The sequence below is a fragment of the Camelus dromedarius genome, chromosome 8, assembly GCF_036321535.1.
Source record: "Camelus dromedarius isolate mCamDro1 chromosome 8, mCamDro1.pat, whole genome shotgun sequence".
NCBI classification, from domain to species: domain Eukaryota; kingdom Metazoa; phylum Chordata; class Mammalia; order Artiodactyla; family Camelidae; genus Camelus; species Camelus dromedarius.
The window spans coordinates 5,557,188-5,629,276 of NC_087443.1; the positions used below are offsets into that span (position 1 = coordinate 5,557,188).

General features: G+C 42.4%; 2 non-coding genes and 1 pseudogene across 2 annotated transcripts; 2 read left to right on the top strand and 1 right to left on the bottom strand.

The window, feature by feature from the left end:
* Positions 1 to 24,199: 24,199 nt before the first annotated feature.
* On the top strand, positions 24,200 to 24,271 carry TRNAV-GAC (transfer RNA valine (anticodon GAC)). The gene has a single exon. It is a non-coding gene; the product is annotated as a tRNA-Val (tRNA).
* Positions 24,272 to 39,895: 15,624 nt separating this feature from the next.
* On the bottom strand, positions 39,896 to 40,174 carry LOC135321862 (cytochrome c oxidase subunit 6C-like; annotated as a pseudogene).
* A 451-nt stretch (positions 40,175 to 40,625) lies between these two features.
* On the top strand, positions 40,626 to 40,815 carry LOC116156152 (U2 spliceosomal RNA). Its single transcript, XR_004140002.2, has one exon. It is a non-coding gene; the product is annotated as a U2 spliceosomal RNA (small nuclear RNA).
* Positions 40,816 to 72,089: the final 31,274 nt, after the last annotated feature.

Sequence of the window (72,089 nt, forward strand, 5' to 3'; positions counted from 1 at the left end):
ACGTAAGAGGGGATGTACAGACTTCAGGAGTGAGGTTCTGGAATCTTCCCTAACTTCAGAGAGGGTGACTAGAATGTTGATGCTGCCTTGACAAATAAAATTCCCAGATAATTTTATTTCTCCCCGACATACACTCACTTTTTTTTCTTTTTCTTCTCCCCTCTCACTATCTCTTTCTTTTCTCTCTCTTACATTCCATTTCTCATTTTCTCTCTCTCTTTCTTTCTGTCTCTTGAGTCCTAATTCTTTCTATATTTCTAGCTCTTTCTCTTTAGGACAATCATTTTCTACCTCTTTTTACAGTCTTTCACTTTGTGGGATATCTTCTTTTTTTTTTTTTAATTTGGACAAGTAAAAAAGTTTTTTTTTAAATTATGTACTCAATCCTTTTGGTGTATTTCAAAAGATGCATTACTTTTCTTCATTTAGGAGTGAAAGAAGTTAGAAATTAACTTCAAAAAGAAATCAGCAAACGGCAAACAAATTTCCTTCAAAGTCACAATCACATATACAGCGCATCCTAGAAAAGCAGGTGGGCAAGCAGGTCCCACCCACTGTCATGAGTTTCATCGAATCCCTGAGCTACTCAAGGGTGGCGAGAAAGGCAGCTTTCAAAAAGGAGTGTATTATTACATAAGGCATTTACTACACACCTTCCTAAGAGCACCAGGTAGGGAACATGTTTTCTAGACTAGCTCTAGGAAGTGGAATGTCTTTCATTAATTTCCTCTCTCTTACCAGCACTTCCTTTGCGCCCCTCTGCTTCTCTCTCTTGCCCCCCTCCTGTTAGGTAGTTAGGTAAGCAGGGGCACCAGGCAGATAAGGTGGAGGACAGGGAGGATGGTCCCAAAGATGGCGGTATGCCCGCCTTCAGCATAAAAGGGCTTCACTTCCTCTAAATGAGTGCCAACAAGAAACTGGTTAGACTCTGGCAGCCACAGCTTCACAGTAGTGACAAGGACCTAACCCAGCATGACCCAGTGCTCACTGTAATATAATTAACATTGCATTTTAGCCCCCTGTCTCATGGGTTTTTCTGTGTGCATCATGGGTAAGGACATATGCAAAAAGGGACCAGCGTGACTAAGAACTCCAGGGGCGACAGCCATCCATCAACCAAGAGCCCACCTCTAAGCGAGGATGTAAGAGAAGGGGGCAAACAAAGACCATTGCTCTCTGCCCTGGGATCAGCCTCCTCCCGTTCCTGGAGGTGTGCTTTCCCTTTGCTAATAAAAACCTGTAAAATCTTTTGCTATGAAACACCTCTGAATTCTCCCGTCTGAATTCTTATCTTTCGGGTAAGACAAGAACTGGGTCTTCTCCCTTCCCCTTTTGGGAAGTGGGAACACGCCCACTGCCTATGCTGTTAGATCCAGGGTAGTGTTAGGGAAAAGGACATCAGAGCTGCCCTCCACCTTGATCTCATTTTCCTCACTTCTGCAGACACATGAGCCTACAGGACCTCCCACAGTTTCCACTGGATCCTTCCTGAAAGACACATGGCAACAGGTATAAGGGGACGGGTACGGAGGCGGGTGGGTAGGATGACATCTTACTAAAGTCCGGAACTGGCATCATCCAGCCACAGGAGAGATTTTTATTGTCTGGCTCTAAACCACCCCCTGGAATTTTGTGGCAGGTGGATTTTGCGCATCAGAGTGATGAGCTCACACAGGTTTATTGACTTCTGAACCATGCATCCCCATGACACATTCTTCAAGCAGAATGTGTGCAATAAGGCAAGAGGGAAAGAAGAGGGAAGGGAGAAATCAAGCTTCTGATGTGGCTTTAAAACCTTGGGCCAGGGCAAGATTGCTGCTGTGCAGAGAGATCCATTTTTCCACCTCACATCTCATTCCGGATCATAACCTAAGTCGATTCACTATGTATTTTTTTCACACATTCCTGCACTTTTCTCTTGCTGGTAGAAAAATAAATAAATAGCACAGAATCCAACTGCAGTGCGGTTCATTAAAACGATTTTAAAAATCACTTAAGCAGTTAGCCAACAAGAGAGCTTTTGAGTTAAAGGCATGCCTGAGCAATTTATAAGTTGGCAAGGTCTTGATTGCATTAATTAATCAGGAGGTAACTGTTGTGGCAGCCAGCCCTGGCTTAGATGATTGCTGCTGTCGTTTGAAACCAGTGACTGTTCGCTCTGAGATTCAGACGTGGTGGATTGTCTTGGTTAGGGACCCACCCTGCCCATTAGCCTAAGGGGCTCCTGGAAGTGGGCACAGAATCCACCCAGGGTAGAGCAGAGTGGTCCATGAACACAGCAAGGTATCATCAGAACAGGACAGGGCTCAGGGTCCACAGAGCAGAAATGGCGGGATAGGGAAGAGGCCACGGAAGGAAGGGAGGAAGGAAAGGCTACAGCTGAGGCGGCTGCCATTTGTATGAACACCTGGGATTCTCCATACGCCCTCCTGATCACAGGTCTCAAAGGTGCCAAAGAGGAACTACTGATTTCCCCTTTCACGGGTGAGGAAGCTAATCTTCCAAGCAGCCAAGAAGCACGAACCTCACACGAGCTGCTCCGTGTGTCTTTTCTCCTGTGATCACCACAGCCTCCTTTGACGGCCTTTACAGATGGGAACGTGGGATAACTTGGGAGTTTTTGAAGAACTTGCCTAGGATCAAAGAGCCAGACAATGGCAGAGCGTGGCTGAGCACATCTGCACACAACCACCACCACCACCACCACCATACAGTCCTCCTTGCTTTCCTGGGAAACAGAGCACCTACCTCACCTCCCTCGTAGTCTACCAAGTGCCAGCCCTGATTTATAGCCACAAAATTAGTGCTCAAGACCAGGCTTCTGTCAGTGGCTTCCCAGAGGCTTAGCTGTGCTGAGGAATTTTGATGCTGATAAAGTTAAGTTTAAATTCCCCGTTGAGAACTTTCTCTCCCTTTGGCTTTGGGAGAATCCCTTACCTTCCCTGGGCTTCAGCTTCCTCCAGGAACCGCGGTCCTCGCAGACTGCGTTGGAAGGTGAGGGGTGTGACAGGGAAAGTGACTAGCTGGTAACAGGCTCTTAACCAAGGGCGCATTTTATTATTATAACTAGTGTTATGGGCTGGATTGTGTCCCCGCCCCAAAATTCTTATGTCAAAGCCCTAACCCCCAGTACCTCAGACTGCGACTGTATTTGGAAATAGGGCCTTTGCAAAAGCAATTAAGCTAACGTGAGGTCTTTAGGGTGAGCCCTAACCCAGTGGGACTGGTGTCCTTATAAGAATCAGAGATTAGGACCCAGACAAGCACAGAGGAAAGAACATGTGAAGACACAGGGAGAAGTCAGCCACGGACAAGCCAGGGAGAGCGGCCTCAGAAGGAACCACCCCCGCCGACACCTTGATCTTGGACATCCAGCCTCCAGAACCATGGAGCCGCCTTGCAGGTTGAAGCCACCTTGCCTGTAGTGCCTTGTCATGGCAGCTCCAGCAAACTCACAGAACTAGAGAAGTCACCCAGTTTCCCCAGTATCTTTTCGGTCTTCACCTCCGCAGGTAGATGCCTCCAGGGCAGCATGCTAGGGCAGCTTCCCCACCCCAGCTCCTCTCTAGCCCCTCCTCCTGGCGATTCTCTCTGGATCCTTTGTGCTGGATCCCATGTTGTCCACGAGAACATAGGTTCCATGAAGGAGGACCTTGCTGGCATCTCCAGTGCCTGGCCCCAGGCAAGCTTTTACCAAATACATGGAGTAATTAATTAATTAGCCTCTTCAAAGTATTCAGAGAAATCGATGTGAAATATGACCCCACCTCTCAGAGATGTGTTGAGGATCTAGCTTCTGTTGGTAAGTCTTTCTCCTTCCTAGAAGTGAAGTACGTATCACCCCCTATTTTGTGGAACATCCATGAATAAAAGAGCTGTCGTCTCTACAAAACCCGTCATCTCTTCCGGCACATCAGCATGATTGGGCCTTCATGCTTCAGTTTGTTTCCTTCTAAAAGCGCTCCAGGTGAGTCCGGGGCATCACTCGGGAGGTCATTTTCACATCATCCTCCCCACGGCAAAGTCCAAAGGCTGCCTTCCTGTCTCGCGAGGACCAGTGAGCAGCATCCATTTGAAGTGAAATCTGAGGCAGGACAACACCCACGCAATCCTCTTTTACTTGTGAATTTCCCCTTTTTTGAAAAAAAAAAAATAGGAGGTTGTCTGTAAGGATACAGGAAATAATATTTTAAAATGTATTATGAGGTCATATAAGTAGGAATTTCTCCTTATTTTAAGAAAAAGTATAAGAAGTTGTCCAGAAGGAAACAAGAAATATGTTTTTGGGGAGGAGGGAGATGATTAGGTTTTTATTTACTTATTTTAATGGAGGGACTAGGGGTTGCACCCAGGACCTTGTGCGTGCGAAGCACGTGCTCTACCACTGAGCTACCCCCTCCCCACCAAGAAATATTTTCAACTATATTAGGTGGTCGTGTAAGTAGTGGCAGAGAGGAAACTGCTTTTCCTAACTGAATCCTAGGGTGATACCTACTTCTTCCTGAGCTCCTAGGGGTCTCGGTTTCAGGCTGATTCATAGCTCTTGAAACACATGATTAACTAGAGAAAAAGCGCACAGGGCAGGTAGGCAGCAGCTCTTGCCCCAACTTTGTGCCCTGGCGCCCATGTTGCCCTCTCCTCCCTTGGTTGGCACTCACACTTAGCACCAGCGATGCCCCGCAGTACCCAGGGCCTTTCTGTCCCTGCATAACTCCCCCTGCTCCCTGAGAACTTAAAGAAAGGGGCCCTCCCTTCACACACTCACCATCGCCTCAACGCTCAGCACACCGTAGGGTGCCATCCTTGGACTGCAGAACTGAAAAAAAAGCCAATGTGAAAGTTACCCAGAAGGAAAAAATTGTCTGGAGCCCTTTCGACGTGAAGGAGTTAAGGAGAGACTTAAATGCAAACTACTGGCAAATGGAAAGGAGCTAAAGAAGGGATGGTGTCCAGACTCCTGTCAGGAAATGGTTAAACTGGATCACGTGGTGTCATCTGAGGTTCCTAAGGATTCCTTTATCTTATGCTTTAATATTGTGTGTCCCAGAAAGGATACTTGCAAAGAACTTTTAAACATGTGAAGTTCTTTATTTTAAATTGAAGTATAGTTGATTTACAATGTTGTGTTAGTTTCAGGTGTTCAGCAAAGTGATTCAGACATATATATATATATATATTCTTTTTCAGATTCTTTTCCATGATAGGTTATCACAAGATATTGAATACAGTTCCCTATGCTGTACAGTAAGTCCTTGTTGTTTATCTATTTTGTATATAGTAGTGTATAATCTGTTAATCCCAAACTCCTAATTTATCCTTCCCTGCCTTTTCCCTTTCATAACTATAAATTTGTTTTCTATGTCTGTGAGTCTATTTCTGTTTTGTAAATAAGTCATTTGTATCATTTTTTTTAGATTCCACATATAAGTGATGCCATATATTTGTCTTTTTCTGTCTGACCTACTTCACTTAGTATGATAATCTGTAGGTCCATCCATTAAACATGTGAAATTCTTAAAGAAACCATTTGATTTTAAGAAGGTTGATTTTTGGGAGCATATCTCAACATAATAAAAGCTATATACGACAAACCTACAGCCAGCATAGCACTCAATGGTGAAAAAGTCAAAAGCTTCCCACTAAAATCTGGGACAAGACAAGGATGCCCACTATCACCACTCCTATTCAACATAGTCCTGGAAGTCCTAGCCACAGCAGTCAGGCAAGAGAGAGAAATAAAAGGGATCCAAACTGGAAAAGAAGAGGTAAAAGTGTCACTATATGCCAATGACATGTTACTATATATAGAAAACCCTAAGAGGTCCACACAAAAACTACTAGAGCTGATTGAAGAATTCAGCAAGGTACCAGGTTACAAGATTAATGTTCAAAAATCAGTTGCATTTCTTTACACTAACTATGAATCAATAGAAAAAGAAAGTAAAGAAACAATCACCTTTAAAATAGCACCCAAAGTAATAAAATACCTAGGAATAAATCTAACCAAGGAAGTGAAAGGATTATACACAGAAAACTATAAACCATTGATGAAGGAAATTAAAGAAGATTTTTAAAAAAAGGAAATATATCCCATGCTCTTGGATTGGAAGAATAATTATTGTTAAAATGGTCACACTGCCCAAGGCAATCTACAGATTTAATGCAATCCCTATCCAATTACCCAGGACATATTTCACAGAACCAGAACAAATCATAACAAAATTTATATGGAACCATCAAAGACCTAGAATTGCCAAAGCATTACTGAAGAGAAAGAAAGAGGCTGGAGGAATAACTCTCCCAGACTTCAGACAATACTATAGAGCTACAGTCATCAAGACAGCATGGTATTGGTACAGAAACAGACATATAGACCAATGGAACAGAATAGAGAGCCCAGAAATGAACCCACAAACTTCCGGTTAACTAATCTTCGACAAAGGAGGCAAGAATATACAATGGAATAAAGACAGTCTTTTCAGCAAATGGTGTTGGGAAAACTGGACAGCAGCATGTAAAGCAGTGAAGCTGGAACACTCCCTTACACCATACACAAAAATCAACTCAAAATGGATCAAAGACTTAAACATAAGACAAGATACAATAAACCTCCTAGAGGAAAATATAGGCAAAACATTATCTGACCTACATCTCAAAAATTTTCTCCTAGAAGAAATAAAAGCAAGAATAAACAAATGGGACCTAATGAAACTTACAAGCTTCTGTACAGCAAAGGAAACCATAAGTAAAACAAAAAGACAACCTACGGAATGGGAGAAAATCTTTGCAAATAAAACCGACAAAGGCTTGATCTCCAGAATATATAAGCAGCTCATAAGACTTAATAAGAAACAACCAAACAACCCAATCCAAAGATGGGCAAAGACCTGAACAAGCAATTCTCCAAGAAAGAAATACAAATGATCAATAGGCACATGGAAAAATGCTCAATATCACTAGTTATCAGAGAAATGCAAATCAAAACTACAATGACGTATCACCTCACACCAGTCAGAATGGCCATCATTTAAAAATCCACAAATGACAAATGCTGGAGAGGCTGTGGAGAAAGGGGAGCCCTCCTACACTGCTGGTGGGAATGCAGTTTGGTGCAGCCACTGTGCAAAACAGTATGGAGATTACTCAAATGACTAGGAATAGACTTACCATATGACCAAGGAATCCCACTCCTGGGCTTATATCCAGAAGGAACCCTACTTCAGGATAACACCTGCACCCCAATGTTCATAGCAGCACTATTTACAATAGCCAAAACATGGAAACAGCCTAAATGTCCATCAATGGATGACTGGATAAAGAAGAAGTGGTATATTTATACAATGGAATACTATTCAGCCATAAAAACTGACAACATAACGCCATTTGCAGCAACATGGATGCTCCTGGAGAATGTCATTCTAAGTGAAGTAAGCCAGAAAGAGAAAGAAAAATACCATATGAGATCGCTCATATGTGGAATCTAAAAAACAAAAACAAGAAAAACAAAGCATAAATACAAAACAGAAATAGACTCATAGACATAGAATACTAACTTGTGGTTGCCAAGGGGGTGGAGGATGGGAAGGGATAGACGGGATTTCAAAATTGTAGAATAGATAAACAAGATTATACTATAAAGCACAGGGAAATATACACAAGATCTTATGGTAGCTCACAGAGAAAAAAATGTGACAATGAATATATATCTGTTCATGTATAACTGAAAAATTGTGCTCTACACTGGAATTGGACACAACATTGTAAAATGATTATAAATCAATAAAAAAAGTGTTAAAAAAAGAGTGCCTCTGGAGAAGCTACAATTTATTCTTGGCTATGTGTATATATTTTGAATAAAGTATTCAGTTCACAAAGGAAAGAAAAAAGGTTGATTTTTTAAACTATTATAGGATGACAAGTATAGAAAAATGCAAAGAAAAAATCTAAAAGGAAATAATCAAATTGTGAGCAGTGATGGCTTCTGGTTGATAAGACACTAAAATTATTGCTTTTTCAAATTTTACTATACATGTCTAATCTTCTATAATGAGCTTGTGTTATTTTGTAATCTTCCAAAAATAAGCATAGAAAGGGTATTCATGGTCAGCCTGTTCTCAAAGAGAGCACCTCTTTGCCTTTATTCAGACATCCTGGAGCTATCTGATTGTGATTGGAAACTGGAAATGATAGGGAGTTATCCACTTTCTTTTTCTGCCCTTACATCCAATGCCTTAAAAAAAAAACCCAACCCAAGATATATGTTTATTGCCATTCTGAAAGGTGCACACAACAAACATTGTACAGCACAGTAAATCACCACAAAGCAAGCAACAGTGTAACCTGATCCAGGTCAAGAACAAGAACATTGCAGCACCCAGAATCACCCTCCATGCCTTGGTCCAATCATTGTATTCTTCCTCCAAATCTAACCACTATCCTCACTCCTAACACTATTTTTATATTTCCTATTTGTTCAACTGCATAAATAGAATGATACAGTTTTACTCACTTGTATCTGAGTTCTTATGCCCCACCTTGCTTGTGAGATTTCCTCACGTCTCATGTAGCTGTGATTTGTTCGTTTCACTGCTGTACTATGAATACATTTTGTGGTAGGAATATTCATCCGTTCTCTTGTCTGTTCATCTACTCTTGATGTCCATTTTGATTGTTTCCAGTTTGGGGCTATTATAAGCATAATGCTATGAACATTTCTGTGCAGTCTCTTGCTGTGACTCTGCATGCATTTCTGTTGCATATATAACTAGGGGTGAAAATGCCAGGTCAAAGCCATGCATATATTCAGCTTTTATAGATAATGATTTGTTTTCCAAAGCTGTGCTGACTTACACTCTCACTAGCAGTCGCAGGGGTGCCTGATGCTTCCCACATCCTCATTAACATCGGTGTTATCTCTTTTTAATTTTAGGCATTTGGGAGTGTGATTAGAAGTATATTATTGTACATTTCAACTGCATTTCCTTGATTACCAGTGAGGTTGAAGATAAGCTTATCTGCCATTCAGATAGTCTCTTTTGTGACTTGCCCTTTCAAGTCACCTGCTCGTTTCTTTTAGTAGGTGATATGTCTTTTTCTTACCAGTATATAGAAATAATTTACGTCTTTTAGATATATGCTCTTTATTGGTTACATTAGTATTGAAATATCTTCACATTTTGTGGCTTGCATTTTTAGTCTTTTCATGGTGTCTGCTAATGAACAGAAGTTCTTAAATATAATGAAATCCAATTTATCAGTCTTTTCCTTCGTGGCTAGTGCTTTTAGTGTCTTAAGTTTTCCCTACTGTGAATTCATGAAACGATCTTCATAGATTATTTTCTAAAAGCCTTGTTTTTTGTTTTTCACATTTAGAGATACCACTGAAATGGAATTAATTTCTATTTATGTTTTATGGAAGGAGTCCTTTTCCCAAATGGATATTCAGCTATCCTGTTCCCATTTATTAAAGACACTGCACTTTCCCATTCCTCTGCAGTGCCAAGATTGTCATAAATCAAGTGTCCATATGTAAGTTGGGAAGTTACTGGGTTCTCTTTTCCATCTCAATGGGCTATATGTCTATCTCTGAACCAGTATCACACTTTCCTAAATATTATAGCCTTGTGATAAGTCTTAAACATCTGATAGAACAAATTCATCTACTTTGTTTTGGCCCATTGTAATTAATCTATAATTTTAGATTAATTATAACAAGATGGAGCAGCAGAGCAGACTGTAAAGATTTTGTTCGGAATCTCATTGAATTGACTAATCTGTTTGGGGAGGGTTTATATCTTGACAATATCAAACCTTCCAATCCATTAACTCTGTAATCTGTTATTTAGGTCTTATTTGTTTTCTTAGTTTCTCTTTCTGAGAGTTTGTTATTAGTGTATAGAAACACCATATATTTCTGAGTATTAATTGTGTATCCTACAACTTGACTGCATTCATTTATTAGTTCTAATAGTTTTTGGTCACATCTTTAGGATTTTCTATCATGTCATCTACAAACTATGACAGTTTTACTTCTTTCTTTCCAGTTTGGATTTCTTTTATCTTCCTCTTATCTCGTTGCTGTGGCTAGGATTTCCAATACAATATTGAATAAAAGTGGCAAGAATTGGCATCTGTGTCCTGTTCCTGATCTTAGAGAAAGTTCTTTCAGCTTCTCACCATTAAGCCTAATGCTGCCTACGTTTGTCACATATGGTCTTTATAATGTTGAGGTATGTTCCCTCCACACCCACTTTGTTGAGACTTTTTGGATGTTGAATTTTGTAAAAAGCTTTTCCTGTGTCTATTGAAATTATCATGTAATGTTTATCTTTCGTTCTATTAATGTGGTGTGTCTTGTTTATTGATGTGCACTGTTGAGCCATCCTTGCATCCCAGGGATGAATCCCACTTGATCATGGCGTATGATCCTTTTAATGTGTGGTTGAATTCAGTTTGCTAGTGTTTTGTTGAGAATTTTTGCATCTATATTCATCAGGGACATTGCCCCATAGTTTTCTTTTCTTGTACTGTCTTTATCTGGCATGGTGTCAGGGTAATGCTGGCCTTGTAGAATGAACTGTTCATTCTACAAGTGTTCCCTCTTCTTCTATTTTTTGAAAGAGGCTGAGAAGGAATGGAATTAATTCTTTAAATGTTTGGTAGAATTCACCAGGAAACAAGCTGGTTCTGGACTTTTTTTTGTTGGGAGGTTCTTGATTATTGATTCAACCTCTTTACTCATTAATGGCCTGTTCAGATTTTCTATTCATGATTCGGTCTTGGTAGGTTGTATGTTTCCAGGGATATATCCATTTCACATAGATTATCCAATTTTTGGCATAGAATTGTTCATAGGGGTCTCTTATGATCCGTTGTATTTCTGTGGTTCAGTTATAAAGTCTCCTCTTTCATTTCTGATTTTATCTATTTGCATCTTTCCCCTTTTTTGTATTCTAGTTAAAGATTTGTTGATTTTGTTGATCTCTTTAAAAAAAAAAACAGCTTATTTTCATTCATTTTTTTTCTATTTTTTCTTGCCTCTATTTCATTTGTTCCTGCTCCAATCTTAATTATTTCCTTCTTTTTGCTAACTTTGGGCTTAGTTTGTTCTAGTTTTTCTAGTGCCTTCAGGTGTACAGTTGGGCTGTTTATTTGAGGTTGTCCTTTTAAAAAAATTTTTGAGGGGGTAAGGTAATTAGGTTTATTTTATTTATTTTTGGAGGATGTACTGGGGATTGCACCCAGGACCTCATGCATGCTAAGCATGTGCTCTACCACTGAGCTATGACCTCCCCCTAAGTGTTTAATATGTGTGCTTGTGTGTGCATACACACACACACACCTACACACACCCTAGCAGTGCTCTGATTTTTTTTTAATTTTAAAAAATATTTTTATTTTTATTTATTTTGGGGGGGTAATTTGCTTTATTTATTTATCTTACTTATCTATTTATTTTTAGAGGAGGTACTAGAGATTGAACCCAGGACCTCATGCATGCTAAGCCCACACTCTACCACTTGAGTTTTACCTCCCCTCTCCTTTCTTTTTTTTCAATGTAGGCACTTATTGTAATAAACTTCCCTCTTAGACTGCTTTTGCTGCATCCCATAAATTTTGGCATGTTGTGCTTGTATTTTTGTTTGTTTAAGATACACTAGTTCCCCCTTATATGTGGATTTACTTTCCACAGTTTCAGTTACCCACAGTCAAACATGGTCTGAAAATTTTAAGAGAAAAATTCCAGAAATAAATCATTCATAAGTTTTAAATTGTGTCTCGTTATTAGTAGTGAGATGAAATTTTGCAATGTTCTGCTCTGTCTTGTCCGGGACAGGAATCACCCAGTTTTTCAGCATATCCCTTCTGTTAGTCACTTTGTAGCCATTTTGGTTAGCAGATCGACTGTTGCAATATTGCAGTATTTGTGTTCAAGTCACCCTTATTTTACTTAAAGATGTCCCCAAAGCACAAGAGTAGTGATGCTGACAATTTGGATATAAAGAAGAGAGAAGAGAAGTCATAAAGTACTTCCTTGAAATGAAAAGGCAAAAGTTTTCAACATAATAAGGAAAGAAAAAGAATTGCATGCTGAGATTGCTAAGATCTACGGTAAGAATGAATCTTCTATCGTGAGATTGTGAAGAAAAAAGAAAGAAATTCATGCTAGTTTTGCTGTCATACCTAAACCTGCAAAAGTTAACTGCCACAGTGCAGGAAAAGTGCTTAGTTAAAGGGAAAAGGCATTAAAGTTGTGTAAAAAGATATTTTTAGAGATGGGGGAGACCACATTCACATAACTTTTATACATCAAATTGTTATAATTGTTTTTATTATTGGTTACTGTTGTTAACCTCTTACTGTGCCTAATTTATAAATTAATTATAGGTAGGAGTATAAGAAAAACATGGGATATATAAGGTTCAGTACTCTGCACAGTTTCAAGCATCTACTAGGGGTCTTGGAGATTCCCCCATGGATGAAAGGGGAATATCATATTTTTATTTCTCTTTTGATTTCTTTTTTTACTCATTGTCTATTCAAGAGTGCTGTTTAATTTGCACATATTAGTGAATTTTCCAGTGTTCTTCCTATTATTAATTTGTAGCTTCATATCTTTGTGGTTGAAAAAGATATTTAGTATGATTTCAATTTTCTTAAAAATTTCTCAGACTTGTTTTGTGACCTAGCATGTGATCTAACCTGGGGAATGTTTCATGTGCACTTGAGAAGAGTGTTTCTGCTTCTGTTGGATGGAATGTTTTGTGTATGTCTGTTGTCAATTTGATCTAAAGTATAGTTCAAGTCCAATAATTCTGTCTAAATTGTCTGTTCATTGTTGAATGTGAGTTATTGAGGTCTCCTGCTGTAACTGTATTATTTTCTCCTTCTCCCTTCACACCTGTTATTATTTGCTTAGTATTTTTGGTATTCTGATGTTGACTGCATATATATTTATAATTGTTATATCCTTTTGATGAATTGACTACTTTATCATCATATAATGACCTTCTCTATCTCTTGTTACAGTTTCTGACTTATAGTCTCTTTTGTATAATATAAGTATAGATACCCTTGGCTCTCTTTTGGTTCCATTTGCATGCAATATTTTCCCATCCTTTTAGTTAGTTAGTTTGTTTTTTTAATTGAAGTATAGTTGATTTACAATGTTGTGTCAGTTTTTGTGTACAGCATAGTGATTTAGTTACATATATATATATATTTTTTTTTTCATCATTACCAGTCCCTGTGCTATACAGAAGGACCTTGTTGTTTCTATTCTGTTTATATTAGTTTGTATAGTTTGTATCTGCTAATTCCAAACTCCTAATTTATCCCTCCCCATCCTTTCCCCTTTGGTAACCATAAGTTTATTTTGTATGTCTGTGAGTTTGTTTTTTTTGAAAATAAGTTCATTTGTGCCATTTGTTTTAGATTCCACATATAAGTTGTGAACAAAAAATACTGCAAACCCTACCAGTGAACAAAGAATGCTGAAGCCATCAAGTCATCAGCCGTTTCCATGACCTCCCCCCTCCCCCCTCCCACCCCAGTGAAGACCAGCCTGCAGCCCGGCCTCTGCAGCCACTCACATGGTGCACCCTGAGGGGACACAGAATAAGAAAGGACAGGACACTGGCCCTAGATAGCTGGGTGCTTGTCAAAGGAATGATTTCAATGAGCCCAAACATTTGCTCCCTCCCATACATAAAAAAGCTCTAAATTCTTTAACTTGAGATGTCTGGTTTTCTTCAGTTAACAAGTAATCTTTTAATGTTCCAACTATGCTTTCTTTGTTGTAAAACTCCTATATATCCTGGCTCCTCCCCTACCTTTTCAGAGCAGTCCCTCAGAGTGATCTGAGAGGCTGTCATCCCAGACTCTAGTCTTCAGAAATGTCTGCTAAATAAAACACAGCTCTCAACTTTTAGGCTATGCATTTATTTCAGTCGACAAAGTGATATTTGTATATGATATTTATCTATACAGAGCAACTCAATTATAAAATTTAATTGTACAAAGATGATGTAGATTAAAAAATAATTCAGCAGGTCAGTATGAACTTTCTCTCTTTATTGGTCATCATTAATCAGATATTGGAAATAGTTAAACATTTTAAGAATTAATTTGTAAGTTCATCTAAATGTTTGGCAATGATACTGAAGTCTTCTGTAAGTCTCTAAATTTGAGATTCTTTTTTTTTCAAAATCACTTGGAAATCTTTACTCCCAGAAATCAATGCACAGAGCACCAAAAACTTCTTTTAGAGCTTTTGATATTTTCAGAAAATTGCATTTAATCAAAAGAAGACTTGCAAAAAGGAAGACAATAAATCTATCTTCCCAGAAACAATGGAGGCTTTAAATAAATTAAATGATAAGAACTCAAACAAGGCATGAGATTTGCTTGAGTTTTGGAATATTTGGAGCCTTTTCATGGAGCTCTTATTTTTAACTAGATAATTTTCATTTTACTGGAACGGAATGAAACTGAGAAAGGCTATGATTTTTGTAGCAACTAAATTTGGCAAAACATAGAAGAATCATAGCAGAGGTAACTTACTTGGCAAATCTGGTCTTGGAAAAATGTTGTCAAAGAAAGTCACTCCAAATAGAGGCAGAAAAAGCACCTGTGTGAATATTTGGCTGATGTATTTACATATTCAATGCAAAAGGAATTAGAATTGAAAATATTCTCCATTTAGCAGAAAATGATCTGAGCTTACCAAGGACATAAGCAGCTGTATAGAGTATTTTCTTAATTAAAAATTTTTATTATCTATAGAAAAGTGTCAATGAAAGATGTCAATATTTAGAATTAATTGACCTTCAAATACAAGTTTAAAGAGGTGGGGAGGGCATAGCTCAGTGGTAGAGCACATGCTTAGCATGCACAAGGTCCTGAGTTCAATCCCCAGTACTTCTATTAAAAAAAAAACAAAAACAAGTTTAAAGATCGTAGGCAATATTGCAGAAAGATTTAAAATAATAAGACCACACTAAAAAAAAAAAATCAAAGAATCTTCAGAAAGTAAGTGACACAGATAGATGCAGTTAAGAAACTGATTAAAGCAGGTGAATATGTGCCAAGGATAATTATTCTGCTTCTATGATTTTTAATGTTCAAATCAGCATAGAGAAATTCTTTCTAATTTTTTCTTCAATGTACATTTTTATTTTTCAAGAAGTTTTTTTTAAAGAAGAGTTTTCTTATAAAAAGCATTTTTGAAATAGAACTGTATTGTATATCCATCAATGTAAGAAACCAAATTTTCAGTCAATAATTTTCATCATTACAATATACTCTTAGAATTGTACTGAGTTAGCGGATAAATTACACTGTCGCATATCCACAGCCTCTGATGCTTCCTTCTGCGTTTTCCATCCTCAGGCCGTGGGAACCTGAGCTCAGTCCGCGCTCCTGACCTCCCTCCGCATTCACAACTTGCTTTACAGACGTTTCAGGGGTAGACTTGTTTACGCGTGCTTGTATCAGAATATAGCTTTACAACTTTTTCCCCCCTTGTTACTCTCTGGGGTGCAGGAATTGGATAAATTCATATCGCCCACTCTTCCATTCATTCAAAGATCATTCTCCCACGGTTCAGGTGCTAAGGGTTTTCCTAGTGTCCTGAAGTGTGCAGTTCCCCAGCAGAGTGCAGGACAAGTCAGTCTGGCAAGGATCCTCAGATCACTTACCGACAGGAGAAAAAGAAAAAGAAAGAAAGAAAAAGAAAAAGAAAGAAAGAAAAAGAAAAAGAATGCAGTGCTTAGCATGCCGGAGGTCCTGAGTTCAATTCCTGGTACCTCCATTAAAAATAATACTAAATAAATAAACAAACCTAATTACCTCCAACCACCCCCAAAATTTTTTTTGAAAACAAAAATTTCAGATAGACCCTCACCCACCTTTTCCACAGGGTCACAGAAGTGGCATCTCACTGGCCCAGCTCCTGGATCCCTGGAGTGTTGCCCCACACAGGCACGCCCTCCTCTGTCACTCCCTCACCTTCCCCTCACTGTCCCTGGGGTCACCTCCAGCAAGGTCCCTTGTGCCCCACTGCCCAGACTCCATGCTTGCTTCTTCAGCCAGCAGCACAGTGTCACCCCTGCATGCGGAGAAGCCAGAGTCTCGGTCGCAGAGTCATTCCGTCCACTTCTGCCCTTGGGTTGGAGGATTTCTCGCAAGCCTGCGGTTGGAGCTCTCACAGCCCCGGGGTTGTGCAGCAGACACGGGGACACACTCCCCATTCCACTGCAAGGAGTTTTTAATCCTCTGCTCTAACCGTGCCCCCAATAATGTCCATCCCCACCCCTCCCCACCCTCACCAGACAGCCACCTAGTAGCCCTCCTCCTCCCTGCCCTCCTGGACTCGCAGCTGCCCAGGACCCCAAAACTCAGGCCTTGTTCTTCTCCTCCCCAGCGGACTGGGTGGCTGTTTGACAAGCTCGCTTTGGTTCCCAGGTCCCCTGTTTTTTAAAGGCTGTGCTCTGCTAGTCAGTATCATAATGCGACTCATATTAAAAAAAAATTATGCAACGCTAGCTACAAAAAAAATTAATTAAATGCATCAAAGCCTGTGTTAAGAATTAAAAGAAAAAGAAAGGAAACAGAATAGAGAACAAAGACCAGTAGACCTACCCCTGAGAAATTCCTGCACCAGGAGAGAGACAGAGAGACAGGGGCCCTCTCCCGCTGGGTGGACGAGCCCCACAGCACCTGAAGTGAGAATGCGTTTGGGACGCATATTTACCGGGTCTGCAGTGAGGCTTGGGGTGCGACTGTGAGCTTACAGCTTCCTTCCTGCAGCTCCCTGGGCACCTTGGGAACCTCAGCCCAGGGCAGGACCCCTGTTCTTGCTTACACGTTTTCTGACTTCTGTACCACAGACATGTTATCTGAAATTCTTTTAAGTTATTTTTGAAGGTGAACTTCCTCTTGACTTTATTTATCAGGTACTTAAATGACTCATTATATTTCCAGCCCCACCCCAAGCACATTTCACTTATTAACTGGCTCTTCAGAGCGGCACTGTTCAGAAGCTACGTTATTACTATTACCCCCATTTTCAGATGAGGAAAATGAGGCACAGAGAGAGTAAGTGACTTGCCCAAGGTCACACAGCTAGTAAATGGCAGAGCCAGAATAGGGATCAGGGGGTCTGGTGCCAGAGTCCTTGCTCAGCAAAAATGATGGCAAAGTGAACTACTCTTTGTTGTAGGCGTGTTCAGTCACGATCTGGGAGGGCTGATGGTGAGAGAAGTCATATGATGGAAAAGAAGGGAGAGGAAAAAGAGAAAGGAGTAATAGTAGGAGACACGGATGCAGCCACGTCTCAAAATCTTCCCTTCTATCTGGCAGTTGTTTATAATCACGCACTACTCCTGAGAACCTTTATGATTAGGCTCTGGGAGAACTGCTGGGTTCACAGCTGCAAAGCCCCGCTAGCTGTCTAGAAAATGCTCTGTGTCTCTGTCCACCCTGGCACGAGCGATGAAGCCAGAGGCGTGTCCTTCTTTAATTCTTCCCAGGAGAATGATATCTGGGTGCCGTAAAAGTCACCTCCTGCGCCCAGCTGGGAGAGGAACTGGGGACCCCACTAATATCACCGAGAACAAATTTCTCATGCTTCTGTCTGCACCCAGCATCTCTCACGCCTGCCGTGTTCCTCCCTCTCCCACCTAGAGTCACTACAGGACATGAACCACTGATTCTTTTCCAGAAGGAAATGAAAGTAATAATTGTTTCTTCATTTTCACTCACCAAAGGAAGGGGTCATCTAAGGGCCAAAGGAAGGCGTCTACAATGCTTTTGGTAACACCTTCATCTGAGATGCACTTTTTTGTTGTCAGCAAGTTAGTGGTTTTTTTCCTGGAGCTTTTCTTCCTTTGTCCCTGCCGACTTCCATTTATTTTCCATTTATTTCTTTTTATTCTTTGCTGTATCATAGCTGAGTTTGGGGACTTAGGTTATTCACATATATTTAAAAATCAATATGTGGTTTTCTTCTCTAAACAATATCAAAAAATAGACTTTTCTTTTGGCAAGAGGTAAAGATGTGATTTATTACTAGAACTTGCTAAGCTACATGTATCTGACCAGAAAGGGTGCCATCTATGGTGTTCTAGATTAATAACTTGTCTCAAGCGGAATGCATCGCTTTTGATAAATTAATGATCCTGTTTGTCAGATTAAGTTACCATCTTGAGCTCACAGAAAAGCAGGTTTATCCAAATGTCTCCAGCATCCTTCGTAGTTCTTAGGAACAAACAATTTCCTTTTCCTTTTTGTAGAAGAAAAAGCAAATTCATAGAACAAGCCATAGACAGCTCTGACTTTCCGAATCCTAACAGCCCTCACACTTAAGAAGAACAGAGTGGCCCTGGTGGTTTCAGACACAGGCTGGGTGACGATGGCTAGCATCTGGGATTGGCGGGAAGGCTCTGCGATGCTATTAGCAGGTACGGTTGGGGGGCCCCTCCTGCTTCCATGCCAAATCCCCAGGAGGAGAGGGAAAAAGAAGAGGAGAGGACAAGGGAGACGGAACCACGATAGCCTTCATCGGACAAACGCTCTGTGACCCTCGGGGTTAGCTCAGCATTGGAAGGTGGCTCTGGGGAGGATGCCTGACACCTCCCCAGAGGTGTTTGGAGAACGGGACAGCAAACACGTGCCCAAGCAGACAGCACCTTTATGTCACAGAACTGCTATGACTGCCACCACCGTCCCCCAACCCTCCCCCTCAAATATCCCCGCAACCCAGAAACCCAAAAGAATAAAGACCCATGGAGGAGAGCCCCTGGCCTCTCTGGAAGGCAGGCTTAACTTAGAGGAAGGGGTTATGCGTACATATTCAGGAAAGCCAGGGTGGCTGGAGGTAATTAAGTGTCCATTTAATTCCATAAGAAAACATTTTATGGGGCCCCTGTTATGTGCCAGGCAGTTGGAGGTCCAGGTGACCTGGGTGAGCAACACAAAAAAAGGACCACAGTCACTGCAGAGGGGGCAGTTACTGGCACCCTGTTTGTCTGCACTCTCCCTTCCCCACTGAAGCGGGGCAGTGTGGTCCAGGCAGCACCCATCCAAGTCTCCTAGAGATTTCAGAGTCTGGTGGAAGGGAGGTTTTCCTCCCTTCTGACCCGCAGAGTGAGACTAAAGCTGGAGCTGCCAGGGGCGGCTTTCCCAGCACCTGAGCATCCCCATCACGTAAAGCCCAGAGGAGGGTCGGGGCAAAATGAGAGGGCGGGAGCGAGAGCGGGAGAGCCTGTCATGGCCTCGGATCAAGCCTTTCCAAGCCTGTCTGCACCTTCCAGTTTGCTGGTTACTTGAGCTAGTTGGAGTGGAGTTTCTAAACGTGTCGTCAGCTGAGTCCTGGCTCTTGTCGTTCCCGCAGGTGAAGAGGAGGAGGAGACCACTGTGGACGCCACGGGCTTCCAGGGGAGTGGAGCTCCTGAGAGGGACCCTGGGCTCTCCGGGAAGGAGACAGGGAGCAGCGGGCCTCGCCTGCAGGGAGAGGCCGAGGCAAACGGGAGCGGCAAAGCAGTGAGCTCAGCAAAGAAGGACTAGAGCCAGGGACCAGCCCCCCCAAACCCCACGCCGAGACAGCAGTGCCTCCGTGCTGACTCCCGCCGTGAGCATTCCCACCCCGCGCTTTTACCTCCAGATACTTCTGATTTTCCATGAACTCCGATGCAAGCTCTGACTCACCCTCCGGGATTCTGGCGACATCACTGACAAATCTGGCTGGGGCTGTGAATACGCGGTCCGAGCGAAGCCCCACTGTCAGCTCCATCAGAAAAGCACGCTGGTGGTTTCACTGAGCTGACCTTTTGGTGATATGGCAAAGTTAATTATTGCTACGGACAATCCAATTACGTGTATTGACACAGCCTATAATGAACTCTATTGTCTGTAGGGAGGTAGAATTTCAAATAAGTTACTTAACATTTCTCAGCTTCACTTTTTTTTTTCTCTAGACCTGGAGGAGCAAATGGAAAATATCTGACACAATCAGAGAAGTGTAGAAGGATGTCCCCTGCAGCATTTTGAATAATAGCAAAACACTGTTAAATATGCATCAAAAGGGTTAAAGAATGGTGCATTCAGACACAGCATTGAAAAAGATACAGTCCTTATACAGGTTGGGAAGTTGGCCTTGATATATTTGTGAAAAGGGAATAAAACCAGGTTACATGGACAATCTTATGGTTACCGGGGAAAGGGGGTGGGAAGGGATAAATTTGGGAGTTTGAGATTTACAAAGGTTAGCCACTATATATAAAAATAGATTTTTTAAAAAAGTTTCTTCTGCATAGCACAAGGAACAATGTTCAATATCTTGTAATAACCTTTAACAGAAAAATATGAAAATGAATATATGTATGTATATGCATGACTGAGACATTGTGCTGTGCACCAGAGATTGACACATTGTAATTGACTGTAATACAATTTAAAAAAAAGAAAGAAAGAAAGCAGGAAAAGAGAAAAAAAAACTAGATTACATGACAACCAGTCCACCAGGAGCCTATTTTATATGTATATTTACATGTATATGTTTACAAATGTATAGAAGGATTCATCCACTTGTTAATGAGTTACCTCAATGAGCGGACAGAGTATAGCTCAGTGGTAAAGTGTGTGCTTAACATGCATGAGGTCCTAGGTTCAATCCCCAGTACCTCCATTAAAGATAAATAAATAAACAAACCTAATTATTTCCCCCCAAAAAATAAACAAACAAAAAAAGAATTTAAAAAAAATTTTTAGCTTAAAAAAAAAGAGCTCTCTGGTGGAACATGGGGAGGAGGGGAAGAGATTAACCATAAGAGGATCTTTACCTTGTATTTACAGACTTTTCTATGTTGCTTTATTTTTGTTTTACAACAGGCATGTGGCTTCTTTATAATTTTTAAAAAACCCATAATTATGTTTTAGAAAAAAATAACTTCCTCATTTTGTGAGTGTGAAGGTAATAACATGTGAAGCCCTTACCGCAAGCCTGGGTGTTGGGGAAGTGTTTCATTAATGGTACTTATTACCGTTACGGCTATAAAATACAGACACTGCCTTCGCTCATGTTTCACTCCCTGAACTTCTTCATGTCTCTTGTGTAAATGTTACCTTCTTAGTGAAGCTTTCCCTGGACTCCTTATCCAAATTGCTACCCCTTCCACCACACACACACAGCCCCACACACACGCACGTTCTACACCTCTTCCCTGTTGGACTTTGTCCTTAGAACGTCTCTGTCTCACAGGCTCTACTATTTACTTGTCCTGTTTCCTCCTGCGAGAATATTAGCTCTAATTGGGCAGGGCACTTGAGTCAACTTTGCTTAGCACCTAGGAAAGGCCTGGCACGTCGGAGGCCCTCAACAAATATTAGTTAAATGATTAACAATGCCTGCCTTAGGATGCTTTTGCAAACATGGGATAAGGTCATCTACGCAGAGCAGGTGGACCACAGAAGCAGGAGAGCATGGCGATTCTTAACAACATGGCTCTGGCATTAGACTGCCCGTAGGTGAATGTGGGTGAACTACGCTGGGCAAGTTCCTTAATCTCTCTAAGTCCTTATCTTCCTTAACTATAAAATGGGGATAAAAAGTCCAAGAGAAATTCTGTTTCTAGCCAAGGTAGAGTGACAGCAACCAGATTCCTCCCTCCACCCTCCCACCACCAACGAGGACAAAAATACATGAGATAATGGTGTTTAAGACACTGGTTCTCAGGCAATAAGTGGCAGTGATCCCCGAGAGATAGGAAACAAATGAGGAGAGCCCTGTGGTTGCCCAATTTAGAGCCTTAGAAGATGGAACATGGAGTTGGAACCCAGACAGAGCCTGGTGGACATTCTGAGTTGAGGAGATGGAATTGAGAGGAGGGGGAGACTGAGGTGGGCAGAGTTTCAGGACAGAGAACCAGAGAGGAGAGAGAGCCACACAGAGGGAAAACCCTGAGAGGACTTTGCAGAGGGTCTCCCTCAATAATTCAGTAGGATGCTGATGAATAAGTACTGACCAGCACAGAGTCCCAATCATGTAAGTTACATAAGTGAGGCAGAGAGGGAAAAGGCACCTGAGAGTTCAGTGGTAGGAGTGTCCATTTACTCCAGTCCTGCCTAGCAAATATTAAAAACAAGACCTGCAGGGATCAGACTATTTCCAAGATTCTTGCCTACATCCCAGAACACAGCTCAAAACTATTTCTAAAAGTAAAAAATTTCCAGCACCCCACAAGGTAAAATTCACAGCATGTAGCATCCAGTAAAAGATTACCAAATACACAAAGAAGCGGGAAACTATGAGCCAAACAAAAAGGTAAATCAATCAAAACTGATCCAGAAGTGACACAGCTATTAGAAATGGCAGATAAGGACATTAAAATAGTCATTATAATTTTATTTCATATGTTCAAAGAATTAAGTAGAGATACGAAAGCTATAAAAAAAATCAAATCAAACTTTGTTGTATTTTTCAACAAGCTAAATCCCAAGTACAAGAAAAATAAGAAAAATGACCCATAGGTACATCATAACCAATTGTCAAAAACCAGTAATAAAAAGAAAATCTTAAAAGCAGTTGAGTTATCAAACCAGAATTCTATACCCAGCAAAAGTATCTTTCAATAATGAAAGCAAAATAGACCTTTTCAGAACGACAAAAGCTGAAAAAATTTACAACCAGCAGACCTGTATTACAAAAATATTAAAGGAATCATTCAGGCTTAAAGAAATAATGATTCTTAACAACATGGCTGTGGCATTGGGCTGCCCGTATGTAAATGTGGATTTACTGGTTACAAGCTGAGCTGCTCTGGACAAATTCTGTAATCTCTTATGGAGATCTAAATAGAAATATGGAACTACATAAAGGATTGAAGAGCGGTGGAAACGGTAATATGGGTAATGACGTGAGAATTTAAAATTACTTAAATATCTCTAAAAGATATTGATTGTTCAAAAAACAATGACTGTAGCATGGGGTTTAAAACATATGGCAAAGTAAAATGTATGACAATAATAGCATAAAAATTAGGGAGGGAAATATGGAAATATATTGCTTCCTATAAGATACTTATACTATAGGTAAAGTGAACAATATCACTTGAAGTTAAAGTGTAATAAGTTAGAAATGTATACTTTAAACTCTAAACTGACCACTAAAATAAAACAGAGAGTTAATAAGCCAAAAAGGAACTAAAAAGGAATAATAAAGTTATTCAATGAATTCAAAAGAAGGCAGGAAAAGAGAAAAAGAGGAACAAAGAACCAATGGGCCAAACAGAAAACAAATAGCAAGATGATAGATTTAAAGCTAACCATATAAATAATTACATTAAATATAATGCAAATGTTCTAACATCTCAATTAAAAGGTAGAGATTGTCAAAATGATCCAACTATATGCTGCTTACAAGAAAATCACTTCAAATATTAATACACAACTAGGTTAAAAGGATAGAAAAAGATAAATGGTGCTTACACGGATGGAAAGAAAGCTAGACTGTTTATATCAGTACCACACAAGTAGATTTCAGAGGAAATAGTATTATCAGGGACAAAAGGGTTATTTCATAATGAGAGAGGAATCAATTCATCAAGAGGAAATAAAAATACGGAATATGCATGCACCTAATAAAAGAGCTTCAAAATATACGAGTCAAAGATAGATAGAACTACCAGGAGAAAGAGAGAAATTCACAATGATAGAGATTCCAGCATCCCATTCTTGATAATTGATAGAACTAGCAAAGAGAAAACTAGTGAGGATATAGAAGATTTAAACAACACTATTCAACCAACTTGACCTAACTGATACTTGTATAGCATTCCATCCAAGAACAGCAGAATACATATACATTTCAGATGCACACAGAACATTGACCAAGATAGATAAATGGGTCATAAAACAAATCTCAATAAATGTAAAAGGATTTTCATACAAAAGGATTTTCTGACCACAGTAGAATTAAAACATCAATCAATAATTGAAAGATCACTGGCAAATCCCCAAATATTTGGAAACTAAACAACATACTTCTAAAAATCCCAGGGGTCAAAGAAGAAATCATGGGAGAAATTAGGAAATATTTTGAACTGCATAAAAATGAAAGCACAACATATCCAAATGTGTGGGATACTGCTAAACATAACTGGGAAGGAATTTTATTGCACTAATCTAAACTATTAGAAGCAGGGAGGGTATAGCTCAGTGGTAGAGTGTGTGCTTGACGTGTACAAAGTCCTGGGTTCAATCTCCAGTACCTTCATTTATAAACAAACAAACAAACAAACAAACAAACAAACCTAATTACCTCCCCCCACCAAAACAAAAAAATACTATAAAATAAAGTATTAGAAGAGATGAAAGGTCTCAAACCAATGACTTGTGATCTCACATTTACATTAAACTAGAGGGAAAAAAGCAAATTAAGCACAGAGTAGTAGAAGAAAGGAAACAATAAACATTAAGAGTGGAAATCAATGAAATAGAAAACAGACAAGCAACAGAGAAAAAAGCAAAGCTTAGTTCTTTGAGAAGATCAATAAAATTGATAAATCTCAAGCCAGACTGATCAGGAAAAATGAAAGTGGAGACAGCATCAGGACTGAGAGGGCTGACATCCCTATAGATTCCACAGATAGTAAAAGGATAATAAAGGATTGTTATTGTGTTCAATTCCTAGGGCTGCCAGAAAAAACTGCCACACCCCTGGATGGCTTAAAACAACAGAAATGTATTCTCTCATGGAATGTTCTGGAGGCTGGAAGTCCAAAATCAAGGTGTTAGCAGGGACGTTTTCCCTCTGAGACTGAGTAGAACCCTTCTTTGCCTTTTTAGCTGCCAGTGGGGCCAGGAGATGCTTGGCATCCGTGGACTTGCAGTTTCGCCCCTGCAGCCGAGTCATCATGTGATGTTTTCCCTGTGCCTCTGTATCCAAATTTCCTTCTTCTTCTAAGGACACGAGTTGTATTAGATTTAGGGATTACCCCAATCCAATACGATGTCTTCTTAATTAATTATGTTTGCAAAGAATGCCATTTCCAACCAAGGGCACATTCTGAGGTTTCAGTGGACATGAATTTGGGGGGAACACTATTCAACCCAGTACAATCATGAACAACCTTATGCTAAATGATTCAACAACTTAGATGAAATGATCAAATTCATTAAAAAAAAAACACACACACAAACTATCAAATGTCACTGAAGAAGAAATAGATCACTTGAGCAGCCCTGTATTTAGTAAAGAAATTAAAGTTGTAGTTTGACATCCCCACCCCCCAAAAAAAACAGAACAACAACAACAACAACAAACCCAAACAAACAAAAACCCCTCCAGGACCAGATGGTTCATTGGTAAATCCTACCAAACATTTAAGGAAGAAATAATACCAATTATTCTACAGATTCTTCCAGAACACCAATTCTACAAATTAAAGAGGAAAGAATTCTTTCTCAACTCATTCTGCAAATCCAGTCTTGATATCAAGCCCTAATACCAAAATCAGGCAAGGAAAACTACAGACAAACATCTCTCATGGATACAGATGCAAATTGCTCAAGGAAATCCTCGTTAATGGAATCCAAAATATCTAGAAAAGATAAGTCATCAATCTGATCATGGGGATTATCCCAGGAGTGTAAAATTAATGTAATATTTGAAAATCAATACATATAATTCACCTCACTAGCAAACTTTCAAAGAAAAACTATATGGAAATATCAAGAATCTTAACTAGCCTGAACAAAGTTGACAGTGGAGAACAAAATTGGTATTGGTGTGAAGACAGACAAATAGACTAGTGGACTGGAATAGAGAACCCAGAAATAGATCCACACATAGTAAACTGATTTTTGATCAAAATACAATGACAGCCCAGTAAAGTGCAGTCTTTTCAACAAATAGTGCCAGAACAGTGGATACACATATGCAAAAAAAAAACCCTCAACCATACTTTATACTATGTATAAAAGTTAATTCAAAATGCTTTATAAACCTAAATGTTAAAACTATAGTATAAAAATTCTAGATGACAATAGAGAAGAAGCTGTTGATACCTCGGGTAAGGCAAAGATAATTTTAGATGTGACACCAAAAACACAATACATGAAAGAACAAATTAATAAACTGGACTTCATCAAAATCAAAAAAGTCTGTTCTTCAAAAGACATTATGGACCGGAACAAAATATTTGCAAATCATATATGTGATAAAGGACTATGCCGAATATATTAAGGATTCTCAAAACTCAATAATTGGAAAACAGACAACCTAAGACTTGAATGGGCAATAAATTGTAATAGACACTTCACTGAAGAAGATACACATGTGGCAAAGGGAAAATATGCTCAGCATCGTTAGGACATTAGGAAAATGCAAATTAGAACCACAGTGAGGTCCCACCACACACCTCTAAAGACTGCACAAGTGTTGGTGATGTGCAGGACCTAGGACTCTCACAGCCTGCTGTTGGAAACGTAATGTACACCCAACTTGGAAAAGAATTTTGCAGGTTTTCAAAGATTCAACACACACCTACCATAGGATCCAGCCATTCTCCTCCTAGCTGTTCACTCAAGAGAAATGCATATGTTCACATAGAGATGTGCCCCCCAAAAGTTCTCAGCAGCTTTATTTAGAATCACCCCAAACTGGAAACAATCCAAATGTCCACCAACAGATGAGAAGACGAAGTACGTAACTGAATACTCTTCAGCGATGAACAGGAATGAGATATGATCCCAATTATGTAAAACTATGTAAAATTTCAGAAAATGCAAATTAATGTGTCGTGACAGAAAGCAGACCAGTGGGTGCCTGGGGTTGAGAGAGGGGTAAGGAAGGGACAGGGAGGGGTGAGAGTGGGAGGAAGATTGCCAAGGATCATGAGAAATCTTGAGAATGGTAGATGAGCTCATGGTCTTGATTGTTGTGATGGTTACATAGGAATTTGCGTAGATGAAGACAATAAATTATATTAGTTAAATACATGCAGTTTAATTTATATACCTCAGTTAAGCTATTTTTTAAAGTCTCAGAACCTTAACCACAGGATTATTATGAGCAATACACATTATTATATATATGTAATTTCTAGCACTATTTTTTTTATTGAAGTACAGTCGGTTACAATGTGTCGATGGCTGGTGCACAGCACAATGTCCCAGTCATGCATATACATACATATATTCGTTTTCATATTTTGTAATAACCATTAAAGGTTATTACAAGATATTGAACATAGTTCCTTGTGCTATACAAAAGAAATTTTTATTTTAAATCTATTCTTATATATAGTGGCTAACATTTGTAAATCTCAAACTCTCAAATTTATCCCCTCCTACCTGCTTCTAATACATATTTTTAAAATGCTAATTACTAGGTCTTTAGACAGTAAATATTGGGTTTTTCCCCCATCTTTCTATTTATTTACCTATTCGAAGAGGGGATTAATGAACGTCATGTAAATTGCATGGATGTTAAGGTGTTAAGCTTGATGCATTTTTGCATATGTTTCCAGAACCCCAAGAAGTTCCTTCATGCCCCCTCCCAGTGAATACTCCCCCCAATGCAACCATTAGCCTGACATCTCTCACCACAGATGAGTTTTGCTGTTTCTGAGCCTCAAATAAGTGGAATCACAGCGTGCACTTACATCAACTTTCCTTCATTCAACATCTCAGCTGTGAGATTCATCCGTGTCACTACATCCAGCCATTGTTAAACCTTTTTCCTTGCTTTCTCATATTCCACTGGGTATGAATAGTCCATGGTTCACTTATCAAATCTACTGCTGGAGGACATTTAGGCTATTTCTAGTTTGTGGCCATTGCACTGCTATGAAGACTCTCATACATGTGTTTTGGTGGACAAGCCTGGCCCCTGCTCCCCACCCTAGTTGCAAGGGAGGCTAAGAAAGTGGTTCACATTTTCAAGGTGGGCTCTGTTTCTCCCCAAGACCCACTAAGCGAGGAATCCCCCAACTCCAGGAAGGGGGTTCAGACGCTGGGCAGCCAGAAAGAATGGCAGATGTTCCCTATCCATTCCTTGGTGGCTCATCACAGCAGAGTTTATAAGAAGCAATCACTGGAAGGACCCACATCCTGCTAACGATCTGCCTACTCCCCCAACAACAACAAAAAAAGTCAGTGGATCCAAACCCTGAGCTCTACCAAATCCACCTGCCGCAGAGTTGCCTCCACTTGGATTCCGTGGGGGTTTCTCTCGAACTCTGCCCCTTGAAAAAAGAAAGAGCCTGAAGGTCCATTAAGTATGGAATTAATGTATCTTGTATCCCTCCACTGGAGACGCACAGCCTACATGAGCTTATTAGGGATTCAGAGGAGTCCCCTAGTAACGTAACCAGTTTAACGCTAGCATCTCCAGAACTCGTTTTCAGGCTACAGCCAGAGCTTTCTGCTGAGCTAGTGCTTCGGGGAACACACGTTAGGAAACAGTTCTTCTGTGATCTTGGAAACCCTCTCCCCTGCCCCTCTTCAGACTTCTTTCTTAACCCGTAACAGCCAGACCATCTCACCCACCTGCTGTGCAGAGGGCAGCCCACGTGTGGAAAGGGCAGAATTTAGGAAAGACTTTGCCCCCCTCCCAGTGCTTGGCATCTGAAGACCTACGTTCAAGGATGGACCTACTTTCAAAAGCACAGCTTTCACTCATGGAGTGTTTCATAAGTCAGTATTTTTTGATAGGGAAACGAGTGAAATCTCAGCTCTGTAGTTCTGAGACACTGTCGCCAGCAGAGAGGAAAGAATGGAGAGAGAAAAGATTTGGAAAGAGAGCCCAGGGAGGGGGTAAGCAAAGCGCCCGTCCCAGGTAGAGACGCAGCCACAACAAAGAGGACCAGTGATTCTGGCACTTTGATCGAAGGTGCTGGGACCTGGGGTGAGAAAATCAGGTCTGCGTAGGAACTTACCTGTGGTGGGGCTGAAGAATTCTGCTCAGCAGTGCATTTGCCATTGACCTAAGACACTGAAGCATCACAGCCCGCTCTTGCCTGCCCTCTTCCAAGACTGGATGTAATTTTACAGTTCTCTGCAGTGCATTCTTTTTCTTGTAGAAGACACAAATTTTGGTTCCCTCCCGTCTCTGGGTATTTGTACTGAAGATACTATTTTCTTGAAAGTATCTTTCTTATATGCCTTTTCCTTTTTCTCCTTCCCTCTCTGACCTTGAGTTCATATCCATTAAGGCAAATGCTTTTGTGTTTCATTGTGTACGTGCACACGTGCATTTGTGTATGCACGTGCAAGCGTGGAGGCAGACTGCTCACGTACGCATTTGTGTGTGCACGCACGTGTGTGGGGACATGCGTGGCCATGCATGTGTGCACCAGGAACACTAAAGGGTTTGTGTTCTCATTGAAACTGCACACAGTTTTGGGACTTCACCTTGTTGCTCTGAATGCATTTTCTTCCAGTTCAAGAAAGGCCAGCCATGGGGCACAGGGGTCTCAGCCCATTTCTACAAACTCATTTCCATCTCACTGAAAACGGCTCTAAACAGAATTAAGGCACCATTTTCCCCCAGCTCCCTGAACATTCTTCTCCCTCCAGATACTGTCTTGGAAATGGCCCAGAAGTTAGTGGAGTCATAAAGGAAACAGGATCCCTGGCATGGGCACATTCCAAAGATGCCTACGTAGATTTATCATCTCAAGGGAAAGAAAAAAAAAGAAAGCAAGTCTGGCTTCCACAGCCCCCTCCCTCCCTGTCCCCAAGCCCCGCTGCGGAAGGTGCACGCACGTCTGCGGTGAATCCTGGCCCAACCCCAGCGGCCCGGTGCCCTCGCCCCGGGAAAGCTCAGGGTCCCGGCAGCACACTCATCTGAAACAACATTTGAAATAAGGTTTCCTCTCGCAGCAGACGTCACCTGGCATTTCTGGTCCGCTGAAATACGCTTCATCCCAGGATATCTTTTAGCCAAGTGGAGTGTATTTTGAGGGCTGATTAAGGGGGTTTCAAAATGGTAAATGAAAGTGTATTTCTGTTTGGAGGTGCCTCTCAGCCCGCTGTTGCCGGGGTAATGGACGCCTTGAGCCTCGAAAATGAGGATGAACTCGGCGGTGTCTCTTGTTCAGTCACCTCTGCAAAGTCTAGACGGGGCAAGGCTGGCGGCGGGGAAGACAGAGTTGGGAGGGTGGGGCCAAGAGGGGGGCAAGGGGCTCCCCGTTATTTATTCATTTTCGCTACCACCCAAAAGGGTTTGGAGAGGCTTCCTGGAAAATGTAGCAGATTTTGCAGAACTAAAGGAGTTAAATTATCCCCACATCTTCAATAGGGAAAGCTACCAAAAATAACAGTAAATTTCAGCTCTGAGCTTCCAGAAATTCTAGGGGGAGAGGGAAGCATCGTGTGTCAGATTATTTTCTCTGCATCCTAGGACGTCACCGTGGGAGCAAGGAGCCCTGAGCGGCCGGCACCGTTCTCAGAACTTTTAAACTCCTGCTCAGTGTGTGTGGACTGAATAGATGAGCCAAGGAGCCTGCAGGTTTTGCCTGTGGGGAGCCGGCCAAAATTGTTGTTTATGGCTAGTGAGCAAAGCAATGTCTGGAACCCTCCCTGCTTGCAAGAATTTTAACTTGTATGACTTCTTTAAAAAAAAAAAAAAAAACCTTTTTTTAAAAGTTATGAAATAGAACACAGAAAAAGAAAAGTCCACAAAACATATGCAGACAGTTTAATTAATAAATAAAAAGCAAACACTTGTAACCACCAACCCAGTGAAGAAATAGAATCTTACTACCACCGCAAACAGAAATAGAATCCACTACACCACACCCCATGTGTCCTGCCCCTCCAGAGGTAATTCACTATTTTATTTAGCTTAATAATTTCCTTGCTTTTCTTTTTTTAGTTTTGCCACCTATGTATTTAAAACCTAACAATTATGGTTCTATTTTTGAATATTGCATTGATGTATTCTTTTTAAATTTTTTAATTTAGTTAGTTATTGGAGGGGGAGGTAATTAGATTTGTTTGTTTGTTTATTTGTTTATTTTTTTAGTGGAGGGACTGGGGATTGAACCCAAGACCTCATGTATGCTGAGCATGCGCTCTGCCACTGAGCTCTAACCGCCCCCACCCCAGTGGATTCTTTTGTGTCCTTACTCTTTTGCTCAACATCAAGTCTGCGAGGATCTGCCATGTTTTCACAGCCGTCGTTTGGCCATACTGTTCCTACGTTGTGTGAACCACACTTAATCCATACATCCTCTTGTTGAAGGACATTTGGGCTTTGTCGCAGTCTTTGGCCGCCTGCCTGGGTTTCCAAGCCAGCTCTGAGCTCTCACTTCTAGCTGACACTTACTTGCTCAGGCTCTCTTGGCCACCAGATCAGAGCTGCTCCGTGGAAGACACAGTTGGTTTCTGCCCAGCAACAATAGGGCTCTCATGAGGCTCTGTCTCCCAGCGCATCCCTCAGTCCCTGTGTTCTTGGTACCAGTGACTATCCTGTAGCACCATATCTGGACTTGTCTTGCTGGCTCTGACCCTTCAGCTTTGACTCACATTTTACTCAGTTTTCTTATTCTAGTGTCCTCTCTGCTCTCTGCCTCCTAGCTCCTAGGCTAATGACATCCGCCCACCCTATAGCCGTGGCCAGGCCTGGCTTCCCATAACGAGACAGGGAATTAAAACCCCTTGTCTGTCACTGTCCTTCCCCTAACCTCTACTCTGCCTGGGCTCTGTGGATCCAACAGGTGTATTGATTTTGAGGATGTGAACTGAAAAATGATCAATTGATTAACCTCAGTAAATTCCAAAGTTAGAAGATAATAAACGGAAAGCGTTCCCACTATTTCATGCAGCCACCATCTCTTAATCATTTCATTAAGCAAGTTACAATTTCTGTCTTATCTCTCATCGAAATTGAGTAACAAAGGAAATTAGGTGCATCAATTTAATCAGCCAACATCATTGTGCACTTTGTGTGTCCCAGACTCCTTTGTTAAGTGCTTTGAACTTAATAGTAAGATGAAGAAAAACAAGACAGGAAGTGTAGCTTTTGAATTGCAGTCAGCCCCTGGACTGTAAGGATGGCAATAGAATTCGTATTTGGAGCATCCATTGGGTGGACTGGCTGCTTCTGCAGAGGTCCAGCAGGGGGCACTTGGCAGAGGTGCAAAACAGCTCAGCATGCTCTACAAAGAGTCCTAGTGGGAGCACAGCCCGGTGATGGGAAGAGATCACAGTGTCTGGAGCACCAGGGGAGGGAGAGTTTAAAGGGGAGACTCTTGTTTGGGCTGGAGCGGATCCCAGGAAGCATGGCCGCCAGCCAGAATCAAGAAGATTGATGACCACAGGAAAACTCCTGGAGACACAGCAAGGTGGAGGACACCAGGAGCATCGGTATTTGATCTTGAGAGGTTAGGTCTTCTGCAGCTTTCTGTTCCTAGGTTTTTTTTTTTAACCCAGTGTTACCCTCAATCTTTAATAGAGTTCCATGAGCCGCTAAGGCTTATTGGTAGCTGGGCTGTGCAGAGTCGGAGACTGGGGGCGGTGTAGGGGGACAAGGGAGAGGACAGCGGGGCCACAGGTACAGACTCACCCAGAGCAGCAGCTGGTGCGGGAGGGAGAATGTGGAACACCGAGGGGCCCGCGTTCCTCCCTGCAGATACAGCGGGGGCTGGGTCACAGCTGTCTGACTCAGGAGTGTGGAGAACTTGGGCTTCTGGGCTGAACAGAAAGGAATACGGTGGTGGCCCTGCCCTCAGGAGTTGAGAATCCAGGTAGAGACACCAATCTGTAAACAGGCAGAGAACAGCGTGCTGGGTGGTTTGCTGCACGGCTGGAGCAGGGAGGACCTGGAGGAAGCAAGGCTGTGGCAGGGGTGTGGAGAGGGGCTGCGAGCCATCCGGGGTGCCAGGCTGTGTGCGGAACAGCAGCAGCAGCAGAAGGGAGAGAACGATCAGCCTGCAAGTGCGGAGGCACCAGCCCTCTCATTCCCCAGCTTCCGTGCGCTGCCTTCTTTTCCATGCTGGGCTCCCCGGCTCCCGACGGCGCTTCCGCAGAGGATGATAATGCGCGCAGGAAACGCAACTCGAATCCCTCAGATCCGCGCCCGTGTGCAGCTCTAGTAAGAGACTGACCGGGGCAAGAGGCCAACACCTCAGCCCGTGAGACACTTCTGGATCAGTAGCGGAGCCATGTGACCGGATGGCCGCGCGGCCGCTGCGCGCCCTGGGCCGCAACGCAGTCGCCACCCCGCAGGGCCGAGCCTCTCCGGGCTGGAGCGTCCCGGTCCTCGCCCTCTGCCGCCCCGGAGGACGCCTGCTTTAAGGCCCCTGACTCGGCTCCGACCGGCTCACCCACTGGGCTCAGACCTGCGCACCGTCTGCTGCGCCAGTGACCCGCCTGGTGCTCCGTGACGGCGGCTTAAACCCTCCCCTCCGGGACTGGTGCGTGGCTTCCAGCCGCCGCAGTCACTCGTGCTTGTATCGCTTTCTTGAAAGACTTAAAGTCTCCCCTTCCCCATGGGCTGGGCCCTGCCGTAATTGAGGCACTTTTGAAAGGAGAGGACAGGGAAGTACGTTTTCAGGGTCATCATACTTTGAAAGAAAACGGAGCCCTTGAAGTTCTCAGCCCGCTCCACGCGGCGACGGGGAGTCAGGAGTCCCGAATTCCCGAGCATGCGCTGTTAGAAAGTAGCGTTTTCATTTTGGACACGTGGACTCATCTTTGATTTAATGTTCCCATTTATAAACTAGAGATAGTAGTGTAGTTCCCATCCTCTCTTTTCCTAAAAGGGTGTTAAAATCCAAACTTTTGGTCAACTTCAGCTCCCCCCTTCACTCCCCAGTTCTTGACATATGAATGTCTGACAACGACGCGATGACTCTCCCGGGCACCAGCCTGATGTCCGTGTGTGCCTCTTTGTCATCTCCTGTTACCCAAGTTGTCGGCCTCTAAGCCCTGCCCTGCCCGTGCCTTCACTGCGTGACCTCCTGCTGACTGCCCGCCCTCTGTTCTGTCCCAGGGACACCAGCGACACTCACTCCTGGGCTATTCCTGCTCCTGCTCCCTAACTGGTCACCTCCGCAAGGGTTCTCTGCCAACCACCTTACAGACTGTCATCTCCCTAAAGTGTCCTTATCCACAGATTGCCCCCTATACCATTGATTTTCACCTGGGGAGATTCTGCCCCTGGTGACATGTGGCAATGCCTGGGGACATTTGTGAATGTCACAACCGGGGTGCTATAGGTCAGGGATGCTGCTTAACGTCCTGCAGTCTTCCCCTCAACAAAGAATTATCCAGGCCCAGATGTCAGTAGTGCAAATTTGAGGAACCCCGTTTATATCTATGTGAAAAATCTTTAGTGGCTTCCTAGAACCTATCAGAAAAAGTTCAGACTTATCCTGGATTCAACGCCCAGCATAATCAGACTTTTGCCGTCTCTCCAACCTTTGGCTCCCAGCATCTATCGCATATGGGACGGATACTGAGCTTGAAACTTGCCAGTTCTCGAAGTCTTCCCGGGCCCTCAGCCCTCAGCCCATGAAGCCTCTCCTTTTCCGGGAGCACAGAAGCTTTTGGTCTGCCCCCTCTCCACACACAACATCTTCCTTCCTTGGGGGTCCGGAACACTGTGCCAGCCCAGGTCCCCTGCACATGGAGCAGCACAGTGAAGGTCAGTAACTGTGAAAGAAGAGAATCCTGGAAAGAGGAGTGAACCCCTGGAAGAACATGTGATTTGAGCCCAAGGTGCTGTGCTCAGAGGAGCTCGTGAGCCCCCAGCAGCGTTCAATACACTCCTCCGATTTTGGGCACACCACTTTGTCACTGTATTTGTCACCTGAAACCACCCTGGAGCTTGGAGGCTGCGGGAGATTCTGGGTCTGGGTGGGAGGTCCCAGGACTCCAGGCAGATAGGGACTTGGGATAAATTCTTATTTGGGGCAGGGGCTCACCAGTAGCTGTCTGCTCCTTCCTTTGCACACATCCTTGCTGCATTGTGTAGAATGATAGGGATCCTTCTGGTAGAATTATTAGGTAGAGATTATTCTGGTCAACCCCCCTTTTCTTATGCATACGAGGGAGCTCTTGGCAGTCAAAAGAAGTGGGGTCATTGACCCCCTATCCTTCCCTAGGACATTGTCATCTCGATCATCATCACCATCATTAATGTCACCATTGTCTTTATGAAACTCACCAATACAACCTTTCATGGTGCCTAACAAAACCAGGCTCTAAACACTTGAACAACCCTTATCTCCTTTAAGTTTATAATTCAGGGCACACATGGATGTTAGGACTTGCAGAAGGCAGAAAGAGCTTAGTAAATAAAGTAAAGTAAAATAAGACTAGGACGAGGCATGTCTGTGTGTAGTCAGTCAACAAGCGTTTATTGAATGTAGACAGATGAATTTGGGGCCATGTTGGAGCATGAAAAAGAAAAATGAAAAAAAGGCAGTAAAGAAATATTACTTTTAAAATATGTACCAAGGGGAAGGTATAACTCAGTGATAGAGTGGATGCCTAACATGCATTGGGTCCTGGGTTCAATCCCCAGCACAGCCATTAAAACTAACTAAATAAGCCTAATTACTCCCCTCTCAAAAAAATAAGTAAATAAAATAAAAATACATACTAAAATGTAGCATCAAATTGACCACTGCTTTTCAAAATAGTCACCATAAAGTGGATTTTAGTATTACTGATATTGTTCAAAATGCCTACAAATTGCCCCTCGTCAGAACTTTCTCTGAAGCCAAGTTTTTATCATCTATATGATTCTAAACCATTGATATCTACTTGGGTCACTTAAGTTAGGCACCTCAGATGTCCAGAGAACTCAGGGATTTCCAAAAATCAAAGCCATAATTAAAGGAAGATTCATTACTGTATTATTTTGGAATGTTTGGGGTGTAAGTGACAGAAAACCCCACTCACAGTGCTTAAGCAAAAGCAGGCTTATTTTTCTAAATAACAAATCTGGAGGTAGGTGTTGCTGGTATGTATAGTTGTCATGATTCCAGGACCAGATTTCCTATGATTATCTTTGCCCTTTCCTTCTGGTGGCAAGAGGTGAGATCTTGCCAAAAGTTCCAAAATGAGGTCCTCTGGTCATTCAAAATGTAGATTTCAGATTCGTACCTCGTGTTTTTGTACAAGTTGATTTGCCGGATGATTGGCAATCAGAAGTCAATACATACATGCACACATACAGCCTCCTAGATGTTCTGGTAGCACTTCAAGGGTTATTTCCATCAGGCTGTGGTGACATGAGTTACTTCTCTTCTCTGAAGGAGATGGACTTGCTTGCCAAGCAAACCAGAATGTGTGTGTGGATCAGTCAAAGCCCTTCTCCCGTGGACAGAGCTGGAGACACAGGAAGAGAAGGGGAAGGTGGTTACCTTCACTCATTTCCTAGTTGTTATTGTTGTTGTTGCATTGGTTTACATTTTAAAAATAACAGGGGACAAACTCCTAGTCAACGTGAACAATAGCAATATGGCAGAAGAAATGGTAAGTAATCCAGTGATATTGGGATATGAACGTGTGGGGCTTCCATCTTGAGTGCTCCCCCATCCCCTCATTCTCTCTCATCTCTCCATGTTTGAACAGCCCCATGGAGGGGTTCGTGAGCCAAGGAACTGAAGCCTCCAGCCAACAGCCGTGACTAAGACCTGGAGCAATGATGCGCGTGAGCTTGGAAGCAGAAAACTCTCCAGTCGCAACTAAGTCTGGAGACGACTGGAGCCCTGGCCAACGACTTGACTTCAACTGTGTGACAAACCCTGAGCCAACTATGCAACCAGGCCACCCCAGCAACCATCAGAAACTAAATGAGGTAATAAATGTTTCATGATGCTAAGTTTTGGGGTCATTTGTTACACAGTAATATGTAGCTATAATACAACTAGAAAGGAGGAAAATCATCATGTAATCATTTTGTTAGAGACAGAAAAAGCACGTGATAATATTTAGCACATACTTGTAATATTTTAAAAACCTTTCAATCAGCTAGGAGGAGAAGGCAATGTCCTTATCTACTAAAGACAATTCACCACAAAAAACCTAAAAGGTTATCACACTTCATGGTGAAATGTTAAACCTTTTTCTCTGAAATTACAAATGAGATAAGGATGACCGCTATTATCATTTTAACTGAACATTTTACCAGCAGTCCTAGCCAGTGAAGTAAGGAAAGAAAAAGAAATACAAGAAATAAAATGTATGGAAGGGAATTAAAGTGTCATTATTTGCCTGTGACATGACTGTGTTAATAGAAAATCCAAAAGAATTTACAAATAAACTACTAGAATTAATCAGTGAATTTAGCAAGGTCTCTGGATGCAATGTTGATAAAAATCAAGTGGATTTCTTTATGTCAGTAACAAGTAGGAAAAGAAATTTAAAATAAGACCACTTAACAACAGCATTTAAAAATCAAATACCTAAGAATAAATCTAATAAAAGTTGTGTAAGGCCCCTCCACACAGTGAATTATAAACCATTATTGAAAGAATTGAAAGAAGACAATTACACATACATAGATCATGTCCGTGGATTAGAAGGCAGGTGTTGATTCTTCACAAATGTATACTTTCAACACACTGCAATTAAAATCCCAGTAGGCATTTTTGAGAGACTTGATAAGTTGATGATAATAAAATGTATGTTGAAATGCAAAGGGTTAATAATAGGCAAGACAACCTTAAAGGAAGAAAAAAGTTGGAGAACTTGACCACCAGAAATGGGCTTATTATAAAGCTGCACTAATTAGGATCACGTGTTAACAGTGAAAGGACAAATGGACTAATGGAACAGAGTAGAGTACACAGAGAGACTCACATCTATATCGGCGCTTGATTTATACAAAGGTAATACTACAGAACAGTGTAGAAAGAACAGTCTCTTCAATAAATGGTTTTAGAGCAACTGATTACTTACAGGGAAATAGGTGAAAAGTAACCCTTATCTCAAATGACACACAAAAATCAATTCCCGGTGAGTTTTAGGTATGAATGTGGAAGATGAAACAATAAATCTTCGAGAACAGCATTGCCCGATAGAAATATAGCACAAGCCACATATATAATGACATATATGTTAAATATTCTAGTAGCCAAGTTTAAAAAGTAATAATAAACATGAAATCAATTTTAATTATATATTTTATTTAACTTTCTGTGTCTGAAATAGTATTATTTCAACATATAACCAAAATAGAAATGACTAAAGAAAGGTTTTACATTATTTCGCTCATACTGTCTTTGAAATCTAGTGTATATTTTATACCTGCAATCCGTCTTAATTTGGACTAGCCATATTTCAAATGCTCAAGAGCTGCATTGGACAACACAGTTTTTAGACTCTAATTTGAATAATATCTTCCTGATATATCAGTAGGCAGAGATTTCTTAAACAAGACATCCACACAAGGTTTAAACGTAAATGCGACTGGCTTAAAATGAAAAGGGAGGCTAATGTATCATCTTGCATTTTGAGTACAGTGTAAGGAATCCTTAGTAGTTAAGCCGGGCTGCTTAAAAAATTCCTTAGACTGCGTGGCTTAAACAACAAACATTTATTTAGCACAGTTCTAGAAGCTGGGAAATCCAGGATCCAGGTGCCGGCAGGTTCCGTGTCTGGCGAGAACTTTCTTCCTGGTTTGAGGACAGCTGCCTTCTTTCTGCTTCCTCACGTGGGAGAGAGAGGGGGAGAGGGAAAGAGAGAGCTCTCTGGCAGATAATGAGATAATGGCACTAATTCCATCATGAGGACTCCACCCTCATGACCACATCTCAACCAAATCACCTCCCCAAAACCTCACCTCCAAATACCGTTACACTGGGGGTTATGGTTTCAACATGTGACTTGGAGGGGAGGAGGCATATTCAAACATTCAGTCCTCAATGAAGATCCATGGACTTGGAAGTGAGTGAGAAGTGAGTGTGACAATGTTCTTCCTGTTTCTGTAATTGGGATCTCAGGTATAAAAACAAAGCTAAGTGAGAAAATGTCCTACGGTACCCATAGCGTTATTCATAATGGTAAAAAACTGGAAATAACCCAGATGTCCATCGACAGTCGAGGCGGGGAATCAATTGCGGTGGGTTCAGAAAGAACGCTGCGGCCACGAGCAGCGACACGCGTGAATCTCTCAAGTGCGTGTTAAGCAAAAGGAGTTAGACACAGGCGCGTTTACACAGCATGATTCTTTTTACATAAACTTCAAAGCACAGGCAGAACTAACGTGCTGTGTGAGAGGAAGGGGTAGTGACTATTTCTGGAGAGAAGGGAGGGGCCGGTGATTGGAAGCGGCACACGGAGCAGCCAATGTTCTCGTTCTCACTGTGGGCGCTGGTTACAGGGGTGCGTTCACATTGTGATAAATCACTGAGCTGTACTCTAAGGATCTGTGCATTTTCCTAAGTGCCTGTTTATTAAAAAATCATTCGTATTTAGACTTGTCCTCGGAGTATCTCCTTAAAAGCATGGTCTGATTTACCTAAAGTCGGGAACCAGCAGTGCTCCTCTGAATGAGCCAAGGGAATACTAACATTTGGAACTTGTTAAACCAAAATAATGCCCATTGGCGACTGCAGCAGCCCCTACAGCCTTAGAGTGAGCCAGTGTGTCAACAAATATTTATTAAATACACCCCATTCTCATGAACTTTGGGTCCAGTGGTCAGACAGCAATTTAGCCAAGCAGCTGTGGAAAGAGCTTTCAGCTGCCGAAGTCAAACAAGAAACTCTAAGCCTCTCCCTGAAATCCCGTCAGGGATATTCTCCACTTGCCCCTCTACCTTGAAATGCACTCTTTTCCCCCCAACAGAATTCAATTATTTATCAAGAGAAACTGTTCCTTAACCCAGATATGCATGGTTCATAGTTTCATAGTTTCATAGTTCAGGAATGCAGGTAAGTGACAAATTTCCATGGAACTCAACCCAAAGAAATTCTTTACATTCCAAGATCACTTTGCACTCTGAAAGATGCCAGCCTTCCTCGTCTCCTCAAAGTCTTTTATGGAATCATAATTTTTATAGAAATCTGCATATGCTTTCTTTCTTGGTCCAGCCACTGAAAACTTACAGAAAGCTACAACTCCCAGGAATACAACGAAGGCTCCAACAATAAAATTGCAGAAGCTTGGCCAGAATGCCTCACTTCTGAGGTTTCGTCAAAGCACTGGAAGGCATGGTAGTTACTCTCCTTGACAGGTCAGCAACGTCCTTCCAGACTGATGGAGAAATGGACCGAAATGCACTCTTAAGTAATGGAGAAAGTCTGCGAAAAAGAAGTACTGGAGCAAAACATTTGGAGAAGAGGTAGGAGGTTAGAGAAGAAATTGTGTAAGATTCCAGACAGTAAAGACAAGTTATTTATAAAGTTAAGAGTTTCAGATTGGCAGCAGATTCCTTACTTTGCCTGGAGAATAGAATCTGGTAGTTTAACACCTGTGGACTATGAAGGAAAAAACTTGCAACCCAAGAACCCTCTTCTCAGCCGAGATATTGTTCTCTGGTCAATGTGCAAGAAATATACTTGAGAATGTGCAAGAATTTGGAGTATATTTCACCCACACATCTCAGGCTGCCATCTATGCAGTAAGAAGCACCTGAGACTCTTAGCCAACTAAAAATGGAATCAAACACTTCTCAGCCTTTTGGCTAAGATCAAGTGTGGTGTTTGTTCTTATCGGTTTAATATCTGATATGTCCTCTATCCGAGGACAATATATTAAATGGAGTTTTGGAACTATTGGCGGAATGGGAGCTTGCTCCGTCCGCTCCACTCATTGACCTGGTATTGCAGTGCATTCAGGAATGGTGCACCCTCTTCAGGGGAATTAGCTGTTGTGGGAAGAAAAAAAAAAAAAAAAAAAAAACTGAAGCAAAACCAAGACCTCAGTTTTGGAAATATAAAGGCAAAAGTAAACAAGATATGCCCAGCTGTGTCTTTTCTCATTTGGCCATAATAGAGTCCTTAAATTAAAAAAAGAAAAAGTCAAAGTTTTACAAGCTATATCATCAAGTCGCAAGTCAATACAGCTAGAAAAAAGTAAGGATAAGAAAGACATAAAAACTCTTAACCATTATAAAATTAAGAACACACTTACGGATCAAAGAGGAAATCAAAAATCTAGAAAGCAATGTAAAAGAGTACACTTCCTGTCAAAATGTATGTGTATAGCAAAAGTTATTTATGAATTTAACTGCCGTCTTTTTTTTTTTAAAGAAAAATAAATCTGGAAAGGATGTTGTGCTTGTCTATAAAAAGGAGAAAAAAGTATAGTCAAATAATCCAAAACAGCAAGAAGCAATTAAATAGAAAATTAAAAATTTTTGAAAGGATAAATAGTTCCCAAAGCTGGTCTTTGAAAAGACCAGTTACCATGGTAGAGATGGGAAAAGTAAATAAAAATCTACCTCTAAAAAAGTTAATGGGAACAAATAACTTTAGAGCTTTGTTCTAGCCAACCCATAAAGAACAGATAATTCCAATAACAGTTACATTATTCCAAGCTATAGAAAAGATGAAAGTTCTCTAATTGATTTTGTACAGTTAATACAGAAACCTAATACAGTACAGAAGGAAAAAGTTACAGCCTAATCTCATTCTGAATATAAAAAAATGTTGATATAATATTGGCAAATAAAATACAGCAATACATCAAAAGAAATACACTATGACCAAGTAAATTTTTTTTTCAAGAAATGCAGACGTGGTTCAAATCTCAGGAAATCTACACATAAAATTGACTGCAGCAACAGATTAAAAGAGAAAGTCCGCGATCATATCAATAGATGTTGAAAAGCCACTTAATAAAGCTCAGCAGCCATTTTTCAAAAGAATTATAAACAAGATAAGGATAAGAATCAATTAAAATGTGTTACAGGCTGTTTACAGTTTCATTAGCCAATAACATCTTAAATAGCAAATCACTAAAACCATCAGAAACCAGACAAGGATGCCAGCTCTGTCATTTTTCTTGAACAGTGTCTTGGAGGTTTTAGCAAATGAAAATAAAACAATTGGCACAAATATGAAGTAAACAAAAATTAAATTTTCTTTTGCTGATGACATAATTTTTTTTACCTAGGAAAGGAATTTAGCAAAGCAATTAGATGTAAGAAAAATACACAAAAAATCAATAGCTTTTCTCTATGCTGCTTTTCACACAGAAAAAGAGATGATAAAAAAATACTCTGTTTGTAATGATGGCAAAAGCTACCAGTGTAAATTTCATGGAAATAAAATGGTGAAATGGTGGTGTCTATATAAAGAAACACTTAAATGTATTTGAAAGATATAAAATGAATTCTGAATAAAGGAGAAGATATGTCTTTGCAGATGGAAAGATCTAACATCGTTAACACTTAATCCCCCCCCTCAATTTTTATATAAAGTTAACATAATTTCAATTGAAATGTTGACATAATTTTCTTCACCCTGAAATTGGATAAAATTATCTCACATTTTATTTGGAAGAATAAATAGGTGAAAGTAACCAAGATGACATTTGGGAGAAAAATGTGAGGCTTTGTTTTTCCAACTATCCAAACATAGTTAGAAGTTGACTGTACTCAAATCAATATTAATTGGCATAGGAATAAGCAAATAGACCCATTAGACAGAAAAAAAATGGTCCAGAAATAGATTTTCATTTCAAATGAGAATTTCATATATGACAAGGTTGATATGCCAATAGCATGGAGTTTTTTTAGAAGAATACTCTCAAGTTGTTAACATGAGTTATCATTCAAGGGGCTGGGGGCGGGGGGAGTACATCATGAAGCTGAAGGGGGAAGAAGAGTGGGGAGGGGTGGGTGAGACAAGCGTATCCAACAGCAATAATCATAATAGCTCATACTTATATAGATAGCTCTTTCCAGGTGTCAGACACTCTTCCATAGATGTAGACATCGTCCTTGACTTACGAGGGGGTTACGCCCTGATAAACACATAATAAGTTGAAAATATCCAAAGCTGAACATGCATTTCATACACTTAACCCAGCGAACATCACAGCCTATCTTAAACATGCTCAGAACACTGGCACTAGTCTACAGTTGGGCAAAATCACCTAACATAAAACCTATTGTACAATAAAGTTGAATAGCTCATGTGATTTATTGAATACTGTACTGAAGGTGAAAAATAGACCGGGTGTCTGGGTGCACCATGGTTGTAAGTGTACCCGTTGTTTCTTCCATGGTGGCGGAGCTGACGGGGAGCTGCAGCTCACTGCCCAGCATCACCAGAGACGGTCCACATATCTATCACACTTTGGGAAAAGACCAAAACTCAAAATTCGACTTACAGTTTCTACTGAATGTGTATTGCTTTTACACTACTGTAAAATCAAAAAATCACAAGTCAAACTGTCATAAGTTTGGTACCATCTGTATATAAATTCTATACATATGTATAAACACACATATGTATGTATCCATATTCCAAATATACACATATACATGTATATATTCTATCTATGTATATACACAACTATATATATTCTATCGCTCTAATGTACATATATGTATATCTATCTATCTATCTATCTATCTATCTATCTATCTATATGTATATATATATTCTTATAACAAACCAACATGGTAGATACTATTAGATTCCATTACTGACCCATTTTACCAGATGCCAAAACTAAGGCACAGAAAAGAAAGCTGCCCAAGTTCACACGGTGCTAGAGTCAGGACGCAAACATGGCAATCTGGCTCCAGAGTCTGGGCTCTGAACTACTCACACACTGCCTCCTAAAAAGGAGAGACTGTCCGAAGGACAAAAAGCGTGGTGAGACCTCGCTCACCAGGCATGACTCTGACACGAGCATCTCCCTCGGTCCTGCTCCCTAGGCACCTTGCTTGCGAAGAAGGAGAGTATCTGTAAAGTGATTTCTTTGGAGAGAGCTGCTGCCTTTCTGTGAGTCCCAGCTCCCTTTTCAAGGGGAGGTCACTGAGAGTGTCACTCGCTCCCCTCACCTAGCGAGAGTCAACTTTCAACAGAGACTCGGGGACCTGCTCACCTGCCCCCCCAGAAACGGAGAAGCACTTGGAGCGCCTCCAACACACACTCACACCGGCCGGCTGCACGGCACGGCGGTAGGGATCACGGCTCCCATCGCATCTTCTGTGTGCGATGGCCCTCCCCTGTGTGAGAAGTCCCTGGGTCCCCCAGGACAGGGGCGAGGGTGCAAGAAGCCCAGGGACCAGATGTGGGGCCTACAAGAGAAATAGTGCCTGGAATTATTAAAAAGAAACCCTGTCCATGAGGGTATTTCCAAAGTGAGTGACCCCTTTTGCAGAGTCTGCAAGGACAGATGGCTAGCAAGCCTACAGCAGCCAGCCTGGGAGGAGGGAGCAGGGAGGCCTCCCAGCATCCCAGCGGAACGCCCTAGGGAGCATGAGGTCGTTGAAACATCCACCAGCGCAAGAGCGCTTGTAGCTGTTTGGCAACAGCACCAGCCCAGGCAGAAGCTCTGCCCTCTTTCTCCTCCTGCTCCCACCCTAGAAGGGGGAGGGGGGAGTGAGTAGAAATCTGAATTTTGAATTTACAGTGTGCAGCTCCCTGAAGATGTACATTCATGCATGCACTGTATGAACAAGGAGGGAAGGTGGGAGGATACAGGCTGGGCTGGTAAGACCGGTAACCTTTGCGGGAGGGAGGGGGCGGGGGAGGAAGCAAGAGAGCAAGAGAGAGCAGGATGCTGAGGTATGGGTGGGGGTGGAGAGCAAGGCGGGTGGGATGGGGCTGAGCACTCCAGCAGGCACATCAAAACCCCTTCACAGTTTCGCCCAGGGCCTGACCTGTCAGTATTTATGGAAGTGCTGGCCGCCCTGAAGGCTTGTGGAGTAGCCAGGAGCCCTGAGATTTGCCCTACGTTCCCCGGTCTCTACTGTCAGCCGCAGCCCTTGACCAGGACTCCGGAGCCCTGGAGGGTTCGGCCCCTACTGGGTGGGCTGACCATGCCAGGACATGGCCACCCTGGACACCCAGTCTTCCTGTCTGGGTAGCTGAGCAGGACCCTATTGTCATCAGTGACCAAGTGACATCTGTAATGGTGCTTGTAACTGCTTAACTGTCTAAAGGTTTAAAGGGTTTTTCTCATGCTCTTGCTGACCAGGGTTGGGCTGGAGAGAAGAGAGGCTTGGGTGATCTGCCCAACCCCCTCATGGTGCTGTGTTCAGGGATCATGCTCAGTGCCCTGCTCGTGACCCCAGTGCCCTGCTCGTGACCCCGGTGCTCTCCTTTTGACCCCTTGTGGTTTCCTTGTATCCTGTTGTTCAAGCTGCAGGTATCAGCCTACAGCAGGAGGTCCCAGGCCTCAGCCTACTTAAAAGGCTAAAAGCATTTAACAATCTGACTTTAAACTGCACAAGTTTTTCTATAGAGCTCTTTTCCACAGACCCCCTTCCTATGCATCCTTTGTTCTAGGTACAAGAATAATAAGAGAGTCCCAAATCCAGAGGTGAACTTCACATCCAGCAGTGGGAAGGGAACCAATGCATCTGCAAAAACAAGAACAACTTTGTGATAATTTGTTACCCTGTATGCGATTTCTATGGAAACTAGCTCCACACTCCACCTTGAACTCTTGAACTTTTACTATAAAATCCCCTGTCTTCTCTCCCCAGCAAGCTCACGGTCTTAGAGGCATTACCCACTGTGACTTCCTTTGCCTGGAAAAGAAATAAAGCTGCGTTTTCTACTTCATCCAAAACTGTGTCCTCAAGTCTCAGTTTGGTAAGCAGGCGATGGAAGCCGTGTTTTAGCAATGTCTGGGTTGCCTAGCTGACCAGCACCCTGATAAGGGAGGTCAGGGAAAGCCTTATCTAAATGTCCTCTATACCAGTCAGCACCTTGATTCTATCACAGCCAGTAGTTTCCATGTTTTATTAAAATGTTATGTTTTATGTCTGCTGCTTAGAAACAGAAAATAAGTCCCTTAGACAAGGGACAATTCATACTCATCTTTGTATATTCAAGAGTTGGCTCGTGGGTGCTAATAAATGTTGTTTGTACTGAAATACAACCATACAGGCTCCTTGTTGGAAGATTCTGAACTAACTCAGTGACAGACAATGGTGGGAACCCTTGTTCATAACTGAACTTTATGGGATGAACAGCGAGAACACAGTGCTCTGCTCCGCCATGAGGTCAGAGTACCCCAAGGCCGTGCAGGTATCTGCCTGATGCCCACCTGACTTATTTTGGATTGTCTCTCTCCTCCACTGGAACATAAGTTCAAGGACATCATCTAATTTGTCTCCTGTTGACACCAGTACCCAGATTGTTGCACAATAGGACTGGATGAGTGAACAAACAAATGGATGAATTTTTTTTTCAGATGATGGTTCATTCATTGCTAGCCCTGACTATTGGAGCCTGTGTTCTGTGCTGGGGATTCAGAGAAGGACCAGATGCAGCCGTTAGCCTCAAGAACGCCACCTTTTGGGGTGCAGGGAGAAAGCATGGGGACAAATAGGTAAACAAACAATTACGGAGGGCAATGGCACCTTACAGCAGTGGAGGTTTTGAGAAGGGGAGGTGAGCATGTTTACCTCCAGGGTGACAGGGTAGGAGAGGGTTCAGGTGGGAGACGGCTGTCTGGTGGCTGTCAGTCCTATCCCACTCCTCCTAGTTCTCTGTCCAGAGCCAGGCAGCCTTGAGGTCCTGCCCTAGACAGAGGGGGCAGCCCTGGGCTGTGCCTTGAGGGGACTACACATTCCAAAGCATCTCACCTCTGGTCACGTGGTCACAGGTCCCTGCCCTATTTCCCATTCCTGTGGTCAAGACAGGGAGAACCCTAATGGAATAGTAATTCACCTGAGCTAGGTATCTAGAACGTTGTCAAATTTTGCAAGATTAGAAACCCAAAACAATGAAAATATTGATACTTTCTGAGAAAATTGCTAAGGAGCAATGTTAGGACTCTCCAACTCACAGCTGTCTGATTCTTTTTTTATATGATGCATAAAATATAATACCTATTGCAGATTTTGTGTCAGAAATTAAGCAAATCACAAGAAAAAGAGATAATGTGTATGGAGTACTGAAAAGAAAAAAAGTCAAACAGAATTCTCTACCCAGAAAAAAAATCTATAAACAAAATCTGTGAGAATTCCTTGCCAGTAGACCAGCACTACGAGAAACGTAAAAGGTAGTACTTCAAGCAAAAAAAAGTCTATGCCACGTTAAAATTTGGATCAATACAAGAGAGGGCAGGAGGGGTGCATTAATAAGTGTCCTAACTGAAAAACGTTCAACAGTCTACGGCCATACCACCCTGAACGTGCTCAATCTTGTCTGAAAAATGTTCAACATCATTAATCATCAGGGAGGTGATCATTAAAACCACAATGAGATATGACTACACACCCACTGAATGTGAAGAGAGTGGCCTCACCCAGTGTTAGTGATAATGCAGAGCAACTCGAATCCCTGTACAACACCAGCACAGTGAACCTGGGGAAACTGTTTTGTTGTTTCTTTAAACGTTAACATACACTTACCATATGACCCAGCATTTCCACTCACCTAAGAGAATGAAAACACATATCCACACAAATACTTGTACATAAACATCTCACTCATAAGAGCCAAAAACTTCAACAACAGGTGAAGGGAGATTGTCCTCTATCCATACCATAATATACCGTTCAGCAATAAAACAGAAGGAACCACTGGTGTCTGCAACAACTTGTATGAATCTCAAAGCATGTTGAGCAGAAGAAGCCAGACCCAAAAGACTTCATACCGTATGATTCCTTTGATATGAAATTCTCAAAAAGACAACAGTAACCCACAGAGACAGAAGGCAGATAGTGGTTCCCTGGGAACAGAGTTATTAGTGGATTGCTTGTCAAAAGGCATAAGGGAAATTTCTGAGTGACAGAAGTATGTACTATGTTGACTGTCGTGGTGGTTACAGCAATGTACAAATTTACAAAAACTCATCTAACTTTATAAAATGGGTGCATTTGATTATATTGAAATTGTACCTCAGTAAGGTGTTTTTAAAATCCTCATATTCTCTCTTTAGTAAGGTTGAGGAAGGGAAAGAAATTATATGTGTGTTTTCAATCTACTATCTTAAGTAACAATTTTTTGGTAATTTTTTAACCATCCCTATAGGGCTTGGCTGCATATTGTGTATTTGAGTACTTCTATAACAGTTAATATTTTTATATTACTTCATAATTTGTAAGGAATTTCACATGTATCTCATCTTATCTTCAAAAATGTCTTGAGAGATTTGGCATTGATTTCTTGGCTATGACACCAGAAACACAAGAAACAAAAGTAAAAATAGCAAATTGGACTACATCAGAATTAAAAGCTTCTGTGCATCAAAGGACACAATCAAAGTGAAAAGCAACCTAGGGGATGGGAGAAAATACTTGCAAATCATATACCCGATAAGGGGTTAATATCCAAAATATATAAAGGACTCCTACAACTCAACAACAGAAAGGACAAATAATCTGATTTAAAAATGAGTAAGAGATTTGCATAGACATTTCTCCAAAGAAGATATACAAATGGGCAACCAGCATTTTCATACTCATCATGAACAACCATTAAAGAATTATAAATCAGAACCACAATCATCCATTAAGATGGCTACCAGAAAATAAGCATTGGCAAGGCTGTGGGGAAACCCGAACATTTATGCACTATTGGTGGGAATGGAAAATGGTACGGCCCCTATGGAAAATGGTATGACACTTCCTCAAAAAATTAAAAGTGGAATTAACATATGATCCAGAATTTTCACCTCTGGATATGTACCTGAAAGAATTGAAAGCAGGGATCTAAGAGGTCTTTGTACATCCATGTTCCTAGCAGCATTAGTTACAATAGCATAGATGTGGAGCAACCCAAGTGTCCACAGATGAAGGTATGAACAGACACAATGTGGTATATCCATACAACGGAATATTATTCAGCCTTGAAAAAGAAGGAAATTCTGACACATGCTACAACATGGATGAAGGTATTTTAAGAGAAATAAGCTAGTCACAAAAAGACACATATTATATGATTTCTAAAGTAGTCAAATTCATAGAGACAGTGGTTGCCAGGGCTCAGGGAGGAGAGATGCAGAGTCAGTGCTTCACAGGAATAGAGCATCAATTTTACAAGATGAAAAGAGTTCTGGGGATGGATGATAGTGATGGCCGCACAACAATGTGAACATGCTTAAAACCACTGAACTGTATATTTTAAAATGTTTAAGATGGTGAATTTTATGTTATATGTATTTTACCGTAGTTTTTTTTTTTTAATACCTTAAGAGGTAGATTTTCACCAGCATTCTACAGATGAAAAACTGTGGTTCAGAGCGGTTAAACAACTTGCCAAAAGTCACACACCAACCTGGTAGTGAAGCCCGACTCTGAACCCAGACCTTACTGTGGACTCTGGCCTTTTCCTCTTCCTGTTAAAGTTGGCTTTTTAAAAACTGCTTGAATAACAAAAACAAAAACAAAAAAATCAAAAAGAAATGGGCAGAAGGCCAAAAAGACATACAGATGGCCAATAGGCACGTGAAAAGATGCTTGATGTCACTAATTATTGCAGAAATGCAAATCAAAACTGCAATGAGGTATCACCTCACACCAGCCAGAATGGCCATCATTCAAAAGTCTGTGAATAATAAATGATGGAGGAGGTGTGGAGAAAAAGGAACCCTCCTACACTGCTGGTAGGGATGTAAATTGGTGCAGCCACTATGGAGGACAGTACAGAGGTTCATTAAAAAACCAAAAATAGACTTACTCTATGATCCAGCAATCCCACTCCTGGGCATACATTTGGAGAAAACTCTAATTCAAAAGGACACCTGCACCCCAATGTTCATAGCAGCGCTATTAACAATAGCCAAGACATGGAAACAACCTAAATGTCCATAAGCAGATGACTGGATAAAGAAGATGATGTCTATATATAGGATAGAATACTACTCAGCCATAAAAAATGAAATAATTCCATTTGCAGCAACATGGATGGACTTAGAGATAATCATACTGAAGTAAGTCAGACAGAGAAAGACAAATATGTGATTATCACTTATATGTGGAATCTAAAAAAAGGACACAAATAAACTCATTTACAAAACAGAAACAGACTCAGACATAGAAAACAAACTTACTGTTACCAAAGGGGAAATGGGGTGAGGAAGGGTAAATTAGGAGTTTGGGATTAACATATACACACTACTATATATAAAATAAACAACAAGGTCCTACTGTATAGCACAGGGAACTATATTCAATATCTTATGATAATCTATAAAAGAATCTGAAAAAAGAATGCATGTATATGTATAACTGAATCACTCTCTGTACACCTGAAATGAACACAACATTGTAAATCAATTATACTTCAATTTTTGAAAAAGTTTTAAAAATGTGCTTGATTAACTGCAGTGGGGACATGTTTTCGTATCCATCTCCCAGGTGAGCCTTTCCTTCCACTGTCTCCTCTGCACCGAATGGCCCTGAGTCAGTGCTGGGCGCTGTCTTGCAGAGCATCACATGCAGATGCTCTTCCTCAACTGCAGGTCGTCTTGCAGGGTGACAGACCAAATGGCCAAAGGGTCTGGATCTGGATCCCTAAGCGGGATGGAACCGCTGCGCCTGCCCAGTTGAGAGAAGGGGGAGACTCAAGACCCATGAGGCTGCCAGGTTCTCTTCCTTCCCTGCTGGCCTGAGTCGGAGGGGTTCCCTTCTGCAGGAGCCTATTAAAAAGCCCTAGGAACACACTTCTTGGCCACAGGGACTCTTCAGGTTCCAATCTGAGCCCCTTACCCTGTATTCCAGTGTCTAAATCCCACCTGGAGCGCCTGCCTTCCACCCTCTGGCCACCCCGTGAGGGCCCCATGAAGCTGCTCTAGTGTCTGCTCAGCCTGGTGTCCAGCTTCACCCTGGACCTTGCCGATTCTGCTGGCAGCCACCACACTGTGTGAGTTGGGGCCAATCCTAGGTGCCCCAAGCTCTCTTGCCTGCACTGACCAAGTCTGGCAGGCGACTGGGTCCTTCTCGCCCAGGAAGGAACATGGCATCTTCTGGCGCCCAGCAGGCATTCCCGAGGACCAGAGCTGGCTCTTCTTTCGCAGTGTTCTGCCCTCCTCCTCCTTGGGTTTTCCTACCAATGCTCGAGAATTTGGGAAAATGACAAGACCCTGCCTCTCATAAAATGTTGACGCACTTTCCCTAGGACTCAGAGACCTCCTGTGTCTTCAGTGACAGGCACCGGATGCCACGCTTTGTCAGTCCTGGACACACCCCCCGCCTCTCCCTCCATCACCTGCCAGTGTGCGGAGCTGGAACCCCCACCGCTGACGCACACTTTCACAGCTGACGTCGACCCCCTTCTCTCTGTCCCTACAACAACCGCCCAGCATTAGGGGGCTGAGGCCTAAACAATTAGCTCACATTCCAAACACACGCCAGTCTCCATCAGGAGAAGGAGGAAAGGGGACATTTTTATGACCACAGCACATATTTGATAGGGGTTTTAAATAACTCACAGCAAATACCCAGCCGGACAGTGATGACACAGGCCTGCCTCCGGGGACTCAGCTGACCAGCTCTGCTTTTTCCTCTGGACCACACCCTCCACTCAGAATTTGAGGACCTAGAGATTAACTCAAAGCTCTTTGAAACAAATTGATTTCCAGAGGTCCAGGCTTGCCAACCCACTGTGTCCTCTGAAAGGAAATTGCTGATTTGTCCCCCTTGAATGCTTAACAAACTCTACCCTCCCCTGGGAAATCAGAATTGGTAAACTATGAAATTGCACAGGGGGCTGGGACCGCAAGCTGTCAAGTCTCCCAGACCTTCTCCCGCGCCGCGGGCGGCATCAGGGACTGGCCGCTTCCCGCGGCGGGCAGCTGTCCGGCCCCGCAAGTTCTCCAGGGGGTGGTGACGGAAGCTGCCTGCCGGGCCTCTGCAGCCCTGCTGGGTCTGCAGGCTCCCTCACCTGCCCCGAAGCCGTAGCCACACCGCTTAAGTGGTGTCTTTGCCTTTTCCTCCCAGGTTCCAACTCCTTGTCCATTTACTAAAAGGAAGAAATGTGACATCACATCACATTGAGGTGGCTGCCCCTGGCTGCCCCTCGGCGCTGCAGCGGGACACGGATCGCGATGCTTCCTTGTTTACTGAGCTCTGCCTCCCCCCAGGCTCCCAGGAGGGTTGCACAACCTGCAAATTCCTCTTCAACACCCATCTCCATTCTCCCTCCGCCCTAGGACACAGGATGGGCGTGCACCCAGAGCTGGCTATTCCAGGGTCCCCCTCAAAGGGGCTGGAGCCCAGAGCCTGCCACCTCCCCGACCTCGGCAACCTGACTCCGGAATGACGCCAGCCAGACGTCCCCCAGCAGACAGCAATCTTCCCTCAGGCCCTGGGCTGTTGTGGGTTTTCTCTTTTTTTCCTTTTCTTCTCCAGAAGCAACATAAGCTTGTTTAAAACACACACGTTTAATATTCCAGTGCCTTGCTACAACGCACAGAGCAACAGTTCCAAAACAGCTCTGCATCTGTAATCCATAATTTATCATCCAAATTTGTTGTGTTCAATTATTCATAGCCTGCAACGGGGTGTCCCCAAATAGGCAAACAAACTCAAATGAAAACTCAAGCAAAATGTAGGAAATGAAAAACTCACCCAGGCATGGCCATGACAGTTTCAGGAGGAGGTGGGAAAGTCCAGGTTGGTGAATACAGAAGTACAGGGTGGGGTCAGGAAGAATTTCATAGAAGCCTTTTTCCCAAGACCTGACAGTGTTGCCATTCACTGCCATATTCTCTTCGGGGGGGGGGGGGGGGCGGGGAGGGGATGGTGGTAGTTATACGCCACCTTTTTATTCCTCGTACAGACATCACCAAATGTTTCATCAAGCTATTTTGAGGGCATAGAATTCAATCAACATTTCTCCGGGTATTTATTCATCATCTGTGATGTGTTGGCACAAAAAGACGAGTAAGATACAGCTGGCGGGGTGGGGGAGGGGTAGCTCAGTGAGCGTGTGTGCCTAGCAAGCACGAGGTTCAGTCCCCAGTACCACCATTAAAAATAAGTAAATAAATAAAAATCCAATTACCTCCCCCCAATAAAATAATAAATTAAACATTAAAAAAAAAGAAAACCTTTAAGAAAAAAAAAAGGTACAGCTGTCAACCCTGAGGACCCTGAAAGACAGGCAGGGACCAGAGGACTTGGAGAGGAATTTGATTCATTCTGAGCGCCATGAGGAATTCTGGGAGGTTGCAAGCAGGAATATAACATATTCTTAAGTTCTTACAAGAGCCTCCCAGATTTAGGACATTTGACAGTCAAGAGAGGAGTTTGGAAGCTGCCCAGGTGAAAGCTGATGGTCACATGGACCCAGAGGGAGTTGGGGGGGTGGGGAGGGTTAGACAGGATCAGATGCAAGAGATGCAGCCTCGAGCATGTGCTGCTGGTGTGAATGTGGGGCGTGAGCGGAAGAAGGGTCGCCGTGACTCCTGGATCTGGGCCCGAGCATTTGGGTGAATGACGGTGCCATTTCCTGAAAAGGAAGCCACGGGGGAGGTTTCGTTTCAAGTGTGAAATTAAGAGCCCTGCTGTAGACGTGTTAACTTGTGCTGCTTGTTAGTCATCCACGTGGAGGTGTGGAGGTGGCCGTCACGTCTGCGAATCTGAGGCTCTGGAGAGAAGTCAGGGCTGGAGACGGGAATTTGGAAGTGGCCGATTTAGAGATGGCATTCGAAGTCCTGTGATTGGATGAGATGACTTGGGAATTGAAAGTATTAGAGACGAGAAGAGGGGTCAAGACTGACGTGCCCGATGTGTATGGCAATGAAGAGTGAGCAATTCCAGCAAGGTGTCAGCTCCCTTTAAAGATTTCTTGAAAGTGCCATCCAACGACCCAATAGGTTACAGTTTCATCTCATGTGGGGTCACACTGAACTGAGCACGTTGCTACTCTAAATAATCAGGAAGGAAGAGGAGGAGAATGTCTATTGTGTGGGTACCAAGAGCCCCCCTTCTTCCAGCGAGACTCTGTCCATCCCTATTCCGACCCACTGTCCCACCGGTCCCCGCCCAGGTAGAGGTGCCGTGCATTGGGAGGAGAGTGTGGTGTCCCGGAGGCAAGGGAAGAACGTGGTCCAAGACTATGAAATTCTTCCAAAAGACAAGACTATGACAGAATATTCCCAGTGCCTGGATTGTGGAACCTCAATGAACATCTAAGGAAGCAAGGAAAGAAGACAGAAAGGGAGAGGATTAAGAGATGGGGCATCAGGGAAAGAGGATCCAGGTAATCCTGTAATTTTCATAAATTTTCTTAGCAAAGGAGCACAGGACCTGGGGTCAGGAGACTGGAATGCACCCACCAGCCACAGGGCAGGCACCTGATCAACCTGAGCCTCTTCTTATTGATCCACAAAGTGGACTATTTCTCATACAGATTCTGCAGTAAAATGAGGACTCTGACATACTGCTAGTGACATTGTGAATCAGTACTTCCAACTGGAAAAGCAACGCATCCATGAATCATGAGTCCACAAAAATATGCGTATTTTTAATCCATGTCTGAGTTTCTTTTCTAAGAAAAGAATTCCACGTATTTTCAAAGGCATTGGTACCGATATTAAAATAGCCTGGGGTCCCTGATGATGTAGGAAAATAAAGCATTAATTTTTTAACCACTGTGGTGTAGTCTCTGTTGCTAGCAACTGGGCACAGTTTCTAATGGATACCAAGCTGGAAAGTCTGGCTATTTGGGCTAATCTGGAAGTCAGGGACTTCTCATGGTGACAGGGGAAAAGAAGAAAATAGCATGTAATAAGTAATGAAATTAGTCACGCTGATCTTTTAGGGGAAAGTGAATAATGGGTTCTAATTTTAGTTTTTTTAACTTCGGAGATATTTATAATGTTTTTATTACGCTATCATTCATGCAAAGAAAAATCACTTGTTGCATGTACAGCTTTCTGAAGTTTGTGACAAATGCATACAGTCAGGTAACCACTACCACAGTCAACATACAGGACTGTTCCCCACCCTGTAGAGTTCCTTCAGACATTACTGCAGTCAATTCTCTCCCCTCCCCTACCCCAGGCAAAGACTGATCTGTTTTCTGTCTCAATAGCTTTTGCTTTGTCCAGAACGTAATATAAATGGAATCAAACAGTAAACAGCCTTTCAAGTCTGGCTTTTCTCACTTAGCAGAATGCACTGAGACGCACCCACGTTATTGCATGTTTGTTCCTTTTATTTCTGTACAGTGTCCAAGAGATGGATGGTCTACAATGTGTTCATCTATTCACCAGGGAAGACATCTGTGTTGTTTCCAATTTGGGAAATGAATAAGGAAGAAACATTTGTGTACGGGTTTTATATCTGGCAGGTGTATGTTTAACTTTAAAAGAAAATGCCAAAGTGTTCTTCAGAGTGGCCGTACCATTTCGCATTCTCCCTAGCAACGGATGAGAGTTCCAGTTGCTCCAGATTCTCACCAACACTCAACATCGTCTTTTTGTGGTTGTTGTCATTGTTGTTCTAGGTGGTACCTCATTCAGTTTTAGTTTGCATTTCCTTAACGGCTAATGATGTTGAGTATCTTTTCATGTGTTTATCTGTCATCTGTATACCTTCGGTGGTGAATTGTTCAAATCTTTCCTGCACTGGGGGAAGGAGTTCCCTTCTTTCTCACTGTTGAATTTTGATAGTTCTCTATTTATTCTACACAGTCTACCTTTATCAGATATGGAATTTGCAAACATTTCACCCCAGTCTGTGGCTTGACTATGCATACTTGAAAAACTAAACTCCAGTCCTAGTCCCATCTCTTCAGAATGAGCATTCTGCTGTAAAAACTTTTACCACCCTCCTACTCTAGGGCAACGCAGGAAAATGTCAAGTCTTCCTCTCATGTCAGTGGGACTTGGAAATAAACACGGCTCTCCTACTCCCTACCCTTCAAAACAAATGCTCCTTGCGCTTCTGAGGCTGTGAATGTCTATAAGAAGTTGCCTTCCCCCTCAGCGTCTTGGGATCCCAGGAGGTTCTTGGTCTCTTCAACTCCTGGGCACAGGGCCAAACCTGGGAGTCTGTGCCCTGTGATCAAGTTAGGGAAACACCATCCCCCATTTTCCTTTATTATTCCCTTGTTGCTATTCTTCTTTGAATTGCCTATATGTGTATGTATCCCTATATATTCAGTGTGCCCCTTTTGAGCTACTTATACATGGAATCACACTGTAACAGTCTTTGTAATTTGCTTCTTCCACTCAGCATTATGGTTTCAAGACTTATCCACACGGATGCTGGTAATAATCAGTTTTTCACTTTTCCAACTATGTCATAGTCTTTTGTATGAAATAGCACAATTTGATTATCCATTCTACTCTTGTGCGTGTGTGTATACGTGTGTTTTATTTACTTATTTTTAGTTGAAATATAGTCAGTCACAATGTGTCAATTTCTGGTGCACAGCATAATGTTTCAGTCACACATATACATACATATATTCGTTTTCATGTCCTTTTTCATTTAATAGTACAAGACATTGAACATAGTTCCCTGTGCTATACAGAAGAATTTTAAAAATCTATTTTATATATAGTAGTTAGTATTTCCATTCTACTCTTGATGAATATATTATTTAATCTTTATGGGTAAACCTTATGTCCTGCTCCTTCAAGATTTTTTGCCTTTTGGTTTTCGTGATCTTTTCTTCTCTTTCTCAAAAGCCTGAGGTTCTGCAAATGAAAAGTTTTAGCTTTCCGAGCTACTGAATTTGCAGTTAGCTTCAGATGTGTGCTTGGCACTTGAGGTGCCCATTGACTCTGACTTTCATGTTTCATTGCCTTGTAACAACTCGGAGTCTTCAGAAGCAATGGATGCCTCTGTACAAGGAGCGGGTCACAAAAAAAAAAAGGGGGGGGCAAGTCACTTATGAGGAAGTGCGAACAGGAAGGGTATTATTTTGCCTTACTGCTACAATTTTTAAAAAATCAAAATATAGCTTCTGGAGCAGAAATCTCCAGGAACCAGTAGAAAAACCAAAACTATCACTGATAAGTTTCTGGAGGCTCAGTGTGGTTAAGTCTGAGAGCTAAAAACTCCAGAGGGGCCCATTTTGTTCAGAGGGGCCCCCACACTCCTGTGAGTTTTACCTCTGGGAACCTATGAGGTTGTCACATTGACTGTCAGGGGGAAATATCTTATGTGTCTGGCAGCAGGGAAGAGAAAAGCACCGTTCTGCAATCCATAGAACATTCTCTTGTTCTTAACAAGGCCTACCCTCAAGAGAAACTATTTTTTCAGAATCTAACCTGCCAGGGATTTATCAGAGCCTAAGTTGTTAAGAGACTAAATCCTAAGAGTTCTCATCACTAGGAATTTTTTTTCTATGACCTTGTACCTATACAAGATAATGGCTGTTCACTGAACTTGTGATAATCATTTCACGATGTGTGTAAGTCAAATCATTATGCTGTGCCCCTTAAACTTATACAGTGCTGTGTGTCAATTATATCTCAATGAAACTGGAAGGAAAAAAGAAGTTAAAAAAAAAAGGACAGACACTGTCAGAGTATATTTTTAAAAACCAAATGTATTTTGCCTACATAGGTCCACTTTAAATAGAAAACACAGATTAAAAATAAAAGGATGGAGAGAGATGCACCATGCTACCTCTAATCAAAAGAAAGTGAGAGTAGCTATATTAATTTCAGACTAGGCAGACTTCAGAGCAAAGAAAATTACCAGGGATAAAGAAGGGCGCTACATAATGATAAAGGGGTCAATTATCCACGATGACAAAATAATGCTTAATGTGTATGCACCTAAAAGCAGAGCATCAAAATATGTAAGGCAAAAAACTGAAAGAAATACAAAGGGAAATAGATGAATCCACTAGTATAATTGGAGACTTCAGCATCCTTGTATCAGTAATGGACAGACTGAGCAGGTGGAAACTCAGTAGGATATAATTGAACTGAACAACACCATCAATCAATGCATTGAGTTGATGTATAAGATACATCATCCAACAACAGCAGAGTACATTCCTCTCAAGCTCACACAGAACATTTACCAAGATAGAACACACTCTGGGCCATAAACCACACTTTAATGAATTTAAAACAATAGAAATTATATGAAGTATTCTCTCAGACCACAATGGAATTAAACTAGAAATCAATAACAGAAAGATAGCTGAAAAACCCAAAACTCAGAGTTTAGAACACATGTCCAAATAAATGTGGGTCAAAATGAAGTCTCAAGAGAAATTTTTTAATATTTCAAGCTAAATGAAACTGAAAATGCAACTTAACAAATTTTGTGGGTGCAGTGAGAGCAGTTCTTAGAGAGAAATTGATTTATTAGAAATTGAAATATTAGAAGGAGAATAAAGATTTTAAATTAATAATCTAAGCTCCCACCATAGGAAATTAGAAAGGGAAGAAAAAGAAGAGTAAATTAAATCCAAAAAAAAAAAAAAGCAGAAAAAAGAAATAATAAACATTAGAGTAGAAGTCAATGAATTTGGAATATGAAATTAAGAAAGTCAACAGAACCAAAACTAGTTCTTTGAAAAGATCGATTAAATTGATAAATCTCTAGCCAGGCTGTCAATCAAACAACTAAAAAAGTACAAAGACTCAGATTACTACTATCAGAAAAGATGGCCATCACTAGTGATCCTGCAGATATTTTAAAAATAATAAAAAAGTATTATGAATAACTTTAAGACCATGAATTTGATAACCTAGATGAAATGAACTGATTCACTGAAAGACACAATCTGCCAAAATTCAGACCAGGAGAAACAGATCATCTAATTAGGCCTATATCTTTATATGAAATTGAATCAATAATTAATAATCTTCAAAACCAGAAAGCACCAGGAATGGGTTTACTGGTGAGTTTTACCAAATATTTAAGGAAGTAATGATACCAATTCTCCACAATCTTTCCAGTAAAACAGAAGCAGAGGGCATACATCCTAACTTGTTCTATGAGGCTAGCATTACTGTAATACCAAAACTAGATAAAAGACATTATAAGAAATGAAAACTGAAGACCAGTACCTCTCATGAACATAGACACAAACAGCCTTAAAAAAGTTAACAAATCAGGTCCAATAAATGTATAGAAAATTATATACCATGACCACATGGGATTTATTTCAAGTACGCAAGACTGGTTCACCATTCAAAAATCAATTTAATTCACCCAATATAATGTAATCCACTACATCTACAGACTGAAAAAGAAAAATCACATGAACATATCAAGAGATGCAGAAAAAGGCATTTGATGAAGTGTAACACCTGTGATGATTTTAAAAAACCCAATAAACTAGGAATAATGAGGGGAACTTCCTCAACTTGATAAAAAAAAAATCTATTAAAAAATCTACAGCTAACAATATACTTAATGGTGAGAAACTCGATGCTTTCCTACCAAGATTAGAAATAAATCAAGATGTTCATTCTCACCACTCCTATTCAACATACTGGAAGTTCTAGTTAATGCAAGAAGACAAGACAAGAAAAGAAAATACATACAGATCAAGAAGAATGAAATAAAATTAGCTTTTTTTCCTCAAAAGACATGATTGTCTATGTAGAAAATTTTAAAAACTCAATAACAACAAAAACTGGAATAAGTAATTATAATAAGGTTTCAGGATATAAGATTAATATACAAAAGTCAATTGCTTTTTTATCTACTAGCAATGAACAATTAGAATTTGAAATTTAAAACACTAATTGACACTAGTACCAAAAAATGAAATAGTTAAGTGTAATTATAACAAAATATTATAATATCTAAATGAGAAAAACTACAAAACTCTGATAAATGAAACCGAAGAAGACCTAAATAAATTGAGACGTATTCCATACTCATGGGCAAGAAGATTCAATATTGTCAAGATATCAGTGCTTCTAAACATGATTCAGTGCAGCCCCAGTCAAAATCCAAGCACCTCATTTTGTGCATATCAATAACCTGATTCTAAAGTTTATATGGAAAGACAAAAGACCCAGAATATTGAACACAATATTGAAGGAGATCAAACTTGGTGAACTGACACTTCCTGACTTTAAGACTTATTATAAAGCTGTTGTAATCAAGACAGTGCAGTGTTGGTGGAAGAACAGGCAAATACATCAAAGGGATAGAAAGAGAGCCCAGAAACAGACCCACAGGAATGTAGTCAGCTGATCTTTGACAAAGGAGCAAAAGAATTTCAGTGGAGAAAAGATAATCTTTTTATCAAATGGTGCTGAAATAACTAGCTATTCACATGGGAAAAATGAATCTAGACACAAATTTTACACCTTTCACAAAAATTAACTCAAAGGGAATCATTAACAAGGGTAGGGTAGAGCTCAGTGGTAGAGCACATGCTTAGCATGCACAAGGTCCTGGGTTCAATCCCCAGTACCTCCACTAAAAAAAAAATACAAACAAAGTGAACCATAAACTAAATGTAAAATGCAAAACATAACACTTCTAGAAAATAATATAGGAGAAAATCTAGGTAACCTTGAGTTTAATGATGACTATTTATTTATTTATAGATTTTTTAAAATTGGAGTATAGTTGATTGATGATGACTTTTAGATACAACATCAAAAGCATGAGCTATGAAAGAAAGAATTGATAAGCTGGATTTCATTAAAATTAAGAACTACTGCTCTGTTAATGACACTGTTAAGAGAATGAACAAACCACAGACTGTAAGAAAATCTTTACAAAACATATATCTATCTGATAAAGGACCGTTATCCAAAACATACAAAGGATTCTTAAAATTCAGCAATAAGAAAACAAAACAAAACAAAACAATGTTAATAGGCAAAATACCTGAAAAGACACCTCACCAAAGAAGATATACTGATGGTAAATAGGCACACTAGAAGATGCTCAACATCTTATGTCATTAGGGAATTACAAATTAAAATGACAATGAGATACCACTATACACCTATTAGAATGGTTAAAACCCAAAGCTTTGATAACATCAAATGTTCTGAGGATGTGGGGCAACAGGAACTCTCACTCATTGCTGGTGGGAATACAAAATGGTACAGCCACTTTGGAACACAGTCTAGTGGTTTCTTATAAAGCTAAGCATGCTCTTACCATGTGATCCAGCAATCATGCTCCTTAGTATTTACCCAAAGGGGTTGAAAACTTATGTCCACACAAAAACCAGCACATGGATGTTTATATCAGCTTTATTCATAATTGTCAAAACTTAGAAGCACCCAAGATGTCCTTCAGTAGGTGAATGGATAAACAAATTGTGGTACATCCATACAGCGGATTATTCAGCAATAAAAATAAGTAAATAATTTAGCAATTTAAAAAATGAGCTATCACACCTCCAAAAGATAAGAAGGAGCCTTAAATGCATGTTACTAAGTAAAAGACGTCAGCTTGAAAAGGCTGCATACTGTATGATTCCAACATTATAACGTTCTGTAAAAAGCAAAACTGTGGAGGCAGGAATAAGATCAGCTCTTGCCAAGAGTCTGGGGGCAGGAGGGGCAAAAAGGAGGAGCACAGGGAGTTTTAGGGCAGTGGAACCATTCTGCAGGATACTGTAATAGTAGATCCACGTAAACCTAAAACTGAAACTGCTCTAAAAAATAAAGTCCATTCATTTAAAAAAAAGAGGCAGAATGACCTATTGAAATAAATTCCCTTAAACAGAAACCCCTCCTTTGCTTTGTTTAGTGATAGAGACCTCAAATAGTATCTAATTCATCACTTTTGCTTTATCTATAAAAAACTAATGATTATAAAATTCATAATTCTATGAGTGAGTGGCTTGTTTCGCCCTGGGGTACATAACTGGTTAGAGGCAGAGCTACGCTCAGAACCTAAGCATTCCGACTCTTAGCCCAGTTCTTCTTCCATGAAACTTTTAAAATTGCACATTTGATGTTTGCTTAGGTTTTTAAGACCTACACCTGTACTTGGGATTCCAAGTTGCAAGGACTAGTGGTTGACTCCTAGGTTCCACCTACTTCACATCTTCTCACTTCAGCAGCTAGAGGGCTGTTTGAATGCTGGGAGGCCTGGTCTGGACTCCTCAGCCAGAAGCCCTTGCTGTACCAAGGATGCCAACATTTGCTGTGTACAGCGATGCCTGCGTCTGCCACTGCAGCCCAAGGCCAGGGTCCTTGCTGATCTGCAAGGCTGTGTGAAATAAGATTTGACAAACTAAATCAAAAATAACTGACACTATTCAAGAGTCCCCCAGATGAATTCAGAGAAGTCGTGGAGATGGGCTGGACTGGGCAGAGGATGCTCCGTTTCTCATCTTGCCACTGTCTGGCTGTGTGCTTCTGACTTTGACACCGGGATCTAATTGAAGTACTCCATTCATGCTAACTCAAGAGCTATGTCCCTTCTCTGGGAAGGCCATCTTCTCCAACCAATGCACATGGGCATGATTCAAAGAGGGTGTCAGTGGGGAAGGTCAGACTAGCATGGTGCCTTCCAATCCAGTTTGAAGATCTACTCAATTATTCACTCTTTTGTTGACTAAATATTTATAGAGATCTGGGGATGGGCTGTATCTAAATCCATGGGAAATTCTAAATAGTTTTCATACATGTATCATTGAGATTAAAAACCCTTAGTAATCATCCACAGTGCTGGTCCAGCACAAAGCATGCCTTTGGATCTCTTAGGAAGTAGACACTGAGTGGGAATTTAGGATGTAAGATGTGTTTTAAGGAATGTCCTTGGTATCAGCGCTATGGATGAGAGGGGAGGGAAGTAAGACTGGGCAGAGGGAGAAATTAAACTGGGATTCAGGCCCAGTGGACTCAACCAACCCTGCAGGGAACTCTGGAACAAAACTGACCCTTCAGACGTGACCCACCATGAGCCAAGATGGCCAGGCCTTTATACCTCCAAATCAGTCATTGTACATGGGCTGCCCTGAAAAGGAGCATGATTTGGGGTGAGGCAGCTCCTGCACCAGGCGACCCTGAAGGGGCTGACAGGTGAAGGTATCTGCTGACAGCACCCCCAGCACCAGGGACAGACCCTTCATGGAAGGTGATCAGGGCACACATCTCAGTGGCTTCCACACAGGCAGTAAGCATATGCTGAAGGAATGATGGATGCTTTGAAAATCTTATTACTTTAACCAGAACTTCCATTATTCAGAGTAATTCACAAAATTTAGTCACTTTGCCTGCCATCCACTGTCTAAAACAGACGTCCTTTTCTAACCCCCAAAAGATGTCTCTAGCTTTCCTTAGGAAGGCTTATCAGGGGGTTATTGAATCTCCCAACTAGACACACAGCTCTCTCTTTGTGTGCTTTTTGCCTAGAGACCAGTGGGCCAACCGATCACATCACCTTTGTCGCACAACCTGCCCTTAACGCCAAATGCTCTTTCTGCTTCTGATTCCTTTACCAAGAAAGCCAACCCGCGGTGATTGGCTGGCAGCATTTTGCTGATCTCTAGGCTTTATCTGCTTGATCTCCATGCCAAAACCACTGTCAAGTCCCTCCCTGGGCCCCCTGGGGATTCCAGAAGAGAAGGAAGCAGAGTTGTGGTTGGAAATGTGTTGGTTTCCAGGCCCCTGCCCTCCATCCCAGTCCTGGTTAAAGACTTGGCGGAATCAGGAGAACTTTCTGGAAGATTCTGAATGCGTGAATGGACGTCGTTTCTGAAGGGGTAATGGGATTTGTAGACCCAGTGATGGGGGTGGGGCATTCCAATCAGAGGAAGAGCTTGAGCAAAGCTGGGAGGACAGAAAATACAGGGCTGGTGGAAGATCAGCCAGGTCAAGGCATGTGTACAGTGGAGAGCATTTTTGGAATCAGGATTTTGAATGCCATGCTGAGAACATTTATTTTGGAGATAATTGGCCCAGATATGCCAGACAGCTGATGAAGGTCAGGGGCGTGCCCTGGAGGTGTGCGTACCACAAATGCCTGGCTGCCCAGCAAGCACTTGGCAATGAACTTCAAGGGCAGCAAAGGCTGGGGCTCCCATTGGGTAAAATGAGGGCAGAGGGTCAATAAGAAGAGAGGTAAGCATATTTTCTAACCAGAAGAAGCAGAAGAATGATCAGTAGGAGAACGGATCAATAACAAGCCACAAAGCCAGCTCTGAAGTCTAGACTGACTACTCCTGCTGCTGGGCTCTATTATATCCCGCCCTCAGGACGGCCGCCTGCCTTCTAACATATCTATGGCAGCGTGAGCCTCCCTCTTTGGGACTCCATCCAAAAAGCCTGCGGCAGTGTGGCTCCCCCTCAGCAGGCTGGAGCCACCCCCACCAAGACCTCCTCCCCTGGGCCAACCCCTCAGCCGCCGGCCCCACGCGTTCCAGGGGCCACGCCAGCCCAGCATTTCCTTAAGGACGAGCTCTTATCGCAGCTGAAAGGCGCATCACCAAGTCACTCTGTCAGCTGCGCAGTGAAGTCAATTTATGTTTATTGAGAGTCTGTTGTACTTTGGGGTGCTCTGCTCCCATTTCCAGCGGCGATTTGAAGAGCTAATATTTGGCCCCACTGCCCTCTGCGCAGCCGGGAGCCCAGGCGCCCTCAGGACTCTCCGGCTCTCTGCCTCCTGCCTTTGCTGGCTCCTCCTGCCACCTCACCCGCCCAGCCTTCCTTTCCGTTCCCGTCGCCCCCAGGGGAACCGGGAACCAGGGGTGGGCGAGCAGTTCAGAGCGCAGTCTGGTCTGGAGATCCGGAGGCGGGGAAGGACCAGGAAACTCAACTTGCAAGGCGGCCGGCGGGCGGGCGGGGGCGCTGTGGAGTCGGGCCACCTGGGTACCCAGGCTGACAGCGTCCCAGGCCTGCTCAGCAGCAGCAGCAGCAGGGTCCGGGGTTGTGAGGCCTGAAGCCAAGACAATTTTGAAAGTAAGCTCAAGAAAAAGAATATATAAATATCTCACTTTTGCAAATTTTACAAACCATATGACAGAGTGAACACATTCTGGGGCTCTCTCCCGTGGCTGATGGCGGGCCTGACGCCCAGGCCTCCCTAGTTTCATAGGAAACCTTCCTCTCCTCCTCTCACTGGGACCCCCACTGGTGCTCCGCAGCGATGGGGGTTCAGGGAAGACAGAAGGCGGAGAACACTGTCATCACTGGACCAAGAACCCGTTCCCTCACTCATTCATTCCCCAACTTGAGCCCCACACAGCCAGGTGGTGCCTCCCTCCTGCTCCCTGAGGACCCCCTGCACACACGGCACCTGTGGTGAATAGCCCCGGGGAGTCTTCGACTGGCCCCAACCCAATCCCCAACCATAGTCGAGCTCAGCCACTCCTCGCACCCTCCTGATTCACACATGCTGGCATCCTCCTGCAGGCAATGCCTCCCACACCCACCTGGCAAATGCTTTCAAGACGGGCCAAGCCTGTCTTCTTCAGGTTTTCCCTGACCTACCCAAGCAGCTCCCATCAAGACTTGCCTGCATCCTGTGTGTGTCCCCCATCTCCCATAGGCACAGTTCCCCTCCTGTCCCCTCCACTCCCACTCGCTCTTGCACACCTGAACACGTGCATGCGCTCATGCAGAAGTCCCTTGTTGAGCGTTCACTGTGTCAGGGACTTCCAGGGCTTTGCACAACATCCCCCACATGCTGGAGCTGAATGGGGCTGGGGCTACCTGTACGCTCTTGCCGGTGAGAATTTGCCTGGGTCGGGGGTGGGACTGAGGCTGCGCTGAGGGGCGTCAGAGAGCTGGGGGAGGCAGTGGCTGGGACAAACACTGGCATTTCCCACTTACTGCTTCATGTGGTTGCCAGGGCTCTCGCGCCAGGATCATACCCCTGCCCCTCCCTCGAATAGAAACCAATTACTCTTATCTAAGTTTCAGGAGGAAGCTGCAAAGAGGAAAAACACAAAAACCAGTTAGAACCAGCTGAGCCCAAGATGGCAGAGGATTTGACTTCCAGTGGACCTAAAGCCCCGTTATATGCTCACTGTGACACATTAGCTGCTAAATGACACACCCACCAGCATCATGACAGTTGACAGTCGCCATGACAACAACCAGAAAAGCCCATACAAGGACTGAAAAGGAGAGTTGTGTCAGTTTCGTGTCCAAACCACACCCCTGTTCTTGGATAACTCATGAATATTCCTCCCACTCTTTCTAATTCCCTCCCTTTTACCTCAAACCTCCTGTAGACCCGGTGTCTCCACCTGAATTGGGTTGAGAAGTTGACTTGTAAACTAGGTTCCTGCTTCTCCACTCTTTGGCCATTGAGTAAAGCCTGCGCTTTTCCAGTCTCAGCATTGGTTTTGTTATTGGCTGCACGAATCTGATGGGAAAAGGAACCTCCCGGTCCAGGACCGGAGGTCTTGGCCCAGGCTAGGATCTGACAACTTCGATAACAATACAGCCTGCCCTTCAGTGTGCTCCTGCGGAGCTCCTTACAGGCGGTGTGAAGTCCGTCTCTCACAACTCAGTGCATGCATTTTTAATAAACAGCATGGGCCTTGCACACAGTGCTCGGTAAATAAATATCTATGGCATGCTTGGCTGTTACGATTCAACAGTGGGCAGCATCGGATTGAATCATGGAGCTGAGACTTCACCCTGCTCATCGTCTCACCTTCAAGCAACTACACAAAGATGATTCACTTGGCCTTCAAGGAAGACGCTCCGTCATTCATCAGAGCTCTGTCTCCCCATGCGATATTCACCCACAGACCTTCCTGGATGAAATGATGGATGCAGTCCCATATATGCAACCTTCCATTTTAAAGTCAAGCATTCCGCCTCGTGCTCTAACTTACCAATAAATACGACACAGGTAATGCTTGATTTCAGTAAACCTATCCCACTCCACAACTCTTTCAATCCATAAGCGGCAAGCCCAAGATGAAAAGTACTTGGAATTGACTATTAAAGGAAAGGTACATTTGTTTGTAAAACTTCAAAAAGATGCGGCCTCAGGAAGATTATGCTTTAATAAAGAGAACACATGGGTGGGGTTCAGTAAGGGTTCCATTGCTAGTTGGCAGGGTTGGTAAACTACTGTCACTTATGTACATATTAACTGGCAAGTGGTAAAGTCAGTTAACTTAGTAAAACAACTAGAGCACTAAGTACCACCTTCTTTGTAAATCTTTTCTTTGTCCTCCCACTGGTAGTTAGGACCTCCGCCTGCTGAGTCTGTAACACTAGGGATCTTTCTTGTGTCTCCTTGTCCTTAGATTCATTTAACAAACGTACGGTGAGCATCTGTCACTGCTTGACACTGTTCGGGGTGCTGGCCACACACCAGGAAACAGGTCAGTGATTCCTGCCCTCTGGGAACTCTCCTCCTACCCAGGGGACTGCAAGCCCCCGAGGGTGGGAACCACCCCTGAAGAAGCCAGAAAGAATCAAATAACAGAAAAGTCTTTGAAAGTGCAGCTCCCACTGCACAGATTGCTTTCCTGGAATTCGCAGTTTCTAGCAGCTGAGGAGACCTTGAGCCCACTGCGGCATCACTCCCCCCAGGACTCAGGCATCCGAGGCACCCGGCAGCCGGAGCCCTTCCCAGCACTTGAGCTGCTCCCCTTGCTCTAGGAGGGGAACATCGGAGGCTGAATGAGCAGGTGGGAGAGAAAGGAGCTTGGGAATGTAAAAGCAATTTGGTTTATTGACCTATTCATATCTAAAATCTTCCTGTAATTTACATGAAAATAATTAAAGCTTGGAATGAAATCAGTGAGCTTGAATGTCCTTCCCCTCCTCTGTAGGCACCAGGAATAACATGGGTCTTCCTGACCTGCCCCGTCTTTGTCAACTTCCTCTCTTTGAAGTAGTCATCAGTACCATTGCTGGCCCCAGCAGGCTCTGTGCAAGTCTGGGAGACCGACCCCAAGATGGATGGCAACTCACAGCCCCATGGACAAGACAGGGGGCGGCAAATGTGAGGGCGGGGTTGGGCTTTGCTTCCTAAATGTCTCCTTATGCTTTGTTGGGGGGCCTTTCATCTCTGAGCCCCTGCTCTCCAGAGAAGAAGGAAAGAGGAGGTTGGGCTGTGGGCAATTCCCCGGGAACAGCACTGGCCCGCTGTGGACCTCCCCAGGCTTTCCAGGAGTCCCCTTGTGAAGGAAAAGCTGGGCTGGTCTAACAAGATAACTCACAGGTCTAGGAATGTGAAGGAGAGGCTGGGCTGGGCTAACAAGATAACTCACAAGTCTAAGTATTGGAATACTGATCTGAGTTCTGCTGGACTAACTTGTAAATCTAAGTTTATCAGTGTTGGTTTGCTGTTTATGTTTTTTGCCAGCCAGCTGGATTTTCAAAGATACATATCTGGCTTTGGAATGTTGGTTTGCTGCCTCCCTGCCTCCACTTTTGTGATGATAATGCTGCTAAAGCTGTTCCATGCCTATTGGCCAAATACCCCAAGCTTGTACTTTACCCTATAAAACCTCATGTGCACGTCTTGGAGGTGCTCAGAGCTTTGGAGCAGAAGCCCCTCTGAGCTCGCCGGAGTAATACATCTGAGTACTCCAACCCTCTGAGTGGTGCTTGTTTCTTGACTGGCCTGTCGTTTCCGTAACACCCTCTTCCTAGAGTTCTCCTCCATAAAACCAGGCGGCCTTGTCTTTGGGATTCTGCTGGCCCTTTCTGCTGTGGGAATCGTAGCGCTTTCCCCATTACCAAAGACCTTCCAGACTATCCATCATTCAAAAGGCTCTCAGAAGAGATTTTATTCGTATATCGCCCTCTAGGCAAACTGAGGTGGTGAGCGCACCAGAACCTTACTTTTCAAATATTCACCAACTTATGTATGAGGGGTGGCGCTTCTTGTTTTGAGAAATTTGAATGTGAAATTTGCCATCCTTGAACAGCGTGAAGGTGGGAGGGTGAGCTGCTATATCTGTGTGAGTATTCTACCCCTGTAAAGGATTGCAAGATTATTTCACCTGGTGATCACCCAGGGGGCTGGTAGTTAAGAGGTGTTTAACCCTCCGACTCTCTCAGTACTGTCTTCTATTTCTTGTAAACTTTAGCAACTGTGGCTGAAGACATTAGCTTCCCTCTGTTGCTATTCCAATTTTCCAAATTTCTTTCTTTCTGAGTGAGGGAAACCTCTGAGTCTCCAGAACACCATGACTTTTTGTTGTTGTTGTTAATTTTTTTTCTCACTCTTGTCTGGATCACTAGCAATGAGTTTGGGGTCCCAGGTGAATTGCCTTTTCTTTTGGACAGCATCAAAAGTGGACCCTCCTCTGCTCAGAGCTTGTTACTGAACCGAACTTGAGTCCCTTCACCTGCACACGGTAAAGCCAATCTACTGACACCAGATTGTGAAGGAAAGTACAGCATTTATTAGCAGGTGTCAAGCAAAGAGAATGAGTAGCTCATCCTCAAAAGACCAGAACTCCCCAGCGGCTTTCAGGGAAGGGCTTTTAAAAGCAACATTTGCAGTGAGGGTTGGAGGGGGCATGAGTTTCTTCTGATTGGTTGGTGGTGAGGTAACAGGGTGATGATTCAGGAGTCTGAATCATCAGCTTTCCAGTTCCAACCAGTCTGGTGTCCACATGCTTATGGTCAGCATGGAGCCACCATCCTCCACCTGGTAGGGGCCTTACTCCTGCAGGGAGTTTCTGCAGAACAACTCTGAGATAAGCATCAGATTGTTATGCATATCACTTGAGGAGGAATTAGGACTCTGTTTTATCCCTGAACTATTGTGTCTTGACTGCTTTCCTTTAGTTTCTGCATTCTCTTACTTCCCTAATTAGTAACTGCTTGAGTCTGCTCCTTGGAACTTAGGGAAGGCCTAGGAGACTAAAGCCTTTTCTTACAAACAAGAATTGGGGGTCACAGAGAGGCTTTTGCACCCAGGAGGGTCCTGCAGGGCCCTGCTCAGTTTCAGGCTTCCTCCAGAAACTTCCAGAGCCAAATCCTTTCACAGAATGTAGAACTCCAGCCATGCCATAGACTGCTGTCTCTGGCTGTCTCCCAGTCTCCCAGGGCCTTCAGGAAAACCCTGTGTTGCTCCAGTTGGCATATCTCTATAGTGGGGACAATATCTGAATTTCCAATTTGCGGATCTTGTGGGAATTAAACGAGATAATTCATGTGACACTCTTAGCCAGAGCTTGACATAAGTTCTTAAAGGATGGTCACTGTTGTTTTTATTGCTGCTACTTGCTCATGAGTGTTGCTGGCTTGGGGGCATGCCACTCATATAGGTTTGTTTCTGTGAAGCAAGGAGAAGCCAAAAATTTTTCTTAACACACTCAGTATTCCCTAGAGGATATTCTTGACTGTAGCCTATGATCACATGAGACGTGTATGAAACACAGAGCTATTTGTCCCTTGTAAATGGACAGTGTCTGCTTTCCTGGCAGATTTTCCATGCTTTCTTTTCTTGAGTTATTTTGTTTTATTTCCTCTTTTAAATTCTAAAAGAAATGAATGCCTGAAATATAGTTTAGAGTTCACATTTCTGAAGAAAACCCATCACACACACACAAGTCATCACAAGGCATTCACTTGCCTGCTATTAATCCAGGTGTTAATAAATGAAATAGCACTTGGCGCTTATGTACCTGTGATTTCCATCTTCAAAGGGATTTGCAAGCATTACCCAGGTCTTCTCAGCATCGCTTCTGTGAACTAGGGGAGCGTGAGCTCTCTTCCACTGGGGGACCCACTAAGTGAACCTCATGTTTGGTGGTTGTTCTTTTTTGAATTTGTTTGTTTTTAACAGCAAAGAGAGAGTTACTTTTTGGTTTTGCATATATTCGATATTCAAAATTTGTTTATTTTTTAACTATTGAGTCTCCCTACTGAGGACGTATTAGCCAAATCTGAGCCAGAAAATTCTGACTCTGGGGGAAATGTTTTGTTCTGTTTGTTTTCACACAAAAAAGATCCAGCAAAACTCAACACGAGGTGACTGTTAGAACTTCCCAAGTTGTGAGGCTGACCTGTAATCTGCAGTCCTGGGCACAGCAGCCACCAGCCACACCAGCCACACCAGCCACAGGTGGCTCCTGACCACTTGAAATGTGGCTGGTGTCACTGAGGGATGAAATTTTTAATTTAGTTGCATGGGAATTACTTTGAATTTAGATTTAAACAGCCACACGTGGCTAGTGGCTACCATAACGGCTCTAACACCTCAGTTTCCACACATAGGAGAGGTTGCAGCCACAAGGAAAGTATTTATACGTCCCTGTTTTAAACTCGGCTTCTAAAATGAGCTTTAGATCAATAAAGCAGACATATCTGGCCACTCTCAAAAGTCTCTAGAAAAGTCGGGCTTGAAAACTACTGGACCCCTAATGGGGGTGGGGGTGGGGTTCATGCTCTGTTCAGAGTGACCCTGTATCCCAGTTGCTTACAGGAGCAGAGAGTGGATTTCTTGACAAGCCCCAGGCTCACAAGGAACCTTCAGAGAACATCCCCTTTCTTCAGGCTCTACCGTAACTGTGTGGTTTTTTTTTTAAACTGTAGAATGTGGCTGTAAATTAATAGCTCTCCTGACAAAAGAGCCTGCCAGTGCCAACTACTGGTTTTCTGTTCGCCATCAATTTGTTGTTAAGCTGTACTCATAACTTAAAATACGGAGGATGGCTCAGTGAAGAGAGTCCCAGAGACGGCAGGTCTTGGGATGGAGAAGTGGGTCTGGCAGAGAAAAAACCAAACCAAATCTTTGTCCCGCTTGGAAAGGAAACAATCACAAATAACTTGGGCCACTGCCAGAGCACAAATCCAGAACCACTTACACCAGAAACACAGATTCCCTGGAGCCGATGTCAGGAACCCTCAGGAAAGGGGCAGGGTGGATGGGTGACCTGTGCCCTCACGACAACGTCATTACAACCAAAGAAGCAAACTGACACCTGCTCTCAGGTTAGGGGAAATCGGGTTAGCAGTCCTGACTCCTGGGAAGGCCAAGTTGGACAGCTCGGAAGCCAGGAATGAGACGTCCACCCTGTGCCACTCAGTGTAAACTGGAACGCTAGGATTTCTCCTTGAAGCAGAATTCAGGAGCAAGTAATTGTCAACAACAGCTAAAGCTGAGACAGAAAGTGCTGATTTATATTAAGGTGTGAGAATCCATAACTCAA